The sequence below is a fragment of the Dromaius novaehollandiae genome, chromosome 1, assembly GCF_036370855.1.
Source record: "Dromaius novaehollandiae isolate bDroNov1 chromosome 1, bDroNov1.hap1, whole genome shotgun sequence".
Taxonomy (NCBI): domain Eukaryota; kingdom Metazoa; phylum Chordata; class Aves; order Casuariiformes; family Dromaiidae; genus Dromaius; species Dromaius novaehollandiae.
In genome coordinates, this window is record NC_088098.1 from 35,759,203 (window position 1) to 35,820,872 (window position 61,670).

Genomic DNA, 61,670 nt, shown 5'->3' on the forward strand with positions numbered 1-61,670 from the left:
GCTTGCTATGTTCTCTTTTCATTGCACATCTTTGTAGCCTAATGTAAGTAAGATTACTCTTTTTTTTTTCTTAAAACAGTGTTTAGCTCTATCTTCCATGCCTGCATTTTTTCTAGATAATTACAAGCTGACTGTGTGAACCCTACTTGGGAGGAGGTGGGCATGGAGAGCTGGCAGCAAACATTAAGGTCCCATTCTTTCACCTTAGGAACAGCATTTTGTTTCAGAGAAGTCCATGAATGTTGCCATGACACGTAGGGATTGTTCTTGTGCGGTGACTTACATAGAGCTTCTTTTAATTTCCTGACATTTTCAGTGATGGAGTTAAACTATACTCCCAGATCCTTGAACTTTGTTCCTATTATGTGATTTTGAGCACATTGCATTGACTGATAATGACTTTATAATAAGAGAATGGTTTGACTCATTAGCATTGCAGCTACTGTTGGAGGTCTGCGCCCAGTGCAGATTACTTCTTAACCCAAGCTGGCCAGATAGTTAAATCAGCCATGCATTTTAGCTATTTCAAATGAACCCTGTTTTCATTAAACTAGTTGCTATTAATTTTCATTGTCCTCTGACAGCTGTTGTATCAGAACTTCCTTTCTGTAATTAGTTATTGCAAAATTTTTATATATGAACAGTTTTAAAATACAAAAGGTAACTGACACTGGTGCTGTTTATGCTGCTAAAGCAATTAGGCCAGCAGGAAAATGAGTATAGCATTATACGCAAAATTTACAGAATTGAATTCCTGCCATGTGGCGTGTCATTTCATGTAGTGAAATGCCTCAGAGCTGTTGAGCAACCACGCGGCATGCACCACGCAACACAGCCGAGCAAAGCTGCAGCCCACCACACCCGACGTTCCTCACCAGCAGCTTCCTCGCACTGTCCTGCACTGCTCTGTCACAAAATTAATCTTGCTGCCTTGCACTTAGCCACCTAAATAAACCACAGACTGTGGCAAGCAGTTGACATTAAATGCTAGTTACAAAGAGCAGGGTTCGTCTCACCTGATCTTTACCCTCAGGAGAAATGAGGTGCCCAGTCTAAGCTAACTATCAAAGCTCTCTCTACTGCAGGACATCCCCAGCAAAGTCACTTGCCTATCCTGCAGCATAACAAACAGGCAGTTTCTCCATTGGCAGCACCAGTTAATCAGGTCCCACAGTTTCCTCCAGCCCTTCATTTTTGCTCCCACAAGACTCCCCTCCCTTCAGCAAAGCTCCGTGCGGCCAACTCTGTGAACCAGATCAAGTGATCAACGTGGGCTTAAAAGACATTTCTTGGATCTCCTACTGCAATCTGCTGTGCCATCCCACCAACAATTTCACTAACATCATTCATAGGCCAGTGCAGAAGAGCAAGAAAGCAAGGGCACAAAAAGAGCTGGAATTTACTTAAAGCCATCGCTGACACCAGAAGAAATCTCTGAGGAGTCACCATGTTGCACACCAACTGCAGGACGACTGAGTCAGCCCTTCAGCAGTACCCGTCCATCTCTGCTGATTGCAGACAGAGCCTAAAGGACATCCGCAGACTGAACATCTAACTGTTAAGTGGTTAAAGTCAGATTAAAAAACTTAACCCAAAACATCTATGGGTCTGTGGTGTGAAGGCACCACACCCTAATAACTTGTTTAAACATTTTTCAGCTATCAAACATTGCTGATCATGGGTCTATCTTGCTGTCCCCTCACTATGTACTCTTTTTCTCTCCCCATCTTCTCAAGTTGTATTTTGGCCTTTTCATTTGCTCTTGATTCTGTCATACTTCTTTTCAGCTTTGTTTTTTTTTTTTTTAATTTGGTTTCTTTTTTCTTTATTTTCTCTTTTCTCCTCCTCTGGTTTTAGCTTAAATTTCTGTACTTTGATTTCAGTGTGCTACTGCCTCTTGGGTTGTCACAGTAACACCTCGTACATAACTAGCTACTGTGTTCTTTAGCATACCGTGAGGTGGAGATCTAATTGGACTGTGAGTTTTCCCCGCTACAACTCTAAGGCCAGGCCAAAGACAGCCTTTGTTTCCCTTCCCCTTCCTGCTAGCAGTCACCATTGTCCTCCCGAGCTTTTCTTCACCATTATCATTCCATTTTCCCATTGGTAGGAAGGCTGGGAAACAGGTGATGTAGCCCCAGAGCCATCGACCTCCCTGTTTTCGTAGCTTGTCAAAAATCAGCATTCATCAAAACCGAATCTGGAACTGGCAAGTCTGAAGCCAAGCTTCAGCAGTCGGGTGAGCAAATTATTTCAGGCTGAGGTTACTGACTCTAGGGAGCTGCAGATGCCAGAACTGCCTTTGGCCCCTCAATACCAAAATCTTAGAAAGATGGAAATAGAAAGAATTCTGAAAATTAAAGCAAGGGGTGGCTGGGAAGGAGGGGGCAGGAGGAACAGACATGCTTCTTGGTGTTTGCCAAGAGACAGCTTGCTGTTCAATCTGGTTTATAACCATTAGCTTATAAAGAGGTACTTCTCAGCTCTGCTGTGCAATAATACTGGAGAGTCAATGCTCTTCAAGTGGTGAAGGGCCTATACACTGTCCATTGTAACCAAACAGTGTATTTGCTATTTTTCCTCCAGGTATTGCCATACATTAAAAATACCCCAGACTGTGTAGCTCCATTAAAGAAAGCAGTTACACAGTCTTCATTCAATTGGACTGGCAGGCCAGCATCGCTGTAAAGGAAATTCATCTCCAGGATCTGCAAATGGCAGAGCTTGCTTCTCGGTACAATAAAGCTTACTGCAGCAGCATTAGCTGCAGTACCTTTTGTTACATTCTGCTTACACTGTACAATATTGTGTAACTTGATATTTCTCTGAGTGACATTTAAATTTAAGTCAAGAAGAAAGCTGATTGTCTTTTTCTGTAAAAACATTACATGAGAATTTTAGACCTCTATGTCACTTGATAGAAATCAGCTCTGTATATATGAAGCAACTAAACTATCCTCAGCTCCTAGAAGGGCTCTAATTTTCACATAATTTTGGTGTGATTATTGTTCAGTCATTTATGTGTGACTTTGATAAACATACTCCCTTGGAATTAGTCCATTTAAAAGCACATTTCCATGATCAGCCTCCCCCTCTTAGCCTTTCTTGACCCCCACTTGGTAATTTCTTCTAAGTCATTTTAATCATGTTTTATCATTACAAGGCTCCTTAATAGGACAGTCTAGCCTTTCCTTCTCACTGCACGAAGCACTGCTGCTGCAGCTTGATTTGCATGACCTAAATGATTTCTGCAATCACTGCTCTCCAGTTGTTTGTCCTGGAGGGACAGTGAAGGATTATATTGTTTTAAAAGCATTTCTATTTAGCAAATACCTCATTTGCAATAAGGTATCAGCATTCACCACATTCATAATGCAACTGGCCTACTAATAAATTTCATTTCTGCTTTAATTTCCGTACTTCATAGACAGGCCAGAGACAAAGATTGTGTAACTGAGCTCCAAGAGCAGTAATTCCTTACCTATTAGCCCTTCAACTGCAAAATTGTAAGCTTGTTCAAAATGGTTAATCAGCAGCTTGCACCATCCATCCTGTCCCAGGGACCTCACCTGAGGACCTCCATACCCCTCTGAATAGGAAAGGAGCAGGAAAACTCTGCTGAAGCCAGAAGCTCTGTCCTCCCGCGACTGCTCCTCCGTGCCTCAGTTCCCTTCATTAAAAAATAAAAAATTTTAAAAAAGACAGAGGATTTTCGTACCAAAAATACTTTGAAAGTAAAGATGATATTTTCTTCTCACACATCTGAGGGATGATCGAGTCAATGGGAATCTCATTCCGGAGTGAAATCACAACTAGTTCAAGCCCTTTGTTTGGGATGGGGAACACAACAATTGTGAGGGGAGAAGGGTTGTTTTTCAAGTCTTATGTGGCTGCTTTCCCACATGGGCTACTCTGAGCACCAACAGCTAATGTAGGGTAATACAAGAGAAGCCAGGAACTATTAAGCTCATTTACTATGCTGCCACCACACAGAGGCACTGAGGAAGAGTTAGGCGAGAGGAAGAAAGGCCCAAAGTCTCCCCATTGTACTGCAGCTATGCAATACAAAAGGCATGGTTTTCCTCCTAACAGTAAACTAAATGAACGTTTGAGCTGATTAATGGCCATGGCAGAAGAAGAACAAATAGCGAAAACCTTTATAAGTCACTGTATACCTTCCAGTCCTCGAAAGGAATGGGATTCTTACACGAATGGCTTCGTGTAGCGGTTGCTGTTAAAAAGAGGCATTCATCTTGTGTTATTGATTTTGTTTATTCATACAGGTCCCTACTATAACCGCCAATGTCATGTCAAAAGCCGCCATAATGGACTTCCACATCTTCTTGAAAGAGGGTATGTCTTTATTAAAGCAGGGTATGTCTCCTGCTACATGCTTCTGTAGTGCCTAGCACCTTCATATCGCGCCTATTAGGCCTCATCATAGTGGGAGTGGTAATAATATAATAATTCTTGTAAGAACAGTGTGACTCCATAAAAGATTTCCTTTTCTCTGCATCTATATTTGGTTGATGGAACACCATCCAGCTCCATAGCTCTTTTGATAAAACAGGTCTGCTTCTGGCAAAGGGCAAAAACTTCTTTTGGGAAACAGTTTTTTTCTGTCCGTCTCTCCCTCAAGACCACCAGCAAACCAGAATAGTGCCGCTCGGAGTACAGAGCGCTTTCGCCTGCGCTGCAGCCCCTCCCTTGTAAGGGGATGGAAAGCAGCTGAGGCAGCGCACGCTCGGTGCACTCTGAGCACTCTGCACCACCCACCGCAAATGGCGCGGACGGCACCGCTGCCGTCCACAGGAGAAGCGGTGCATGGGACTTATTAACAGCCTAGGCGGTAAGGCTCCTTATCAGGCTACACACTGATGCACATGCACACACATGCAAAGAAATACTAATGGCCAAAGAGAGAGGAAGCAACTTATAAGGTTCCCACCTCACAGTGCCACAGCAAGTTAAGAGACAGACAATTCCCTAAAACATGACAAGTGGCCAGAATGGGAAGTCTCACTATTAGCAGTCTATTTTTCCGCTAAATTTGGAATACAGGTGTTCACAAAATCTGTTGTTAAAAAGAGCAGAATCTCCAAAAAAGCTGGTTAGACACGCAGAGCAGGTGAGGTTTGCAATGATCTGACACAGCTCGTACAACACCAGACAACATGAGGTGTCATTTACAGACACAAATATCTGGCAAATAACTTTGGGTCTGTTGGTTGAAGCAAAAAAAGCGATCAATATATGTTGGCAATATTTACCCACTTACGGTGCTGCCAAAGGTGAACTTGCAGAAATGTATTGGCTGCTTTGAACTGATCTTCGACTTTGTCTCCTCACAGATGAAAGTGGCCTAAAACTAGAATAATCACATTACAGAGAAAGAGATATGGCAGGAATGCACAGGGTCACCCCTATTATTTGTTCTTGCCATAACAGTCAGTGCTGGAAAAATTAGGTCAGCTACAATTTTCAAAGGGATTAAGTAAGCTAGATCAAATTGATAACAGAGTATGAATCTGATAAAATTCTCTATGTCAGACTGGATCACCCTTCCACTTGGAATAAAAACTGAGTTTTTTAAAATTAGAACAGACTTTTTGCATTTAAAAATAATGAACCCACATATGATATATTATCTATTCCCAACTCTTTCACTCTCCCCCCGCCCCCTTTCCCTTTAGGCATTGGCTTTTAGAGGCTCCTCCTTAGTAATACAGACTGAGGCAACAATAATATTGTATGACAAGCTGCACGTGGGCAGTAAGAAAGAACACCTATGAGATAAAAAAGTGTCCTGTGGCAATAAAATTTGGGCCAGACATAATTTCTGCTTATTTAATGTGATTCATGATTGCTATTACAATCAAAGCACTACAACTATTTCACCAAGAAACAACAGAAGTTTTAAATATCAGGTCCTAACTAAGAGCAGCAGAAATGTCCTCCTAGGTGAGACCAATGAGTCATCCAATGCAGTAGCCTGTCTCTCACGCTGGCAATGGGAGATGCTGTTCAGGGAGAGCATGCGCATCTAGGCACTTTCTGCAGCCCATTCCTCTCAAAGTCTCCCAGCAAGAGGTGTTATATTAGGGATGCTGAAGGGTACATTGCTGCCGACTCCTGTTAGCAGGTTTATTGACTTTTTGTCTGCAAATTTGTCTCATCTCTTTTTGGTCCTGCTGATACCGCCTGCCTCCTCAACCTCCTGTATCGCTGTTATCACCACTTGTACAAGGCAGCTATGCCTGGATCTGCCTCTTCGCAAGGAAGGGCAACCTGACCTAGAGAGCCCGGCCTGGGCTCATGAGCTTCAACAAGTGGCTCCTTCACCAGCTCAGCAAAGAATAACATCTCCCTTCCCATTCCACAGGGTCCAAGAAATAGTTTGAAACTGAATCGCTGGTTTCTGCGGGAAAGCAAAGGCCAAAGAGGAAAGCTAGCCCTTTGCATGCTTCCGTCAGAAACAGGACTCTCTTATGGCTCTATAGAATTTAAAAAATGTAAGCAGCAAGCCTGAGACATGGAATAACTCAAAGGAAAAAACAACCATTTTTCCAGGGCTTTTGCTGGCATTTTTAATTGTGGAAAGAAATGAGAAAACTGTCAAATGGAATCTCTTTGATATAACTATATTAGAGGGTAATTTCCATTACCCAGATGCATGATCTAACTCCCAATGAAAGGTGTGTCCTGAAGGACAGAATTTGGCCTTATGTGAAACTAATGAACCCAACATCTTGCGCGGGCTTCTCAAAAACTCCTTTGTTCTGTAAAGTGCTTTACCGTACTGTTTACATGAAAGAAGCTGTACAAAAGATGAGTCAGATGAAATGCTCTAGGGCCAGATTTTGTCTGACCTTCCCGTGATGCCTGAGTGAAAAATTAAAGGAAGGTCTTGTACAGGGAGTAGAGACAATTGCATTTCTTTTTACTTCATGAAGCACCAAGTCTGCCCTTTGCTGGGAATGAAATAGGCATTCAGGTCAAACTTCCCTTTGCACTGGAGCAGAAAAGGAAAAGTTGAGACAATCTGCATATTGCCCTCATGCAGAAAAGGTAGGGAAGAAGAGCTCCCAAAGCAGTAACCTTATCTTTCAATAATATTTAGCTTACAAAGGGATTGTGACTCTTCCTAAAACTGTGTCTGCAGGGCACAGCTGCTTCCAGATTGTAGTTTTAAAAGGTATACAAAGAGGGTTGATATAACTGTACTAAGCTGAAAAAAAAACCCGAGATAAAAGAAAGCTCTTAAAGAATCATAAAGGTACACTGCCCCACACAGGTGATGAATTCTGAATAATTAAGTGCTTAATTTGTTTTACAGTGCAGATGTATTTATTTTTCCAATTTCCTACCGTTGTACTGATATCACCTTATACTCCATCTACTTCTTAATGACAAATCTGCTTAGGTCCCCGGAGGACTAAATTCAAGACAAACAGAGCAATAGGTGCCATGCCTGGAAGGACCTATAGTCTACACTTAGCAGTCCAGGAAAATTGCTGCTATGTATGAGCTCTGCTCAACAGCAGTGCAAAACAGATTAGGAGAATGATATGAAGACAGACTTTGGAGGTGCTGTATGACCCTTGGGGAATGAAAAATACTTTGGAAGCGATTTTTAATTTATTGGCAGATTTCTTTAAATGTGCATGGTAGAGAAAGAAATGTTTTTGGTGAATCATTTAATAAATTAAGGTTCTGATTTATGTGGACATTCGTTACAAATGACTGTGTCTTGTAGATACGGCAAGACTCTACTTAGTGGAAAACCTGAAGGGGGCTAAGGAGTGAAAGTTGTGTGTTGCCCACTTCTCAAAATTGCTAAGAGCCAGCTCTAAAGCGGCTTTACAACTACTGACTCCATCTCAACAGCAGAGCAGGGGCAACCACAAGGCCAGGCAGACAGCAGTGCCATTGAACAGCCACGCTGCGCAGCTGCCGGCTCCAACGCGGTTCGGCTGCCGCACATCCTCACGCCAGCTCCAAGCACCCAGGCTGGGAAACTCCCCGGATGGAGCGCCTGGCACGGAGGCGGGCGGCCAGCACAGATGGGCATCAGCAGCCTGCACCTGCAGAGTCTCCGGACAAGCATGCAGCATTGCCCTGGTCCTCCTTGGAAAGGTCGATAGCAAGAGAAAGGGGTGAAGGTCCAGCCAGGCTGCTCTTGCGGTGAGGGATGGATGTGCGGCACTAAATCTCGGCACTGCATCCAGCACCAGGTCAGACCCAAATCTGATCAGGCAAGGGAAATGCTGACTTGGCCGCTGGGACTTATTAATGTTTAAAAGTCCAAAAAAGACTACAGTGCCAGACCAATATAGCACTTCTGAATTTTGGCCATGCCTCTCCCTATAAATGTACACCTTATGTGATGTTTGCACCAATAACTGTAACAGAAACACAGGCTGGTAGGCATCTATCCTGACAGTCCCCTGGGTTAGAAGCCACAGCTATTTGTTCACAAAAGCTTGTTCCCATCCCTCTCAGTTCAGAAAACCACGTGAGAAACCACACATGACATGTAGTTTAAACATGAGGCGCCACACAATTTTTCTCTGAGAACTAGTTTGAAAAACCTTTGCAAAATAAATGTAGTGTTCTATAATGAGGTAGATAACATTAAGCCGTTCACTTTACAAGACGGAGGCGTGATGGGAAAGGAAATAAGAATACAAGAAGCAGAAAAGGAAGTAGCGAAAATGTAATACACTGCCAACACGTCCACAAGCAACAGGCCCATAAATGAATATCGAAAGGACCAGGTAGGGATGTACCCTCCAACATCCCTAATACAACAGTCCTGGAGGTCAGGGCAGTAGAAGAGGAATGGACCACAGTGAGTGTCCAGGATCGCTTGCTCTCCTTAAACAATGTCTCCCATCGCCAGTGTCAAAGACACAAGATGGAATCAGACAGATCATCAGTCTGAGCCCGTAGGGCGTTTCTCATGCACTCATGCTCTTAACTCCTTTCAGAAATATTGTATTAGATGATGCAGTAACGTTTCATTTAGACACAGAATTTGCAGAGTTGTCCCAATGGCTACGTTGCCAAAGTGGCCTTCTGGTCCAGAGGAATCCTTTCAGCACATCAATGTATCAAACAGATTGCAGGAAAAAACACATGGGCACAAGACAGATGTAGGCTGGAGAAACCCAAAAGAAACATTGGATTACTGTGATAGGACAGGAGAAAGCAACACAAGTTTTCATTACTGAAAATCCCAAAGCCAGTTTCTTGTACCCCTTTTGGCATACCAGTACAAACCTGAAAATTCCTACGGTGTTAAAAAGAGTTACTAGCTAATATATATGCACTTTTCATAAAGAGCTTTTTCCTGAGAGCTGCTGAGTATCTTTGGTTCTCATGCTAATACTTTATCTGCTAGTATGAAGCTGCAGCATTTTACACTTGGCCCACCGGTTGCAGTGTGAGTAAAGGGTACTCATCATCTCCCATTGCACCCAGTATTTATCTCTGGAATAATTTACACATGTGTCCTGGAGATGTCCATTTAGGTGCTTCTTTCTATTGTGGAACATAACCGTTAGGCTGGATCTCTGGCTGATATGAACTGGCAAGGCACCTTTAACTAATATCTTTTCCTCCACCCCAGAGCTGGAAGGAAGCCTTAGGAATAGATGTTCTTAAGGGATATTAGAGGCAGCTGTGCACTGAAGATCTGCATCTCTTAAAATCTGATCATGCATTCTTCGCACACTCCCAACTCTGCGAGTTTTAGCTTGATCATGAATATGAGATCAGACCCTCAGTTTGTTTATAGGTAGGAGTATGTGTTGCATGCAATGTAGGGACTACTACAGTGATAAACTTTGTGCCGATATAAACATTTTTTAAAGACAGAACAAATGATTTTCAGACTTTAAAACCTCGCAGCCAGTATCTATGATGCAAAAGTACTTGGCCAGCCATTTTTCTCATTTTATTTAGTATAATTATAATGGATTGCTTTGTATCATTTAAACAAATTCCTATACCATTGACTTGCAACCGAAATACCAGTAGCACTTCATGGATCTCAGTTTGAGAACAGCCGAGGTAATTATTATTCCTCTTTCTGTGTGTGTTGTAACTACGGCCGGTTTCTTGTTTGCTGCTGGAAAAGCCTCATGTGGCAGCAGACCTAGTCCCCACCTGGGGAGCCTCCAGCGGGAAGAGGGAAGTCATGTCCCCACTTCCCCTCAGTGATAAAAGCCTCAGGATAAAACTTCTGTACAGCTTAGTGCTTCTGAATGAGTTGTTCAGAGGAATAGAAGCAGGCTGGGGTTGAATAGCTATTCAATAAAGCTATTTATCTCTTCCCACAGTAGATTTGTGAGTGTTCGTGCTGGAGAGAGGAGAGACTTGAGAAGCTGTCAGTGTTCGCAAACCGCAATGTTACAGCAAAAGCATTAACGCCTTTCTGTGGCAATGCGTGTTGTCTTTGTAAAAGTGCAGTAACTTCTGACTACAAATACATGTTCATCACATGCATCTCTGAACTGGTGAGGAAAGGAATCAATTACTACTAATAATAGGGTTGCTGTACCTGGGTTTTCTCTGGATTAAAATGAGGTATGAATTTTAAGTGTAGTGACAATTCCAGAACAGCTGCTTTTTAAGGCACATCTAATCTGCTGCAGTTACTTTGGTTAATCTTCTCTCTGCAAATAAGTACTATTAGTAATAGGCAGCATGTTGGAATATCCTGTTATGGTCTTTCTCATCATATATATTACATTTAAATGTAATTATAATAATTATTATTACATAATCTTGTATAATAAGTATATGCTTTATATAGTATAGGTATATGTCAATATGTATTTATAATATCTGTTATTAAAATAATGCATATTATATAAATAACCAGGACATACTAGTGAATGTGTATGTGTTTTTATACATATGCATATATGCACAAGGGAGAATTGGATACTTTGACACAGAATATAATATTTTGAGTCACATACAAAAAAATTTTGAAAAATAAAAAACAGGCAAATGAGCTATGTTAGTTCAAACCAAATTCCCTGGACACAAAACTGGAGAGAAGACCTAAATAAAAGCGCTCCATAACACATAGGCTAGCAATAGTTTACGATGGAAAGTCAGTGCTATGGATATCCTATCGATATCCAAATTGTTAGTGATAAGAGTATTTTTGAGGATAGATTAATATAAAACTACACCAAAAGAAAAAAGTAATCAACAATCCAATTATATGTTGTTTCCCTCAGAGAATGACTCTGATTTCTACCATACTCAGATAGATCCCAATATCCAGGACCTTCCAGCAGGCCACTTCTTATTCATGGGGAAACATAACAGAACTTGTCTCTTATTAAATGACATAGGAACATTCGATATTGCCAGTATAGTATCGGCACCTTCTATTTCATTTGGATGCAATTAATATGGAAATACGGTGAGGTCCTGAGAAAGCAATCTTTCCCTAGCTTTACATAGCAGAAATAGTTGTCATTTGCCAGAACAGCGGCCTCAGCTTATGTGGGACAGTCCTTCCAGGTGGCATTTCCAGGCACCCTAAACCTTCTACCTTGCCAAGCTCCCTGGAGGGGATGTATTTTCTGGGTCGGCCGTTTCAGGAGCTGGGAACCGCAGGTGCACTGACACTGCACACAGCCTCCACACTTGCGCAGAGGGGGGAAACCGCAGGACATTTATATGAGGATTTGGGATGATTTATGCAGCAGGGCAAAATGGAAAATGCATAAAAAAGAGCAGGCGCACACTAAAGCGATGTGGGTTGAGAGGGGCAGCTCCTCCAGTGTGGCTTGTCACCAGCACACAGAGAGGGAGGAAAACTGCAAAGTCCTCTGCTCCCGTTGAGTTTTGGCTGGTTTTGAACCCCTGAGGGGGCACGGGGGTGCCCAGCAGCTCCGGGCTCCCTCGATCTGGTGGTGCTCAGGGTAGTGAGCAAGAGGGTGACTGCTTGTTTCCAAAGGCCACTTCATCGCGGGGGGAGGCCGGGGGGGGGAGGGAAGGCACCTCCTGGGCCACCGCTGCTCTGTGGCTCCCACCACCCTGCTCCTTCCCCATCCACCCTCCGCTGCTGGCAGCGGTTGCTGGCACCAGCCGATGCCTGCATATGAATAAATGCCCTTTATTGGCTCTGCATGAAGGACTTGAACACAAAAGAGGCAGGTATCCCTCCAGACTATAAACCCTCCCTGAATATATTGACATTTAACTATTGTGACTTAATCAAGATTTGTAAATACATTAGCATGAGTAGGTGACACACTCAGTGTCAATTAAAACAAGAGGATGACACAGCACTGAGTTTATACTAGCCGAAGATACGTCTTGATGATCTGAAAACCGCACCTATCTACTGCTAATGCTTGAGGCCAGTTATTTCTGCAGGCTCAAACAATTAGAGATATCCTTCCCAGCGATGTTTATCTAATGCTGCTTTCTTCACAGCGAAGATTGTTAATGCAGCAGTTGAGCAACTCCACAGTTATCCTGAGATAATCAGGAGCCTCAGGGCTCCCAGGCAGTCAGCTGTGTTCTGTGCCCCAATTTCATCGGTGTATTAAATTAAAAAGAAAAAAAATCTGTATGTTAATATATCATGAAGGTCAAATATTTCATCACAAAAGAAGCGTGGAAATTCAAAAACAGGATTCCCAGAGCAGTCCTAACTGGATGTTTACATGTACGCAGGTATAGTGGATTTTCCCAATATTATTACTGCTGTCACTCAAAATCTATTAGAAATGTGGAGAAATTATAAGAAGACTGATGTCTCAAAAATTGCTTATTCATTTAGATGCCTCTACGTATATCTTTATGAAGAGTGTGGGTAGGCAGAAGACCACTTAGCTGAATTTCGCTTTGGACATGTATTTAAATACATATTATGAAGAATTTCATATATTTGTTTATCTATTATAGGATTTGTATATAGGAGGGCAGAATTACAGTTAATCTGTCAATATTTAAAAAAAGAATGAAAAATATTTCAATATAAACATATTAAACATACTTTATGTGTTAATGATACCATACCACACAGGTCACAGGGTCTATAATATGTTTTCAACTGTCCTTTAGAGAAATGACAGCTTCCACTCAGGTTCTGCTGACAAGCTTTTGGCCACTGATATACTCTGAAATAAATGGGGTTGTGATTTATTAGTTGTACTACCAGGGTGCTTAGGATTCCTAATTATGGTCCAAGCCCCTCTTGTACGAGGAAATATAGAGATAAACCAGCAATGAGCTGTAAGGAATGCATGTATGTGGCGAGGAGTCATGATGGACCATCCTCGCTACGTCGCTATCTGAGGGAGACATCTCATTCAGGCCTAGCGTGACGAGCAGAAATCCCCAGCACGGAAAATGCTGAGAACTGCTGGCCTGGTGAACTGCTGGCAGCCGCTGCTCTCTGTACATCGAATAACGTGGGCAGCTCCGTTTACTTTCTGGAGAGCACATGCCCGTATAGGGCAAACCCTACACATGCAGCACTCGTGAGCAGCCGAAAGCATGGACAGACCGTTCCTGAGAACTAAAGCATGTTTTTCTGCCTGGGATAAGGCAGATACAGTGAGAGCAGGATGTGCACCAACCTGGGGATGCTTGAACTGCCTCCAAAATACGGGGGAAATAAATGCTCTGTAAATGGAAGGAGTCCGTCCTAAGGGCCTTTCCTCCATTACTGAGTGCTCAAAGATGGACGGAAAAAAAATCAGTTAAACATTAAAAAGCTTTTCACAAGAACCGGCTATAAAACAACTGTTATCTCCAAGGCACTGATCTTTCTCTGAATCTACTGTTATGTATCAGAACTGTGAAATAACGTGGTGCTAACCTAAGAGTGTTTTTTTGAGAAAAAATACAAGCCCTCTCTTTTTAAAGGCGCATAGAGAAATAAAGTAAGAGTAAATGCTGATCTCCCAGCAGAAGTTTCAGTAGCGTAGTAGTGGAAAGGAAATGTAAAGACTATCTTGAGTTGATTGTATCACACAACCCCACCCCAGAACTCACTTGAAAACTTTAAATCGCTGTGTTAGAATAAAAAGGGAGACAAGATAAAAGAAAGGAAGAAAGGGGGAGGGGGGGAATTTGCTATCTTATAAAATAATGGAATGATATAAAATAAAATAAAGACTACATTATATGTTTTAGAAAGACTGAATGAAATCCATTGCTGCAATTTGCTGTGTCTGAAACTCCCTTCATTTGTTCATTTTTTAAGGAAAAGGAAGAACGTAGAAAATAACAAGAGTAAGAAAAGCAGGAAGCAAAATTAGCAACTCAAACAGCAATACATTTTAAAAACTAGTCTTCTTTTGTACTACATCATTAAAATCATGGCCCTGAGTCTTTTTTCATTTCTCTGAGCCACACTGTGCATACAAACCAGCTGCACAGCTAGCATAGTATCACCTCAGTATATGAAACACAGCACCAGGGCAACAGGAGTATCACCTTAACACAAGGAAACGTAACACCAGGACAACAGTTTCTGCTCCATCCCTATCTTTGGAAGTGATTCACAGGGCTCCTCTGCACCCCAGCCATCTCTGAGTGTTAAAATAGTGTCTAGAGCACAAATTAGAATACATTTCATGCTTTTCAAAGTTGTAACAGAAGATTCTGTTTAGTGCAGAGGTAGTTAAAAGGCTTGGGACCTTGAAGCAATTCTGAACTTGAAGCAAGGTTGAAGAAGACAGCATTTACATTTCAAATTAGTATTTTTTATTGATATAACTTCAAGGAATTTAACAAAACAGACATCTAAGATATTAACAAATCTTAAATTCAAAGTTCATGAGAACCACACAGCGTATCAGTAACAAAATGAAAAAAAAAAACATTAAATCTGTTATATGAATAATCTATTCAGAACCTCGTGCAGGTCAAGCAACGAGGGATCAGGCCCCAGAGTCTTTCTGCAAGCAACGTCAGAAAGGGACAAATATGTGGTAGGCCTGCTAGCTGCTAAACCATCCTGAAAGAAGGGCCGTAAGTCTGTAGCAAAAGCAGAACAGAATGTAATGACAGCAAAAATAAACAAAGCTACAAAGACCACGGAAAGGGGGAATGAGTGGTGGCAGAGGGACATCAAAATGTCTGATTCCATCGTTTATAATAAAGCCCGTAAGACATGCAAATACGTCAAAATTTCTCCAGATCAGACTGCAAGCCATAGCCTGTGGCAAATGTAGCAATGTCATTTGGAGAAGGTTTGCAAATATATGTATATATAGAACAAAAAACGTAAAGCTTGTCAACATTTCCCCACTTTTACTTTGGTTATTTTGGGGATAAAACATTTCACTAAAACATTGCTGTCCAACTAAAATACCCAGTTAGATTCTTGGCAAACACCTTAATGAAACAGTCATTTGTGGGGTTAGCCCTTTACTGAACTTTTTAAGAAAGAAGTAAAATGTTGAAATTTTCATCAACTAACAAACACGCAACACATTCTTTTTACTAAAAGATTCATGAAAAAATTATCCTGTTTTTCAGCTAGCATTAAAAGGAATATGTGTATTCCTTGGTGTAGATTGCTTTAACAATCCTCACTCAGACCTCTCTCCTGGATTGTAGTTTGAGCAGCAGCTTCCATAGCCAGAGGAAAGATATGGCAGTACAAGGCCACGTCTACAAGAAAAGCTAAGGAGAAAATGACCTAATGAAGTTATGAAATAAATTCTTCTTTCTGTGCTGTACATTTTGTTCTGCTGACCAAACCAAGTCACCAAAACTAATGAATTGCTAATGTAACGCTAATGATTTCAAGAGGCTCCTTTGAATGTTTTTTGCCCCTTGTGTTAATTAAGGCTTGATTCTGAAGTGGACAGAAATAAAGAAAGCAAAGAAAAATCATATTTATATTTCAATGTTTCAATCGCTATGTTAATGGAGATATAATTCTGCTGTTGGGGAAAGCAGGGCAAAAAAATACTGAGTATTTTTAGACCTGTCATCATTAAATATAGTTGCTTCTGTCTTAATATTGATGTAAACCAGAAGTGAATATATTTTAAAATGCAAGTATTGCTAAATGTTGCATATGCCTCCAGAGCTGCATTTAAGTCCTGGTATAAAGCTCATTAAAATCAACAGTAACTTTTCCTCTGTCTTCAGACACAATCTGAATCTAGATATAAATGAGTATTCTAAAAAAGAATAATAATGAAAAAAAATCAAAGAACAAAGCAAGACATGATAGTTAAAATATTGGTACTGACATTCAGTTGTAATCATAAACACTGTTTTCCCAAGGTAAAACTGTACTTTAGTAGTCTGGCAAAACAGGGTCAAAAGAACCCTCTCTCCATCACACTGTCCTGGCAGGCTCAACCTTGCCGATTTGCAGTTCTTAGTGTTTATTCAAGCAAAACTAGTGTTTACTTGAGTAGGACTACCAGTTTGATCCAAGCGCTGCCTTCGCTCGGGCTATTCAGGTTTTCTGCTCAGTGCACTATGCTAAAGGATCTAGGAACAGTGTGAAGAAGGACTTTCTCAGCAAGAACGCAGAATTATAAAGGGGGGAAACAGAGCATTGGTGTAGAACTCTTTACTGTCATACTACCTAAATTGTGATTTTATCAGCCATCACCATTTAATTGACATTGCACCCAGTCCTTTTATAGAAGACTTTGAAGAACTATCCAAGTAACACAGGAAGTGGAGCTGGTGATTCAGAAGGTAGTAACCTTTCTGCATCATGTGCTGTTGAAAGTGCTCTGCTGGGAAAAGAGGGAAACAAAACTTCTGAAGCCTTGAAACTGTTAAAACATGTAAGACGACTTTTTTTTCTTTCAATAGGAGAACTGTTAGCCCATATCCTGAACATATTCTGCTTCAGGTAATTACATTCCCCCCTCTAGTTCCAATTGGATACATTATTCTTCATTTCCTCTTTTAAAACACTGCTGTTGCTGTGACAATCTTGTTCCTTATCTGATCAGCTGGTTGTCCAATGCAATTTGAAAGATCTTTTCGACGAAGGATAAAATAAAGTAGGCTTTCCTTTTACCTAATTAATCCTTATTTTTAAGACTTTAAATTCCAGAGCTCAGGGCTTCTTCTTCAGTCTCCCTGCAATTCGGAGTATTGTGCTTTCACAGCAGCCATATTGTGAAACAGCTATTCCCTGCTTTATCCAAAGTAACTGCAGTGATATAAAAAGTAGTCTTTCAAAGACAGGGGAAAACAGATTTAAAAATGAGACCCCAGTAAATAAATGTACTATTTAGGCATTTTTACTATTTAGATTGCAGCAGTGTCCATGGCATGCTCTTCCCCAGCTCAGAAAAACAAAGGCAGATTTTGGTCTTGAAGGCAGATATCTCTAAAAGACAAATAAAAAGAGAAAGGCAGGGCTATAATATGAACGAACAGTACGATTTGGGCAGACAGAGAGGAAGAGAGTTAGCTCAGCAAGGGACACTGGTGGATAAGCAAGAAGAGAGTCATAGGGCCTCCCTAAGATACAGGAAAAAGCATCAATTCGGTATAGTTTGGAGGAAGAAGCAGAGCAGAGAAGTGATTGAGAGTTTCATTGACAATGAGGAAAACATGTAGAAAGTGAAAAGTATTCAGGAAAAAACTGGAGTTAAGTTTCAGTCAAGTTTGTGATTAAATCCCAGTTTAAACAGGTTAGTGGCCATACATCAAGAAGATACAATGAAGAGAGGTGAACATGCAGAAGCACATAATAGAAGAGAAGATGATGAAGTGGTAGAAATGATAATTATCTGAGTAAAAAATGCAGGTTGAACAGCAAAGATGGAGAGAAACTGCATAGAGTGTATAGAGGAAGTCACAGCCTTGAAATACCTGGAGGAGGTACCCAGGCAGGCAGAAAGGTATTCCCACATGTATGACTAAACCTTTTGTGTATGGAGAAAGACCAAATGAAAATTATATTGAATGATAAACATCTGTGTCTCAAAGATCACAGCCATTTTCTTGAGTGTTGGAGGTCTCCTTATTGCGCTCACAGTCCAAAGCACATTCGTATCTGGTAAACACTCTGGTAAAAACTGGAACAACAGAGTCTTCACACTAGGAATTCAACCTCTTCAGTCCACTTACCAGAAAAGAGAACTTCATTTCTTCTCTGAAAGCAAAGCATCCTCCTAGATTAACCAAATGACATTTCTTTTCCTTTAGGACAAATTTCTAGAAAAGTTCACAGCTAATTGGCATGCAGCCAGCATAACATTCCCTGGCACCACATGCCCATTAAACTTCAGAGTTGCTGGCACAAGGAGGCTCTGCATTCTGTCCCGGAGATGGCTGTATTTCAGCAGTAACGAAACTGAAATACACATACAGAGCTACATTCTTCCCTCTAACACCCATACAGCCCCAGTGAAAACAAAGCTGGCAAAGTTGGAAAAATTACATGGATGTAACCAAAGGCCATCCTGTCAATCTTTTATTAAGGCATTATTTAAAAACTATTCTCTCATTTCCCCCAAGTAATCTACCATCTCCATTTCACCCCCATAATAATCCCACAGATTTATTTATTAGGATTAATCATTTTCATTCTTCTCACACCCAAATCCACCAGTGTTTTCATTCCTGTCATCTCTGATTTTCCTCCAGGTACCTCTTTTCCATCAGAGAGGATTTTTGATGTTCCCTGGCAGCTGCTCCTCACAACAGCCATATTATCAGGCAGTTCACTGTGTTGATGATGAGCGGGTTGAGTGGCCCATTAGCTCTGGCTAAGCACTGGTTTGTGAAGTAAGAGCTTTTCAAAGTACAGACAGGCAACTGGTGAATTGGGAGAAGAAGTTAGAGCCCAGAGGATAAGTGGTACATTGGGTTGGAAAGGTCTGTCAGCAAGATTTACTGGCATGAGGAGGTCTCCTCTGGCTTTTGTTTGGTGGGCAAGAGGCACAGGGTTTAAAACTGCTTAATTTAGAAACTCCACAATGAAGCTGAAGACAAGCAGGCAGTCCAGCTAAGAAGGCGGGCTCATGTGTCTGTGTTAGTCCTATCAATATAACTGCACTTTTGCCCTGTCTCCCCCATTTTTCCTGAATCCCTGGTTCTTTTGGGAGTTGCTGTGTCATGGGAATACCTCTGCATTGGCACAGTTGCTTGAGTGACCACCAGTGGCTCAGGCACATCCGAAACCTTTAACAAGCTGAGCAGAACAAGTTGTATGGAGTACCCGGTGAGCATGTTTTAAAAGCATAGCCAGTTTCTATTTGCCAGTCACACTGACATGAGTAAGGCTGGTTTAAGAATTGTGCTGAGGATTAACTGGGTGATTCACAGGAAAATCCAAACTTAAGGGCCCAATTTACATTCAAAGTATGCGGTTGAGGGAGTTGGGAAAAGGGAACACCCAATCTCTTGCTGCAGAAGGGATCCTTATTGCCTGTTTCTTCCAGCCATAGTGATCAATTTTCAAGAATGTCTATATTAAGTAAACCATATGTGTATATATGTGTATACCTACTTCTAAAATACTGAGTTTCAGACTCCCCTGTGTGAAACTCAAACATCAAGACTTGCTCACAGGAGATTCATTCAAAGATCCCAAGGGCCCCTTCCTGTTTTCTTGTTGTATAGCAAAGACCAGTATTTGCCGCACTGTCTATGAAACACTGTGCAATTATAAAAGTATATGGTAAAATATTATGGTAATGACACATATCACTTCTCAGAACACTGCCTGTTATTTGTGATTAACCTACTTCACTAAAGAAGGCTGTGAGGGCAGACAATACGTCTTTCTGTTTGTTCTTTTAATCTGCATAATGAATTTTTCTGGGAGCTGACAATATCCACTGGCAGAAAAGACTAAAGAAACAGAAACATTTTCCTATTCTATTAGTAAACATACTATAAAGCTAATAGTATAATAGTGCAAGAGATGCTCTTAAAATTCTTGCTTAAGATAGACTATTTTATCTATTTTGACATCAGATTATTTTGGCCCCCCATAGGGTGCTGAAAAAGGACTGCTTTCTGTGTACTTCATTTCTCACAACCTGAGCTCTCTTGCATTATCTGTCATTTACAGGGACTCATCATCAACGTACTGCACAAGGGTTTAAGCTGTAAAACACCAACAGATTTGCCTGGCCTTTGGAAGAGATTTCATGGCATTCAGGATTTGGGAGCAACACTCTAAAGAAAATATTTTTTAAATGTGACACTCTCTCGATGTCGTGAGTTTACACCAGGCATGTCTTGCCAAGGACAGTTCATTTCACTGGTCATCTTTTGACTACCTTTTTTTCTGAGCTCTAGCTGCCTGCCGCACACTCATTGCGTGAGCTCTATGGACTCCAAACATTTATAGCCAAGAACTCTCCACCGCACAACTTGGGAAAATGTAATCGTTTCTTTTTTTCCTTTTCTATCTCTGTGCTACAGACAGAAAGCCAGTGCTTCCTCCACACCCACTCGCTCTGCCAGAAGCCTCACTGCAACTTCCTGTCAGTTTTACACACTACACTGTGGACTTCCTCCGAGCAAGAGTTTTATCTGAACATACCACGTTAACTATTTGCTTACTACGTGTTTCCCAGAACATAAATCATTTATTTCTAACACGGAGCAGCTAAACCCGCTTTATCTGGAAAGTATTAGCGATGCTCAGGAAAAAACGCAACTTGCACTATTTAATACTAAAATAAGAGAGAGAGAAGGGCTGCGAAATATAATTACTTGCAGGTAATGGATATCCTGCTTTGTATCAGCAGGCATAATGATAGGCTGCTCACATCCAGAGGCAGAGTAATGCATGCGAAAAATAGTAGTATTTTGCACTTACGAAACACCCATCAGCAGCAGATCTCGAAAACCTTACAGAAACGTGAGAAACGCTGCCCCCAGCATTTACGTTTCCTGCTCGCGGTGTGCCAAACTAATTCAAAGCAACCATTATCTGCTGGGACGAGAACTTCGACCCACCTCCGAGCTGTAACTAAGCTGCCACCCGGGGTTTGCAGGGAGAACTTCGGGACCGGGGCCGAGCGGCCCCCGCCAGCCGCCGAGGCGGGATGAGCCCGGGGCTGGAGGCGGGGGGCAGGCCGCGGGGCCGCCCCCGAGCCCCGGCTTTAACGCGCTTCTCCGCCAGCCCGGGGTGGCGGGAACGGCGCGTTTCGTGTCACCCGGCCCTGACTAAAACCCTCTCCGGGGTGAGACGCTGGGGGTGGGGGTGGGGTCCCGTCAGGCCGGCGTCGCCCGCCCTGCTCTGCCCCGCGCCCCGGCCGGCGGGAGGGGAAGAGCAGGGGGGTCCCACCCCGCGCCGGGGCGGCCCCGCTCCGCAGCGGCGCCGGGGAGGCCGCAGGCGGAGGCGCCCCAAGATGGGGCTCGGCGGGGCGCTGGGGGGGTGGGGGAGATGGGGGGAGGGGCGGCGGCGCCGCGGCGCGCGCCTGCGCACGGCGCGCCGGGTCACCCCTCCCGTCGCCGCTGCCGCGCCGCCCCCGCCCCCGCGGCGCCAGAGCGAGGCTGGGCGTGCGGCGTCACGGCGACGGCCCCAAGCCTCGCCCCGGCCCCGGCAGCGGCAGCGAGCGAGCGAGCGGCGGACGGAGCGCGAGCGGGCTCGGCCGGCGAGGCGGCGGCGGCGGCGGCGGCGGCGGCGAGCGGAGGCGCTGTCCGGTGGGTCGCGGCGGGGGGCGCGGGCCGGGCCCTGCGGTCGCGGCGGCGGGCGCGTCCGGCGGGCGGGGGCCGCGGCGGCGGCGGACGGCGGCGTGTCTGGTACAGGTGGCGCGGCGGGGCGGGGACGGGCCGGCGGGGCGAGGGGGGCGGTGGCGGCGGCGGGGGGAGCCGCGCGCCGCGAGGGAAGCGGCGCGAGCCCGGAACATGGCGGAGGAGGAACCGAGAGCCGCCGCCGCCTCGTCCGGCCTGCGGCGCGGGGGCACGGAGGGGGCGGGGGCCGCCCGGGCGCGGGGCGCTGGGGGGGGGGAGCGGAGCGTCCGCCCCGGGGGAAGGGGCGAACGGGCGGCGCTGTCCCCCCGCCGCCTCCCGCCGGTGCGCGGGGCAGAAGTTGGAGCGGAAGCGGAAAGTTGTAACCTGGCGGCTCGGGGCCGCGACGTGGGGCCCGGGCGGGCGCCGCGGGGGAGGAGGCGGTGACGCCCGGCTCGGCCCCGTCGGCGGTGGCGGCTCCGGGCGCCGCCGCCGTTGTCAGCGGGAAGTCCGAGCCGCGGCCCCACCTAGTCCGGCCGCCGCGGAGCCGCTTCCGCCCGGTGTGCGGGGCCCGGCCCGGGCTGCCCCGCCGCCGCGTCGCGCTGGGGGCCGCCGGGCTGAGCTCGTCCCGGAGGGGGTGAGCGGGCAGCGCTGCGGCCGGTTCCCTTTCTTGCACCAAAAAAAAAAAAAAAAAAAAAAAAGGAAGCGGGATGACAGGGATTAATAGACGCGAAGGCCGGAAGGGACAGTTACGTTCATCTCGCCTTAACTCCGGTGTGGAAGCAAATGGAAGAAGTTGCCTGACGCTTCCTGCACCAAACCCGCGTAAACCCCGAGTTATTCGTACCCTGCTGAGCGTACATGTTCCGCGGAAGTGCTAGAAGCAAAGCAAAGTTTGTGGAAGGATAAAACGAGGTTTCGAGCAGCTAGCGCCAGCCTCAGATTACAAAAAGAGCATAATAAACCGAGAGGTTTCCGCGAAAATATTAATATGCTTTCCCTCCCTTTTCCATCGGAAAGGGATGAGTTGTGCTGTTTAGGAAAAGCAGTCTTTTCCATGCTGCTGTAGGGTACGGTAGTAAGGTTGCATGGTTTCCAAGAGAGAGTACTTGATAATATTTCAGAGATGCGCAGCTTGAGAATTGGAAAGGCCGTGTGTGTGTTCTTGCATTCAGATGTTTTGGTTAGTGTAATTTATTATTTCCAGCACATAACAGCTACATCTTACACCATCTAGGTATATTTATATTAGGGTATAACAAAGACTTTCCAGCATTCATTATAGTGAAATATACATTGAAATTACTGTTATAAAAGAGAAGATATCAAGTACTCTCCTTTTTACAAATTATAATTAAAACTGCAAAGAGACAATCACATTGTCCTATAAATTAATCATTCAAAAGTAAATCTGTTTCGCTTTGGGAAGAGACTTTCTCCTCTACAGAAAACTTTAAAAATGAATCAGATGATCTGCTTTTGGATTACTTGCCCCTGTGTTAAAATCAGAAGCTTTTAAAAAACCTTTATTTTTAGTACAGTCAAGTGTTTTCATTTTCTTTGTTCATTATGTCTTTTTTTTTTTTTTTTTTTTACTCTCGTGCCTGCCAAAGTCTACCTTGTAGACTTCATTCTAGCTAAAAATGAGCTGAGTGAACAGTAAAGGGTACCTTGGCTGTTTTTTTTCTTTGCTACATCAAAGGGTTTGCAAATAAACTTCTAACTAATTACATGCAATATTTTATTCCTTGCTACCTGCATACTTGCAGGCATATTTTTTCATACTGGTATGAACTACTTCAAGTTCAACTTGTAACTCTAGCATAAGGTTTTGTGATTATCTGTAGTTAAATAATTGAGTTTTCAGTTACTCCATATAATGTGACTGTCACACATCTTTTTGCAGCAAAGCTGATCGTGCTTAGAGCAAAACAAAGTTGAAAGACTACAAGTATAAAAGCAGAACTTGTATCTGAAAAAAGCAATAGTCCTTCGCTGTGTCTGTAGCTGAGGGTCTCGTTTCCGTTGCTACATACATGTTCCATATATGTACCAGATAAGTTTTCCAAGTGGAATTAAAATTGTGCTATCTTGTTCTGAAACTTTGCTCTAGGACAGTTCATCAAAAATAAAACTGAGGTGAGCCATAACAATTTCCTTTGTGCTGTGCCAGTTTTACGGAGTGAAACTGGCTGTCATCTTAATTGAGAGCCTTTCTGGAACAGGAGCAAACAGATGCGAATCTAGGTGAGAGCCTACAAAAGGAGAAAAAAAATACTGCGTGGCTGAGGAAGGAAGTGTGCTGAAGTCTACTTAGCTTGTGATCTAACAGTTAGTAAGCATGACTGGGAACAAAAATAAACAATTGTCCACCTATCATCTGGAATGTGAGAAGTGAGAGTCACAGAAGTACTTGAGTGTCTTGGTGCTTACTGTTGTCATGCCAATGCTGTGATCCACAGAGCTCTGCTCGATCTCCTGTGTTAGGTACAGAGAAGGTGATCTTCAAGGTAAGAATCTTATAAGTGAAAGCAGGCATTCTGTTATCCTTAGATGTCATAAGAGGGTAGGTGTGTCCTTTATGAATTGGCCAGCAATGCTTAGATGTTTTTCAGCTACCTAACTTTTGAGAGTGCTCTATAATACTTCAAGGTAAGCTCTGCAATTTCACTTAAGTTGTTGTGACTTTTAATCAAAATTACTCTCTTGGTAAACAGATCACTAAGTATACCCTGTGCAACACAAGTTTATATTTAGCCTGTGGTTGCAAGCACTGCCACTCTTTTGCCTCAGAACACATACAAAAAAGCAGATTGAAGTACGCTGTGTAATATTAGCGTGTTGAATCCCTGCTGAGTTGGGGCAGGCTTCTGCTCTGCTGTTGCATCTAGGTCAGAGAAAGGGATATTTTAGATAGCCTCCTCGTTCTGAGAGACTGAAGTAATATCTAAAGTAACTGCACCTTCTTTTTTGAAGGCGAACTTGTTTTCCTGCTCAGACATGGCTGAGATGATCTGTTTTTATTCTTAAATAAAGTAGGAAAAAAAGGGAGTTTTATTGTTTCCTGAATGTCATTAATAGGAGACCTGTTTCCAAGCCGAATGTATTTTCAAATTTGTTCAGCAATTAACTGCCATAGAGCTTTAGTATCTTGCTTAAGCATCGAATGTATCCCTTTTTCCTTAGGGCTTGTCAAATGTGGGAAAACTGACTGGGATAGGTATAGTAAAAACAGTATTCTGATGAAGCTATGATGGCTTGCTGGTAGTAGGCAAGCACTAGTTGGAGAAAGACAGATCTTGTCTAGTGGCTACAAACTGTTTCTTCATAGAGCTATTGAAGGAGGCTACCTTCAGAAGTGACAGCAGGTTCTAGCTTGACACTCTTATCCCTATGCTATAGAAAGCCTAAATGACATTTGACAATTGGAAGTGAAAATGCTTTTTTAATTGTGTGCCTGTACATACACACTGTTGTGAACTCCTAACACATGATGTGCTCTTTTCTACTGCGAGGAAAAGGAGGAAGGCTGTAAACACTATGTTGGAAATCTACCTCTTCAGTAACTCTTGAAGGATAAAATGATCTTGATCTAGTTATTCAGGATGCTCTTTTCTCAAGAACAGTGCTTTTAGAGTAATTTGTATTACTGGAGCACTAGAATGAAAGTTACTATGAGACCCTACAGAAATGTAAGTAGCAAAGTTAAAGGAACTTCCTAAGTTGAGCTAGGAAGAAGGAGGAAGCATTCAGCAATATTTTGTACATTGTCCTATACAGCTTTCTAGTTATTATTCTAAGGAGCTCGTGTTATCTGAAGTCCCTGCTATGCAACTAGGAAGAGAGACTGCCAATTACAGGACCCATGGTTAGTTCATTCTTGGCCGAGGGAGAAAGGCCAGACCATAGTGCCAGACCAAGTGGGATAGCCCAGCCCTTCTAATGAGCTAGTGTTTGCATCCCATGGCACAGGAGCAGCATCTCATGTTTCTCCCAAGTCTGAGATTCTCCTCAGGGAATTCCGAGTTACTTAGATCACTTCATACCAATACTGCAGGTGTTATAGCAGAAGAAGGTGATCGAAATCTTAATTATTTGACCAGGCCTTCTGCAGAAATGCTGTTTTATGCCAGTGTTATTAATTAATGGAATAGTTTTGAATATAAATCTAATCTTAGAAAGGCAAGAGAAGCTTTCTGCATCATTGAATTTCTGGGCAGTATTGAGGGAGAACTAGAATAGGAGAACAGTTTATCTTCGTAACTGAACATAGACTTTAAAGAAAATATCTGTAATTATAATTCTCGTCTTTTTTCATAGAAACTCTGAAACAAAGAATGCATTCTCTTCAGAGTTCTTCAGCATTCTGGGGAGAATGTTAATCTTGCGTGCTTTAGTTGTAACAGTTTTTCTTAAGTCTTAATTTCAGTAGGTAGTTTGGATTAAAGGAAAAGATGTAGTTTAACGACGTAATTTCCTTTAGTGTGGTTTACTTTAGTACCTTTATGTGAGATGAGTTAGTCGAGGTTTTTTTCCTCAAGTGAGTCTGTTAGCAGTTGCCCAAATAATATACATTGGCTAGTCCCCTCCTCAGTTAATCTAAAATAACTTCCTGACTTAGATATTCCTTGGAACTATTCCTTTCCATTGCTGTGTATGTTATCTTAGCTTTTGATGTCATCTTATTATTTAGTGGTAGTCCCAGTTTTTGCAGCCTAACCAGTTGTGCCTTGATTTTTCAAGTCTGCAGTGAATTTCCTTAAAGCTTTCTTCATGTATCAGAAAGAAGCAAAAAAGATACCCCCGCATTTATCTCAAAGCAGATACCTGTCAGATACCTGTGTGCCTGTGTGGAGTTTGAGAGGGGAGGGACAGAAGGGGGATTATTTAGTGCATAATCAAACTTTTTTTTATTCAAGATTCTGCTAATATGCAGAACAGTACTTGGGCTGCCTCAGAACTTGGGACAATGCTGACGATTAAGTTCTACCATTCTACAGTCCTTGCTTGCAGTTAATCAAACTTCTGTAAGATCTGGTCTGATGCTTCTCCAAAAAGTGATTCAGTGGTAGACTAGTGGAAAGTTGCAAAACATTACTTACCCCCCCCCCCCCCCCCAAATGCAGAGAAAGGTAAACTGAAATGTGGAATGGAAGCAGTTTATTAAGCTGAAGGTATTTAAGAGCCTTGTTCTCCACAACACAGTTTATAGGACTGAATTTAATTGTTTATAAGGTGACACAGCTGAGACTGAGCTGTGCTTCCCTGAGCGGCCAGGCTTATGTGGTTAGTTACGTCTGAGGGCAGCCCAGTGACAAAAATACTGTGCAAGAACTTCTTGTTTACATTAACCTTAGAAATGTAGAGTAGTTGCGATGGATTGTTAGATGTTTTAAGACACGGGCAGTAGCCCAGCTCTGATATTTCATTATGAAGCTACTTACAAAATAACGTTTGGAAAACTGGATGTCCTTAGACAAAGTAACCCATAAAGCAGAGCCTGCTTGGCATCTCATGATTGTTTATTGCATATGAAATTGTAAAAAGGATCTTTTTAAGGTTGGAAAAGTGTGTAGTTGTGAAGTCTTGGCTCTTATGCTTCTGCAGGTATATAGTTATAAGATATAGCCTAAGTTTATATATACTGGCTTTCTGTGGCCCTTCTGACTTGTTTAGCATGTAGAACTGATCATGGATAGGTATTCTGCAAGTACGACACTTCTGTTCCGATTCAGGGATTGGTCCTTCTGTTTTTTACTACCTGTTGTTTATATCAATACAAGTGTATGAAAAATGCTATGTGTTTTTATGGATTTTACGATGAGCAGCACCAGAAATGAGAGTTCTTCCTTAATGTGAATTCACCTTCAGAGTTCTTATACATAATGCCTGTCCATAGGTGAATGTCCAAGATGGTTTAACGTCAGCAATATCCACTGAATATAAGCATACTACTTGAGATGCCTTGGGCTTGTGTTCTTAGTGTACTGTGAAATGCTGTGTTCAAAACCCAACTTCTCCTGACTTCAATGAGTTGAGAATATGCCATGCTTCTAGAAATTGATGCCGAACTGTCACCTGAGCACTTGGTGAAACATAAGAAACTATATGTGGTAGTCCTGTGGCATCAAAGGAACACTGGGACAGGTGAGAATAGCTAAGCATCATCCTGGAGAATCAGTCTTCTGTTTTCCCTCATAAATGTTTTTGATTTATGCAGTGGGTTAGGTGGGTGCTTGTGAAAGAAGAGAGGAGAGCTGCTCTTTTACTTTATATAGGTCATCCTAGGCATCGAGTAAGTTTGGAGGTCAATAAAGGAAAATCTGTGATCCTATAATAAATATGTGCATTTATAACTTTTTTTTTAACTACATGCTTGATCTTGAAGTGTTCTTTCTTTGGCGTAAATTTTCCGCTTGCTCTTTATATCTAAATACAGCAGAGAAACAAGTATTTCTGCATAATACCTGTCTCTGCTCATTTTTCTTCCATTTTATTGTTACCTTTTCACCTTTCTTTATGTTTGAGCTAGTCCATTGCTCCTCCCTGCTGTGATGCTCTTTCCCTTTCTGATCTCCCTGAACCTTTTATTTGAGGAAATGCCCTAAGTTAAATTGAGGTTCAGCCAGAGATTTTGCATAGAAATTTTCAGTGTGGTAGCTGAAGTTCTGCAAAAACCGAGTAGCTGAAAGCACGGTTTTACAGTTAAGTGCTTAGGCCGCTACATGTGCTGGTGTTGGCATTCTTTTGATCCTTGTGTTTTTTCATCAGACTTCTAAAAATAATTTCTGAAGGAAAAAATGCCCTATCAATGTGAGTACAAATTAGAGTGAGAAAATAAGAATTGAAGCCTTGAAGGAAAAGAACAAGTATGTTGTATGGTTTTGTTCTTGATAGACGAAGAAGTCGTGATGCTACCTCTTCCCTTTCCACTAGAAATGAGTCCTGTCTAGCTAGGAAATTAATGAAGAGGCAACAAAAAGTGCACATTATTTTGCATTTATTTGACTACAGTAACCAATACTTTGAACGAAGTGGAGTATCACTAACTGGAAATACATCCTGCATCTAGTCAGAGGCAAGATCTTAAGACAGAGTTTGCAAATATTTTTCTAAAAACAAATGTGTCACATAGAAGGATTATTTACCTGAAAATACAAGTATTTTCAATTAGTTTTATCGCAGAGTACTTTTTAAAATTTAGTGCTGTAAGTTTTATAAAGGAAAGTTGAAGCTCCTTTCCTGAGTTGAATGCTGTGATAGTAGAAGCTTAAAAAAAAAATTCACAGCCTTACCTGTGGAAAATTGAAGTTGTAGATCTCCAGAACCTAAAAAGAGAAGGCATGGGGTATACTAGGAGCCCCTGAGCAATGCAGAAATACAGCAGTGTGAGTTCGTGAGGGATAAATTTGTTTCACTGGAACAGTTAGAGTGGACTGAAAAGTCATTCTTCCCCTTGGGCTTTTCCCAAAATGTAGATTGTTTTGATGCATATATTTGCTGGAAGTAGAACTCTCATTGAGTAACAAGTTTAGCATGTAGTAATAACTTGTTCAAATACTGTGGTGATTGTTGTGGTCTCAGTAACAGTTGACTCTTGCTGCATTTGCTAAGGAAGACGCAGGCATGCTGGTTTGTATTTAGAAAAGACTTGCCATCCAAACTTCTGGAGCTGAGTTTAAATTATAGTATGCTTTGGACATCTTCTGCTACCCCTATTGAAGGATGGATATGATTGACTTAATGACAAAGTGAGTATTATTTAAGGTATGACAGTAAATGACTAGCTTTGGTGATCCAAAGGAACCAAAAAGTATGGTCTAAACAAGAGCTAGACTGATTTTAAGAAGATTCAAATAGACTGTTTTGGAGACTTGATTAAACACATTTTAATCAATGTGTTGATTTAGGTTGATTAGGTTTAATCAACCTAAATCAACACATTTAACCCTCACTAATTTGGTGACTCACTAAAATATTTAAGATCTAGTCTGTGTAATAGACAGTGGTGTGGGGATGAGTGAGATTCAAGTTCTTTTGGTTAAAATTATTCAGCTTTTTGTGTAGGTGCTGTTGTGTCTGTGAGCTCAGACTTGCAAGCATGAATGGCTTACCTTTTGGATTCCCGCTCATAACTGTCAGGTTTTTTTTCCCTCTCTTGGAGATTCCTGACCCATTAAAAGAGGTTTTAGGGGGCTGTCTGAAGTGCATCAGCTGCTCATAAAGCAGATGCAGAACTACTGCAGTTCAGAACTTGACATGTTAAGGTAAGCCAGTATTTATTTCAGTGATTTTTTTAATACCCTCCTCTAAAGCTTGTAACAACTTAGCAGTTGTCTCAGAAACAACTGAGTTATTTGTGCGTCTGTACATGGGCTGTGGGGGTTAACCCCTACAGCTATCTTCTTCCAGTCAAGCTATGTTCATGAGTCAGACATCCGCTGATGAACTACCATCCCTAGATTCAAGATGTTACTGCCTCGTTGCCGGAGGTTGCCAGAAACAGAACAGGATGCTCTGCCCATGTTTTAGCCACTTCCTGTAAGTGTATTATATCTTACACAAACCCACCTTCATCAGGAGATTCAGCTGATAGTTAACTGTGAAAAGGAGTAGTTACAGTGCCCCTCCATTATTGTGGAGATAGCAAGACTGTGCGGCAGAAGATGTAGTTACGGCTAGGTGTCGGTGTATGGCTGTTTACAACTTAACCTCAGGACAGGACTCTCAGGTTTTGACAAAGGATCTGCTTATGAAATTATGTATAACTAGAGTGGCTTAAATTTGGGTGACCTATTTACTGCTCACAGTCAAGTACCGTGTTTCTCTCAAGGAAAGGAATGTTTGAGAGTTCAAACTGGACATGAGTGACAGTTACTTGGGACTGTTCTGGTATGGCTCATTTACCGTGGAAGAACTAATCTTATTCCTGTTCATGAATGCTAGGTCCCAGTATTCTTAATCTGTATGGAATCAGGTGTCCTTTTCAACAGACAAAACCATTAATGTTAAAAAAAATAATAATAATGTGGAAATTTGTAAGACTGTTCTCAGACTACTAACCTCTCTTGCGTTAGAATTACTGTGTAAGGGTACGTCATCTTAAGTTGCACTTTGGAAAAAGATGTGATTTTTTTTTTCCAGTAGCTCACTATATTCATTAGAAGACAGCTCATCAGTGAGTTACAAAATTTTCAAGTGATGGTCGAAAAACTCTATGCAAGGGACCTATAGCAGCCAGTCTTAAAAGGCCACTGACAAAAGCTTGTAAAATGATGAAGGAAATCCATATATCTGTGTATTGATGATGCGTTAGTAATCTAAACAAAGAAGAATTGAAAGCAAACTTCTTAATAATGAAAACGGTGCAAATAGTTATACCTCAGTATGCAAAAATACAAGTTCTGGCACTTGGCAAAGATGTTCACAATGTGTTGATTATAAAGGAAAAATAGTCAGGAGGAACAGAGGTTCAGTAGGATTGAAACTGCAGTTGGACTGAGCTTCGCCTTATGTCAATAAAATAAAACCTGATGCAAGGTCTTATTGGTTCGGCAGCCAGTGTCACAATCAGAGTAGACCTAGACTTGCCAGATACTAAACTGAAACCATGTAGAGTTCTGAGGCTAGGTCTTGTTTCTGCAGCACAAATTTAGTTGCCTTTTTCCAAAGAGGAGTGTCTTAAATCAACTGACAAGTTTATTCTTGAGCTAACTCTTCTTGAGCTAACTTTCAAGTCGCTTATGAGTGCATTTTTACGGGGGAAGTATGTTGACTCTGAAAATTTTCATGCCTTAGTTGTAGTCCTGCTATTTTGTACCGCTTCTGTAACATTAAAGATATATTTTACTCATAACTATTTTCAGGAAAAAAATGTTTGCATCTGCTTGTAATGAGAAGGATGCCTTGGGAGGTGTATCAGGTAAAGCATGGCCGGTACACCATGAGGTGGCAACCCATGTTCTAGTTAATTGAGGAAAAAATTTAGAGCTAAACATTGACCTTTTTCTGCAACAGCAGCAGAGCCAAATTTACAGCAGTGCTGCGTAATTCTGACAACCCCAACTTCAGTCCAAAGATTGTTGTTTCAGTTCTCAAAACTTGCTGTATAGTTGAATACTTAACTTAGGCCTAGCAAGATACTACATTGTGGTAACTGTGCAGTCTCTGAATTTAGTAATAATTTCAATATGTTTAAAATCTGTATGTTCTTCTCTCTAGTTACTCTCTGGATTTCTTTGCATGCATCAAAACATTTGTAATTCAGTTTTTGCAGGAATTCTGCAATGATCATTTTAGCAGGAAGTCTGACTGGTAGAACATGCACAAACAAAACAGCTTTCACAGGGAATGATGACTATTTTACAGAAATAAGGAGAAAACATAAAACCATGGCAAACAGTCACGAAAATAGTAAGGATAAATCTGATAAATGTTACAAAGTCCTGTTGAGGCTCGAACAGACTCAAAATAGCCTTTTCTTTGTAAGGACTGCAAATTTAAATTAAATATTTCAGTCTGCAGGAAGTTGCAACTTCAGTAGGTATTGAAGGATAGTGAGTTTTATGAGTATGCTTAAAAATCCTCATTGTGTCACTTGTTTTGGAAACAGTGACAAGCTTATTTACATTTTGTATGAAACTACTGCAAGTTGCACATGCTTGTTAGTTTCTTACGTTAAGATGGATTCTTGAGATAACAGTGCCTTCCAGTAGGCCTGTTTTCTTTCTTAGAACATCGTGCATTAACTTTGTGTTCAGAGTTCAGGTCTAGTTGAGTCAAGTTTGTTTTTTAGAAGAAAAGGTTTTACTCAGTTTTACTAAGTATAGGCACTGGAACTAGTCCTATAAGATACATGCTAACTTTTGACATTGGCATGTATTAGTTGCTCTGCAGAAATTGCCCATATGTGCAGTATTAATCAAGGTGGTTCCCCTCAGTGAAAGGAGGAAAACTTGGTTAAGCAATCTCTATGGAATAAATGTCCCTGTGGGCAGTTCAAGGAGTCACTTAAACTTCTGTGACTTGCTTGTGCTGCAGTAACTCGTTGCTGTGTTTCTGCCTTTATTTTCTCAGGTAGTCGGTAAGATATCATGTCACTGCATACACTTAATCATTCAGGCAATTTTTTTTGAAAATCCTCTGAAGATGCTCTGATTCAGTTAAAATATTTGAAAATTGAAGAAGGATTTTTGTCCAAGAAAAATTTGTATATCAGTGTCCAAAAGAACTAGCTATGCAACCGACAAAATACTTATTTTTGTTGTCAAGACAAGAAGCTATCAAAACCAGATAAAAACTAGAAATGCTTCTAGCTTTGCTTACCAAACAGCTGATTCACTTCCAGAGACGCTGTATTAGTAATGAAACAGTTACACTTCCGGGAACCTTGAGTATAAAAGTCTCTTGATAACACCATCAATTTTGTTTCTCTTTATACCTGAGAAGATTGTTACACATCTTAAATGATTCCTTGGCATAGAATTAATTGGTAAAGCTCCCAGTGGAGGTACAACTTCATACGTGTAGAGATGCTATACAAACTTGTTTGGCCATAACTACTAAGGCATTTTCTCTTGCTTTGCTTTTCATAGAATTGAAACAAATTTTTCTAACAGTGTAATGCAAGTAAATAAAGAATGGGGATCGGAATTTGACTGAAATGTACCATTGTCATTAAGTGATTTGTTTGAAATAAGTCTTCAGTGAGTTAATTTGTTGTCTTGCAGGAAGCTATGGTTAGCTAATAATTTGTTTGTATTCTCTTAACTGAAGAGTAAAATATATTTGCTGTTCGCCATGCTTCTGTTTTCTTCAACTATAAATTTATACTTCTTAAGACCAGCATCTTATTGTATTTGGTCATCAGAATTTCCTATAAATGCGTAAGTCAAATCTAGGAGTACTTTTAATTTCGCTTTTATAAGAGACATCACCTACTCTTTTGAGTAAGAATTATCTGAGTTGCCTTAACGCCTGAAATATCCAAAAGCTAGGGGAAAGGAACAGACTCCCGGTTTGGGTTCTGTTGTCAGGTGCTCCTTATGCACTGAAGTTATTCTGAAATAACCCTCCTTGAAGCTAAGGGATAAGAATTTAGGACTTCTCCTTACACATGAACATTCAGGGAATATTAAGAACAGCACACAACTTTAATTTGCTCTAACTAGTTGTTTCCCTAAAGAATGGGCTCTAAACCAAGAGACTCAGCTTAGTGGAAATCTGGTGGTACAGACAATTAGAAAGATTTAGGTTTGGCAGTCTGAGCCTGCCTCAGTACCAGAATCCAGAAGCAAGCTGTCTGAGAAGACTTAATCCTCTGACCCTGGCTGGCTCTGCAGTTGAACTAGAGCTTTTTGTCCAAATGCCTGACCATTGTTTTCTCATTCCAGCTCAGGGCTCATCTCCCCTCTCTGAGAAGTAAAATTCTTTCCTGAGGTGAATTTCTCCACTGCTAATTCTAAGCAGGTAAACCTGGTCAGTTGGTTTCTCATTCTAATTTTTGAAACTTTTTTCCCCCCATGCAAACAACTGTGATGAATTTAGGGGTGCGATTCCCAAATTTGGGGTGGTTCTAACAAAATAACTCTTCCAGAGCAGTAAAGGTGCAGGGACAGAAGCATTATGAAAATTATAGTGAGTACACCATATCTTCTCAAGAGAACCAGAATGTCAGGATCTGAAAAAGAATCACAGCGTTCTATATAAAGTGCTGAATATTCATAATCCCTTCTGGAAATGATCATGCTTCTGGAAGGGACTATTTGTTTAATTCTGTACCTGAACAACTAGTTCATGTAAGCAAGTCTCAGGGATAGCTTTTTCAGGTAGTGACTATGTTAAGTTCCTGTCTTTTGGCCTGGAGGTGAGCTCTGGTTACAGCTTTGTCTGGTGTAAATTCATGTGGAAAGATTGGATGATTAGCTCTCTGGTTCTTCAGACAAATACCAAAGTTGAATCAGATACCAAAATTTGAAGCTGAAGGAGTTGTGAGAAAGCTAGCAAACTCAATTCTACCAAAACAAACAAAAACAAAATCCCTAGCACTTCTATTGCTATCATATCAAGCCCAATTCCCTTCAGAAGCCTCAAGTGGTATTAGGACCTTTCTGAATTCCTCATTCAGCTCTTTAGGTTGTTCCTTTCTAGGAAAGCTTTACAAGAAGTAACTGTGCAGTTTCTTCATTCACTGCGAAAGTAGTGTTTCTTATTTCTCAACTTTCTTAGCATCATCACTTTGCTTCAGCTTGGTCTGGAGATGTGAAGAAAATGTCGAAGAGGCACTTTTTCCCCACTTTATCTAATTAGGGCAGAAGCTGAAAGCAAGTTTCGTGTTGAGAGTCCTTGGAAGATGTGAGCCTTTTCAGATATTTCCTTTCTAGTGAATTGTCTTGCTTAAATTTCTGTTCAAATTGTGTTTATTCAAAGACTTTGTCATCCTTCAAAGTCAGTTTTAGTTAAGACATCAATGTGTGTAAAAAGTTCTTGCTCCTTTTGTTTATTTTACTTTATAAAATGTACTTTTATTTTAAGAAGTGCACCATTCAGATACAGAATTAAGCAGGCAATCATTGTGCTTTAGGAAAAATTCTTCTCTGAAGAAGTCCCTTGTTTACCATCAACTGTTCAGTTTACTCACCACCTTTTAGTTCTCTCTGTCAAAACTGAGAAAACAAAAAACTGAGTATCTGATCTGTTATTTCTGCTGCGGGTTCAAAAGAGGATAAATGAAGGTGAGAGATTGATTCTGAGGTATGAGATGGCAGAGGAGAGTGCACCATTATTAATAATAAGCATTGTTCTTTTTGTTGGATGTGTTAATCAGAGAGAGAAAGTAATCTGGACAAACTGACCAGAGAGGCTGCACAGCCTTGGCAGCCTTATGGGCTGTTATGTTTCGGGAACTATGCAAGGCGGTTCTTGAAGTACCACTTGCAGTTAATGGAGACAATTTGAAAGTGAGCTCTCAATGCTTGAGAGAATGTACATTTGAGACAGCATTGGAATACTGTTCATGTGAAAATGCTATTTCTTGAAGAATGTCTTCTGTCATTTTTGTTTCCAGCTAAATCTTGCATTAGACATTTTCAGAGTTCATAGTTATGCTGAATATCTGTGCATATAAATAGTGGTCTAAGCTGTTCAAAACAAGCAGTAATTAAGGGGGAAAAGGCCTTACTTTTCGCATACCTCCTATCTTCCTATTCCATAGTGCCTGCTTAGAGACCACAGTTGACAGCATTTTTCTGCCTAAAGATGGAGGAGCAGAACAAGGCAAAACAAAGAAAGTTGGCATTGCTCTTGCTTTGGAGGTGTCTCACCTTGAAGGCAGCCAGTGTTCAAGGCAGTATAAATTTCTCTGTTAAGATAGTCTCTGCTAAAAGAACAGGGAAGGTAGGGATTCAAGCGAGTTACTCCCTTTATTATTCAGAGTAAGTTTTAAATTCTTAGTTTCTAATTGTTGAGTGATTCTGTGGATACTTCACATCAACTAGTGTCCAGTTAAGTTGGGGTTTTTTTTGCTTGTCTTTTACTCAGCTAGCTATCATGGTCTCTTCCCTTCTATTGTGCCCCTTTCAGTATATTCATTTTCTAGTCCTTTTCCTGAGTTTGAGTGAACTGAGGCTCCTGTACTCGGAGTTCACACGTATTGTTCTTGGACTTGGCCCTATCTTATAGAAATTGCAGCCGTGGTGTGATGTAGCTGTAGCTTTAGAATGCTAAATTCTAGGTGAGGAAACAGGTAACTGTCTTCTCATTTGAAGGACTGAGATCTTGTGATCTAATGATCTGTTCCCCTCTTCCAGTTAAGTAGTACAGTTGCTTTCTGATAGCTTTAGAATTAAAAGGATGTCATTGAAACGTCATGGATGTCGTGGTTAGTGTGAACTACTGAAAATTTTTCTTAAGGTGCTACTCTGAGCTCTGTCTTACTGACTGTACAAGTGATTTTATAATTACACATTCTTCCAAAGTTCTTTCAGTAATACTTTTTTTTATTCCAATTCAGGGGAGGGGGGAGGGAACACATGTTGTGAAATGCAGGGGAAGGACTGATAAGCAGATATTTCAGTTAGTCCATTATCTGTTTGAGAATGAGTAGGGAAATATTTTAAGGCAGAAAAGACCAACCACCAGAAGTTTGGGCTTTATAACATGGGTTTTATAATGTGTAAATCTTCCAGCAGTCAAACGCTTTGCTTTAATGTCATGTTTGAAGCTTGATGGTTTCTATTGCTTCAAATTCCAGAAAGTAACTGAAAGATTGGGTGCTTCATGGCTAGAGTCTCCTTTCCTATGCTTCGTCTTCTGTCTTCCCCCTCTCTTTCCACTATTTGTCATAGCCGAGTCAAAAGGTAAATCATGTCGGCACTGGATGGTCCTGAATACGATATTGGTTCCATAGGCAAGTGTATTATCAGTCTGAAAAGCAAAGTAAGAGTAAGAATGAGGTTTGGGACACAAGCAGCCTGCCAGTACAACGTGTGATCTGGGAAAATGGGTTTGAGCTAGTGCAGTCAGGCCAGGCTAGTCAGGAATTGCTGGAAAGTCAAGCTCAGGCAGGATTGGAGTCCTAAATCAGTCTGGGGCACACCTGCAACCAGCAGGCATACTGATCAGGAAAAAGCAAATGCTAGGATTTTCTGATCCTGAATAGTGGGGCAGACCAACAGTGTCGTAAACCAGCTTCTGGCTTCCTAGGCTGCTGGCTCCTTAGTTGAGAAGGAAGCAAAGACCTGTGATCAGGAAAACTTTCCTTGCTTAGAAAAGTTTATTTAGCTATGAATTGAGCTTCTTATCTATTAGAAAACAGTAAGAGGAGGGCGAAGTGACATCAGGACAGCTATGTGAAGTAGAGTGGTAGACCTAAGTGGGAGCAGACAATACATGGTAGTGCTTCTGCATGCTGTGTTACAGAGATGGCCAAGTTAAACAAGAGTTTTGGAAAGTGAAGTATGATGTTTTGTGTTGCATTCCAACATGTCATGACTAACACTGCAATAACTGACAGCAGAATAGTGCAGGGATGCTGAACTAGCTCTATATATGCTGTATAGGTGTACAGTGCGTATAAAGGCTTACAGTGTGCTCTCAGATAGGGAGATGGGGAATAACTGTTGCAAGGAGGGAGGAAGTTAGTACTTTCATCACTCATTGAGCTGGGAGAAAGAGTCAGGGAGACATTTAAGTGTACTGCAGCATGACTTTTTCAGAAGTTCAAATATGTTAGAAAAGCCTTGTGCTTAGATGCTTCAAAGATGATGAAGATTGGCTAACCAAGCTGGAACAATATATATATACTTCAGTTATGTATCACTGCTTAAGAAAGTAGTTAAATGTATATATAGCAATTGGATGTTTAGGACTGGCCTTTCAAACCTAGATGCCGAAAGAAGCCTGGACTTGTGCTAAATTCTCCTGTATCCCTGTTTAAAAGAGAGCCAAAATGGAATTATCAGTACTTCACTGAAACTGAGTTGCTGGCTTCTTATTTCAGGATATGGAATTTCCTTTAAGGAATTAGATCATTCAGTAAGAAAAGTTGTCACAAGTGACTCAAACCAGGAGGTAAACAGAGACATTTGGTGGCTGCTCCATCAGTTCTATTATTTATAAATCACTGTCGTTATTGACGTGTCCATATTTAGTTGCTAACTTGAGACTGAAGTTTGGAAAATGTTGCTTAAACCATTCTTTCTAATGCACTGAAACTGCTGCAGTTTGCTCAGGTTACTTGAATCTATGCTGGGATTTCCCCTACACCCACCAAATTTTTTGTCATTCTAGTGACACCTTTCCAAAAATAAAGGCATAACTGAATATTTGTTTTACAAAAATAACAGGTAGAGTAGTTAAAGGCTTAACTTCTCATGAGTTTGAGAGGCATGTTTCAGTACAATTAGAGATACTGCTTTTTCTTACAGTTTGTGGAAAGGCTTGGAGGATTTACAGTTTTGTGGATCTAATTGAACATTTAAAATGGTGCCAAATGCATTAGCCTTGTGGTGTGAAATGGTTCATCGTAGTCTGTGGTTGCAAAAAAATCTGTGTAGGGAGGAAAATTATTGAACTATAAAGAGAGGACTGGAAAGATGTTTTTGTTAGGTGTGAAACTCGCCAAAGAGTTCTGATGTGTTTTTGGTAACAGAAGTGTGGGGAGAGACTTTCTGCGCTGTTGGATGTTGGGTCAATGTTATTTCATTACTGCTTTGTCTTTGCATCCTTATTGCTTATTCAGGGTGCAGCATAAGGTTTCAGTAAGTAAAAAGTTGCTCACAATGTGTTTACAAGAAGAGAATTAAATAGTACCTGACTTCTTGATTTTTCCAGTCTGTGGATAATGTGGTGTTCATCAGTGATGGCATAGATGGACATTAACATGGAGGTGCTCTAACTTTTATGTAAGTGATCTTAAACATGGTGATATGTGCTAAGCACCTAATGGATGGGGAGATTACTGCTGAGAGGGGAGTTCTTGCCTCACTCCTGCAGCTTACCTTGTACCAGTGCCTGTGCTGGATCCCCTTCCCTCCCCCTTCCCAACTTTTTATTCCTGGGCAGGGGGAAATCACCTTTCTGCTGGAAAAGAAAGAACAGGTAACGCGATCTGATAAGTGCCAGAGCCAGTGCAGGCAAGGAACCGAGACCTGCCTCCCTTGGCAGTAGAAGCAGTTCTGTTAGCTCAGTTACTAACAGAGCTGTAACTAAAAGGTGCAGTTTCTTGAGCAGTATAAATCAGACTTGCCCCAAAAAAATGGTCCCAGGCCTAGTCATCTCATTAAAGTGTTTCAAGGCCTTTTTTTGTTTTTGCCAAGTTATTTTTCAAGAGAGATGAGCAAGCTGATCCAGTGGACAGTGTGGCCATCTAAGGTAGTGTAGAGCAGGGAGACAGATCTAGCTTGCAGGAGAGGAGTGGTCTCAGTAGTATTTTGGATGTCCTCAAGTTATTCACAAAACTACAATTGGTGTAACTGCATTTAAGTCTCTAGCAAAACATTAATCAGTTTTCACATTTAAGCAGGGATTTTTTTTTAAACTAACTTCTGCTATTCTTTTTGAGAAATGTGCACTTGCTGGGAAGAGGTGGGTTTAGTATTCTTACACAAGTCTTCCTGTGAATGATTCCTTGTTTAGCATTTAAGTCTTTTCTGAAAGAAAATGCATGTTATCTCCTCATAGATGGTTGCTGCTTATCAATAGTCACTGTTAGCTTTAATATAGGAGGTTTATTCAGAATTCCTTTTATGGGAGAACAGTAATGTGGTAGAAATACTGTTTACTGATGGTTTGCAACATGTTATTGTAGCTTCATTAGGAATAGGTCATTTGAAAATGACTGTTGTATATTTGGTTTAAAAAGGGGGGAGAAAGCCTTTATATCAAACTGTGCTTAGTGAACTGGATTGTGTTATCCTGATTCTGCTTTCTAGGTGTCTACTGACCCAAGTTTTATCTACAAACTTTGTATGTTATTTCAAATAGATGACAATACTAAATATATAAATAAAGAGATGGTGTTGTCTTTAAAAATAAAAAGAAATCTCCTGCTTTTTGTTTTTTGTCAGCATGTTCAGGCTTTAGTGGTGTCAGTCTTCAGAGGAAACTGTGGAGATCTTTCATACATGTCAGATATATTTACATGCAGACACATATGTATAAAAAACAAAAGTTGTGCAGTCTGAAAGGAGCTTGGGAGATTGAGGAGAGAATGTAATAGCTGTAAAATTTAAGACTCGTTCTTAGAATGTTGTATCAATACCATAGGTAATGAATAGTAGTAGCAGTTTACCTGATAAACCTATTCAATAGACTCTAAATATGATGGCTGTGAAACTGCAAGGCCTTTAGGCATCTGTGTGCCTTCTAGGAGGTTGGAGGCGGTGGTTTTGTTTTCTATGGGGGTTGTTTTGGTCTGTTGTTCCAAAGTGTACAATGCAAGTAACTTTGAGTTAGAGATCTTGACACCTCTACGAAATACCTTAGTGCTTTGTGTGACTATTACTGGGAGGTCCTAGAGATTTATTTGCATGGCTAGAAAAGGCCTTGTAGGTTTCTGAGAAATGCATGAGATGATGCCATCTCACTTGATGGCGTGCTATAATACAAGTAATTTGCCTTACTCATAGGAGTAAATTAATTTCTTTGCCAAATTCCTGCTCACTGTTAATCTATCTAGAGGACTCTGAGAAACTGATAAATGCATGTAGGTGTGAGCAGATCCTTGTGCACTGGATTTTTTTTAAATTGCCTGTGATATCTTGGCACGATCATGATACTAAGCTCTAATTATTACATAGTCTTAATCTGTTTTTCAATTTTCTCTAAATTACTGTGCCATAAGATACAAAAAACTTTTCCGAATCCATACTGTCTTGGCTACGAAGTTATGCTAGATAGTGCATGAAGAACAGTTCTTTTTTTGAGTCTTAGTCCTGGTAACAAGAAAATCTTGGATGTGTTATATGTGCTAGAAGAAGTAGCATCACGCAGTAGTTGTTAATAATTCTGAAAGAATACTATATCTTGAGTAAGTGCCCATGGTTTCTGTTTCTATGTTGTGTAATAATTAAAGTGACATCCTGCTTAGATTATGCCTGTGTAGTGCATATAATGGTATCTGTCCTGCATTTATCAGTTCATATCAGTATTTAACTGTTCATGACTTGATGTATAAGTAAGCTAACAGCACCTGTAGTAATGCTAAAATAATCCTATTGAACAAACTGTTGAATAATTTATTGTGCATTTTAGGTATTGGAGGTGATTTCTCTCTTGCATCATGCGTGAATACAAGCTAGTGGTTCTTGGTTCTGGAGGTGTTGGAAAGTCTGCCCTGGTAAGTACTCCGTAAGCCAATTCAAGCATGTTTTCTTAGGCTTCTCATATCTTGCTTTTTCTCTTCTATACTCTCTCTACTATATTCCTTTTATGGAAGTGTATGCAAATGCTTAGAAATACAAGTAATGACTGCTGAGGGTTCCTGGCTGATATAGGTATTTCCTTTACTACACATCTGTCAGCACTTTCTGGATATGTCTGCATTCATTGGTGCTTGTTACATTCACGCACGTGTGTTTGGACTGGGTTGGTCAATGATGCTTGGTCAAGTCTTTGCCTGTCTTATGCAGTGAAGAATATAACCAAAGTGTTACAAAGGTCTCTGGCTTTACTGGATAACCTTGCCTTAAGTTTGTGGGAAATCGAGCTGCTTTGTGAAATTGGCAGTATGAGTGGGTTTGCCACTGCCTGTCCTTATTAACTTCTGTCTCTAGAAAATTTGGGGTGCTCTTTGCTTAACTTTTGATGGCAGTCCCAGAAGCACTAATTGTTTTATGCTGATACTTCTATCCATTTGCATATTTGTAGATAGATTAGCATGTTTTCCATATATTTACCTGTAAGTAGTTGTATAGTTGTAGCAGGTAGACAATTGTAAGCCAAAGAGCTGGTGCATTTTAGTTAAACTGTTACAGAAAAATTTAGTTACCTAGACTACCACTTTGCAAAAGTTTTAGATGGGCTGAGAACATCATATTATCTGAACTTTAGATCTTCCAGTTTAATTGTGCATCTTACGAGGTCTAGAGGTCTGCTGTAGTCAGGTAAGAACTCTTCTCCTGCCAAGCAGTTTCTAAAGGAAAACTTTCTTGACAAATCATCTCAGATTGTGAAAGAACTTTTTCCTTCACCTCTGCATTCTTTATCTTACTGCAGCATTTCTGGAGTTGAACCTGTCCGCTCTGACTCGGCCATTGAGTCTTAAAGTTCCACTTGACTTGTGCTAAAAACGTCCTACATGCTAGGTATACAGGAATATCCTATAGAGACTGGTTAAGACTAGTAAATGCTGGCAGTCATTTTTCACTGATTTCTATGCTGGTAAATCAGTAGCAGAAAGTGCAGTAGTTATGCAAATGTAAAAGCCATGCAGTTGTGCAGTATCCTATTCAACTAAAAACTAATAAGGACACCAACAGTTAGACAAGCTTTTAAAATAAAAGCATCTTTTAATTCTTACGCTCCAAGTGAAGGTGGATAAAAGGTGTAGTGTTGCCTTACTTAACAGTACTTAGTCAAATGGGCATATACCTCTAACTTCCTGTCATTTCTTGTAACTTAGAGTTAAGTCAATCACTTAATTTGTCTTCAGAAATGTAACTGGTAACTGAGTATACACCTAGAACAGTAATTTGAATATAATGTTTACAAAATACCACTATATAAGAAAGATCTTACTGGAACTTTTGTGTTGCAGACTGTACAGTTTGTTCAAGGAATATTTGTTGAAAAATACGATCCTACGATAGAAGACTCCTACAGAAAGGTATATGCAATAGATCTCTCTACTGTTACAAAAATTTAAGGATTTGATTAGAACTCCAGTAGATGCTGTCAAACACTGGAGTCACTGGTTGAGAAAAGGGTATGCCTGGTAAATGCCACATAATATCTTGTAACTTAACAAGTTTGACACGGAAAGACACTCACTAATGCATTGTTGTGCTTGCTGTTAGTGGCATTTGTCTGTTGAAAACTTTATCTAAAAGGATTAATTCAAGACAACCTTTTTAATACTGTCTCACTAGCTAGCAAATAAAAATGGCATTTGCATGCTCAGTATTGGAGACACTGATTTAAAAAATATATATATATATATGTTTTCCTGTGCTAAGTACTCTAGTGGTTATGTATTTGAGCTAATACAGGTAAATTTGGAGTTGAATTTCAGTTTCTAAATCTCTTTGCTACTAGTAAAATCCACTCCAAACAAATTCAGGCTCTTTAGAATGCTGGAGGCAACATACTGTATTCTTAACAGTTTCAGTAATAGCTTGATACGCTTCCATTGGGGCGGTGTGTTGCCTTATTACTTAAGTTGACACAAAGCTGTTGTAAATGGACCAAAACTTACAGTGGCCATCTCATGGTCTTCCCATCTTCAGTGTGAGAGGCTGAAAGGTCTGACTCTTCACTTGCATCATCTTGAATCTCCATACTGCTTGCTTGTTTGTTTCAGCTGAGACCATGATTAATATTCCAGGCTGAGAAAGTTTACACCTGGGCTGCAACCAAAAGAGTTAATCTTGTGGTGAAGCAGATTAGTTTTCAGCTGTATTAGTTTCTTAATTTTTTTAAGCTTAATTACTTTTCAGATGTGTTGCCTCTCCAATGCAGCTCACCGTGTGGTCACAAAAATGCCAGTGTCTGCACAAGAGAGGCAAGATGCACCAACCCTATCTGGGGATGGGGAGAAATTGCAGGAGCTCCTCTGTTGGCAGTAGCCTGCATTTATATTGGAGTAAAGAGGCTGCATTAGCAACTCTTGCAGTCTATGGTTGTCAGAATCTCTTCTGAACAGAAGAGGAATTACTGAGAGCTGATGGAAATCTGTATGCTGGAAAATCCTAGTCTGTTTTAAGCATGTGGGGATTCAGCCAGAGCTAGAACTGTCATATTAAAGAGACAACAGCAACAACAAATTCTATCTGGCAGCTTACTACTTTTAAGTACACTGTATTAGAGGAGCAGAAATTTGGCCCCTATCCAGATGTTTGGGCTTGACCCAGTGAAGGCCTGCAATAAATGACTCTGAAAATTGCAAGCTGTACTAAAGTGAAATGTTTCTTTTAATATATATTTACATTATTCAGATCATGTTAGATTTGTGATGTTTGCTGGATGAATTTTCAAAAGAAAATTCCAAGAAGTTTCCATGGACCCTGAAAAATGTGAAGCCATCTCAAGCAATTCTGCATTTTGTTAATAACTTTTTTTTAAGTGAAGATCTTAAAATATTCATTTCAGGTTTGGTCATGAACTGGCTAAGAATATCTCTTTGTAGCTTTATTTTCAAATCAGTCAGATTGTTGAAGTCGTCTTAAGTCTGGACAATGCTCCATGCAGTTGCTTTTTTCCCCCCTGCTACTAGCTAGTATTCTAATTTGCTTCTTGACTTGGGTGTTTTTAAGCATACAGTTCTATACTGGTTAAATCTAATTTTAAAGTGTTTGATGTTGAAAGGATGTGGCTTTAAATATTAAAAGTTTGTCTGAAACTGGATTCTAAAGCTAATTGAACACCATAATTGAGCATAATGTCTTGAAAACTGAAGCCCTGGTTTACTCCCCGAATATTTCTCCCTAAAGAGAGTAAATGCTGCTTAATTGGCTGAATACTTTTTGTCAGCAATATATGCTAAAATAGTAGCTATTAAAGGAATCCCCATCCCAAGGCAGCATGTGAGAGAGAGTGGAAAAGAAGTGAGGGGAAGGAAATTATCTTTTTTTCCCCCTGAAACTTAAATCTAGTTAAAAAAGTAAAGCCCAAAGTTAGGCTAGTGATAATGCATCTACTGGGGAGGAAGGAAACAAAGCTCTTCCTGAGTGTTGATCTGCAACTAGGAATTTTACATGCAAATGCAAACAGGTGATGTGTGCTGATAGCCTGAAAGAAAGAAACGTGGGCAGCCTGTGTTGTTACTTCTGCTAAAGCTTTCCTCTCTTGAACCAGCCTCAGGGTGCTTCCATTTTCTGTGCTGCCCTCTCACAACCATTTTTCTGGAGGTCAAAACTAGATAGAGGAACTGTGAATTAGATGGAGGGACTGATCCGACTACTTAAACCTTCTATTTATGGAAGATTCTTTTTAAGCTGGATAAATTTCTTAATTAGTGTCACTAAAAGCTTAGTTTTGGGAAACCAGTCTTATTGGCTTGCTCGGTGTACTGTACATTATGAACCTCTCATTCTCTTATTGATCTAAATTACTCTTAAATGGCCATTAGTGTGCCAGTCCGACTGTCTAGCTTTCACGTCTACTTTTCAGTCTGTGAGTAAGCACTGAAACAAATAGAAATTAGTTGTGCTAGTTGCTGATAACCATTATTACAAGTTTAGCCAGCTGCTTTTTAATAAACAAAAATACCTAATCACTTTGGGAAGTGGTACTTGACTGCTGAAGCTTCTTTTGCAAATGTCACTAGGACTCTTCAGAGAGCTTCTTCCTGCTGTTTTCAAAGCATATACCCATCTAAACTTCTTATGCCATTATGTTGCCTTATGCATTATAAATTTGCTTATAAAAATCACACAGTTCCTAATGTCTTTGGAGGGGAGTGTTACAAGAGGAAGTGTTCTAACCGGATCTCTCTCTTTTTGGCAGCAAGTTGAAGTAGATGCACAACAGTGTATGCTTGAAATATTAGATACTGCAGGAACGGTATGTAAAATGAACTTTCCTAAATGTTGATGTATAGTGTTAAAGCCATCAAAAGTTGTGGGAATGTAAATGTGACATGACAGGTGTTTCCTTGTTCTCTAAAGAGAAATTTGGATTGATATATTGGATGAAGATTGTTCTTCAACATATCGTGTTTAAACAAAACTCAGAAGTATTACAGCAGCAAAAGAATTGCAAGTTTCCTATGATCCCTTATACTGTAATAGGGGAAACGCAGGACTGAGCATTACAAAGGTGATTGTGCTGCTGTTTGAGTTTGTTGCCTACAGGCAAATTTAGGCCTAATGGTTACTAAATTGAACGGTTTTGACTTCCATTGCTGCAGAGAGTCCATGCTTTCTTCTCCTCTCCTTTTTCTTGTGTGTGCAAAATGAGTTCTGACATTGGGATAAAAATAGTATTGCTTTAGTCAGCTTACGTGAACTCAAAGCACAGGGTTTATGCTGACTTTTTACATATTGGTGAGTTGTGTGGCTAACTGTCACCCCCCCACACCTCTACCCCCAAGTGATCCAAAATCCACTGAAATTGTGTTTTTCCCTCATTGATTCGAGTGAGCATTGGCCCAAGACCTTTGGAATGTAGCATGTTTTCTCTGATCTATAATAGTAATGTGGTCCAATAACCATTAATTTAAACTCCATTTTTCAGTAATGCCATGTAAAACTATAGAAAGATGCAATTACTGTTTTCTCAGAATATATTATGTTTTACATTTGTCATACAGTGTTTGGTACAGTTGTGGTAGAAAATGTTGATATGAAACTTAAGATGTGGGTGCAAACATGTAAAATCTCAGTGTATGGATGTTTGGCATACAGATGAAACCTAAAAACAAAAAAAAAACCTTTGTCATTACAGTTGTAAAACTGCTTCTGAAATGTCAAATATCATTCTGAAAGCATTGGTGCTATTTGGTATTAAGAATTTGCCTCTAATCAAAAGCTAAGGTATAATGCTGACTTGAGTTAAAATAGCATGCCCCAAGCATACTCCACTAGGAAGAATTACATCACGTGAAAGAGTGGAAGTGGGATAAAATTTCAGTTCAAAAACACAGACTTAGCAAACTTCTGGCTGATGAGCTTCTAGCTCCTGAAATGTAATAATAAAGTAAGAGGAGAGACTTGGTGAGTGACTGATCAGTCACAACATGGCTGAGCTACCAATGCAAGAAAAGCAAATGCTGTTCCACAGTCACGCTAGTGAGAGTTTTCAAACAGGAGGAAGTCATAATGCTGCAGTGCAGTGCATGGATGAGTCGTCTTATGTAATATTACACATAGCTGTCACCAGGATCTCGGAAATGGGACAAGTCTATTGAGGTTCTCCATCCTCTATTCAATTTTCTTGAAGAACAGACTAGAATTTAACATAGGAAGGTGCCTAGACTATAAAATTGGGGGCTGAGAAGGGATGCAGTTGGTCTCCAATGTGTCTTAAAGAACAAGCAGGAGACAAGAAAGTTGGTATGTCAGAGGGATTGGGGAGGAATGGGATTTCTGTAATCCCCTCTACTGTACCTGTTCTCTTGAAACTGGTTTAGTTTTTCTGCTGAGTTTTTCAAGGCTGGTAGCCCTTAGCAGTCTCTAGATATTATTCGGCATCCCAGATAATGTTTCAAACTTCTCTCTTATTTAAGAGCTTTTCAATTTACTGTAACGTGTATGGCCAAACAGGAAAATATTGGTCAGTAAAAAACAAAGGGGGGGGGAGGGGAGAGGAATGGGAGGAGGCTTCACACCTTGTGATCCCCATGTGACCTGAAGTTTATGGCAGTTTCTGTAAGGGAAGTGCAAATTGAAAGCAGCATCTGTAATTTTTTTCTTTTTTAAATTACAGGAACAGTTTACAGCAATGAGAGACCTATACATGAAAAATGGACAAGGTTTTGCATTAGTATATTCCATCACAGCACAGTCCACATTTAATGATTTACAGGATCTAAGAGAACAGATTCTTCGAGTCAAAGACACTGATGATGTAAGCAGCTTCAAAAATGCCTGAAACTTAGTGTTCTCATTCCAGATGTTATAACATATATGGTTTGATTAGATATGTGCCAAGCTTTAATTTAAAAGTCAGATCAACCAGCGCATGCAGAGTACTGAAATATAACTCTTGATATCAGCAGGCAAACTGGGGAAGTTGTAACTTGCCATGTGGTATGTAAAGAGAATTATCTGTTTAAATCTCTTCCTTTAAAGTACTCTATTAGAAACTGTTTTCTGCAGTACTGCTGAATAAGGTTATATACATTTCTATAGCAACTCTATCTTATCCTCTATTACTATTTAATGAAGGCTTAAAAAAAGTTACAATTCAAGTTTTCTCTAATATGTTTTCCCTTTATGGTAAAAAACACAAAATCAAAAACTTTTTTCAGACGATTGTCTTATGGCCTTTAAACTTATGTTATGTAGTTTCATATTTTGTGTATGTACCTACAGCTTAGTTTGGTTGAACTGTTTCAAATTATTTCTACACAGTTTTAATATGCACTCGTTTTCTTGCGTTATTAAGGTTATAAAATGAGGTTGAGAAATTCCAGGTCATAAAACTTACTACAATTGTAGAAGGTAAATATTTAGTGTTTATTAGTTAAGCAGTAATTCTGGAAACAGACTTGACTGTTGCATAAACTTACAAGCAAGACTGTCCTTTTACAAAAGCAAATAAGATATTTCTAGTGTGAAACAGCAGCAAAAGTATTTTTAAACAGAAACACCTTGCAGGTTATAGCCGCTAGCCAGAAAACTTCCTTCTTGGAAAAAAAAAAAACATGTAAGCAATGAGTATTTTATTAAACATTTTAGCTTCCAGCTCTGCCTGTGGCATTTAAGCTGTGTGCACGGATGTTTTGATGGTTCCTTCCTTGCTGCATGTATCTACGGGTCTGTTGTCAGCAGTCCCAGGATCTATTAAATTTTTCAGTTTCAGGGAAGTTGACTGTGACCCTTACAATATAAAGCCATTTGCTTTTTCCTAACTGCAGGCATTTTTAGGTCTTGTGTACGTTCAGAAGCTTTCTTCTAGAAGAGGGCTAGAAGTGATTTATTACCCAGTATCACAGCTATGTCTAGAAAAGATAGTATTGCTAGATTGCGTGCACCTTTTGCATCCGGAACCTATCAAGTTACCGCTTTGCTTAGCATCAGAGTTGAAGTTAAAGCAAGATAAATGGGGGGATATTTGAAGTCTTACGTGGTATATTTATTCTGACTGGCATACTTCTTCAGTAGTGTCTTTTGGAGTTGTATTTCCTGTATCTTTTTAGAAAATTCCCTCCAGTCTTGAAAGCCATTCTATAGTAACAAGAGAAAAATAATGAGTTTCAAGTTGCGACTTCAGTTCTCCTCACCAAAATTTCTACAAAAATTTTTCCTCTGCCAGTACTTAACTATGGCTTGCTTTCTCAGCAGGGGAATACTCAAAGATCAAAATGTCATAATCCTTTATTTAAAGCTTGAATTTGGGGAAACCTAGATATTGCTTTAATAATAGACAGAACTTTGTATAATTGCTTTTTCTTGTCTGGAAAGGTCAATTTAGCATCTGTTTGTATCACCTTACTACTAAGGACTGTGTGAGCAAATTGCTCTTGAAACAAGTGCAGATTTACTAGGAGAGGAGTGGTGAAGGGAGCTTTAGCACCTGTCATCAGACCACCCAGTACAGCGCACTTTTTCCATGATTTTTCTGGATGTGTAAGCATGTTGAAAGAGATTCTTCAGTAGATTGCGTGGTATCTTTAACTTTCACAGGTGAGAGATGTGCATGTAAAAACTAAATCTCATGAGGTAACTTAGAACACGTGAAACTTGCCGATTTGGCAGCATATATATCCAGTGCACTGTTGACATTCACAACCTACTGCCCGCACGTTCTGCAGGATGCCTACATTTTTGTCCAACTTCGAGTTTGAAGTGAGAGCCTTCTATGTGTGTTCTTGTATTGTGATACAGCTGTAGCTGCATTGGTGTTGCTTTGCTGTTTTGCTCTCCCACCCTTTCCCTCAAAAAAAAGAAACTGGTGCTGTCTGTCCTGTTCTTGTTGGTTTTTAAAGGATTTGAGTAGGCTTACTATTCAAATCGTAACTCATCTCTTAGGCTTTAGGAGGAGTAGAACTTAGCTCTATTGCTATATGATTAGACAAGTAAAAATGTTTTTTGTGAGTCAGTTTGCTTAGTCCAGTAGGACTAGCACGTTTCATTAGACTTTTTTTGTAACAGAAACTCACTTCTAGTGAACTAATGTTTTCTGCCAGAAGTATTATAGAGTATTGAAAAACAGTAGGATTAGTCTAATCACTTGTTTAAGAAGAAAACCAGAAACCCAAAGCAACAACACAAAACTTGTTTTAATTTCTTAACTTAGTAAGCTTTGAACCCCTGCAGCATGGTACTACTTTAAAAAAAAAAAAAAAAAAAAGGAAGAATAGTGGCTTCATAGAGTTAAGTTCATAGAGTTAAGATTGCTTATTCATTTAGAGATCTCTATTTTCCAATAATCATAACAAATCCATCTATCTACCAGGCACCTCTCAGTTACTTTAGATTACTACTTAACTGACAAATGGTTAAACTAAAGAGGAAATGTCCCATGTGTTTATGCATAAAGTATGGAGTGGTGTATATATATGTTTATGTTAGACTTTCCAGGGATGTAATTTCTAGCAGCTTCTCATTCTGTCAGCATCATGCACTGGTTCAAAGAGTGGGATTTTGTGGATGTTTTCCCCTGCAAAAAAAAAAAAAGAAACAATATATTATAGATAACTGTTTTTAGTGATTCCCAATCAGAAAAATACTGTTATGGAATCTTGGTTTCACTTCAGAAGTTTGTATAATAAATCGATTGCTTTGCTAAGGCTGTAAGTAAGGAATTTTGCCTGCCTCCTTGTACAGTAGTAGAGAAGTTTGGAGAAATATACTGGTTGGAAGATGGAGCAGTGCTGAAGTAAACTTTGCTTGATAAGGCCATAAGAATTTGGCAAGAGACTAACAATAGCTTGTGTAGTGTTGGGGTTTTTTTTTTTTGGGGGGGGGGAGGGGGGGTGTTTGTGTGTGTTGGTTTTTGGGTTTTTTTTTGGTGAAGCCTCCCAGAAGCCCTTTAGCTATAGATTACTAACTTTTCCTAATTCACATCTGCGTGCTTGTTGCCAAACAATTATATTAAATACTCACGTTCTCACATTTCTTGTGCTGTCCAGGCCCTAAGTGAGGACACCTAAGTCAGGTGAAGAAAAGTAACTGCAGGTCACTGTTACCAGTAGTTGCAGGTTTCTGCTGCAGTAGAATTACTTATCTGTACTGTTATCTTTGTCACTTTCTCCAGTGTAAAATACTTGAATTCTGCTTCAGTTGACTGAGGATATTTGTCCTAATAGCTGCTGCTGTTTTACAAAATTAAGGCATGCTATCTCACTACCCTGTAGCAAATCCTGCTTTGTTTTGTGATTAACATTATTTATTATGTGAATAGGTAATGGTAAGTGAATTCAACATGTAAAATATGTATTGCAGACCTTTGCTGATACCTTAACCCCTTTCCTGTTCTGTTGCTGAATTTTGCAAGCAGCTAAATTACTGATAGGTGAGATCTTTATTCAGCAGACAGGAATTTAATTTTATAGTTATCTTGTGCTGCAAGAAAAGTAGTGAGGGATCTTGTGGGGTTTTTTTGTTTTTGTTTTTTTACAAGCTGCCTTGTAAAATCTTTTTCTTAATTTTGGGCAATGAGTATGAGTAAGTTTGACAGTTATTTCCTGAAGGAAGGAGATGAAACCAGTGCTGCTTAAAAAATAATAATAATAAAAAAATCTATTATCCATTCTGGAGGCGCAGAAGGAGTCATGAACGCAGTATTTACAGTATTGCTGGTTTCTTGCTGCCCATGTGAATTCCTCTGACAGCAGCATGTGTGGTTCACTGTATGCAACGTAAACATTCAGAATGCACTTTGAATTTCCCTCCACTTCATATGGAGTGGTTTTTTCAATGCTGTTGAAGGTTGCGGGGTGGGGAGGGAAATAGTCTTGCTCAAAACTGTTTGATATCCTCCTGCTGTAAGTACTTCAGAAATGCAAGGATATCTCCTCCCTTGCCCAGCCCAGCCCTCCCCACCCTGTGTTTGTCCTTGAAGTAGGTTATCCATTGCAGTAGGATCCATTCCTGTACTTTTGACCTATGAAAGACATATGTCTATGATTACTTTAGAGGCAGAATGAATACAACTGTACTGTATGAGCATGAATGGAAGAAGTTAGTAATTCCTTCTCATAAATTTTTCCTTTGTTTATGGAAAAACAGTGATTTAGTTAGACAACTTGGCCTTATTCTTTCAGTGACATTCACTTAACATTTCATAACATGTAAGTTTTAAACTACCAACTGGAACTCTAAATAGTGCTGTTAAGTTTGGTAGTATAAACTGGCTGAGTGGCAAACTATTGAATGTTAACCAGTGGGTAATGCTGGGCCATGTTCATGCTGTCTCCGCAAACTGAACAGTAATTGTGTAATCTGGAGGGTAAATAACTTGTGTTGTGATAGAATACTAGTGTGACGCAAAACGGTCTCTATTGTAAGCCTTTCAGGTAAAGGTGTTCTTTCAGTAATAGAATACAAAGTCTTTCAGTAATACAAATTCAGAATATTTAAGTCTGTGTGGGTTTTTTGTTTTTGACTGAAAACTCCAACAGAAGATAGAATAATCTATAATCTGTGTTTTGCACTCTTGCCTGTAGGAAAACTTTAGGTGACTATATGGTGATTCAGTAAGCAATAAACATCATAAATGGCTACTTTCCAGTCAGACTAACAAGTGTCACATGCTTGAACTACAGAAACTGATTTTTTTTTTTTCTGCAGTACATGCCCAGATTAGAGCAAACCACATTTAATAGCATGGACAAATTTCATGGGCAGTGGAGTTCATACAATGGCTTGGGCACAAAGTAAAAAGAAGAAGGGAGGCATGCATTATAATCAGAATATGACTGTAGACAATATGACATCTACTTAGTTTTCTTACATTTTCATATATCTATCCTTCTAAAATCAGGATTTGAGATAAACAGGAGAGAACACCCAGGTAGGATATGTAGGCCAACTGGCTCAGGTTGTAACTAATTACAAGTACCTCCTTGGTATGTTTGCCAGCTTCAATAGGCAAGCTGTTTTGTAACACTTTGGTAAATCTTTTTGCAGTGGATCCTGACTTCCAGAATAATCAAGCTCTGATACAACTCAGTGTTGAGTTTACAGTTCTGTAAGACATTCATTTTCAAATCAGAGTGACTGTATTTATTTTCTGGTGTTCCTCAGGGTTGTGGGGGGAAATGTTTGAGAATTCAGATTGGATTTCAGGTGTCTAACTTTGTCTCTTCCCAGAATTGTAATGATTCCTTTGCTGGTATTAGCTCATGTGTGAACTGTTTGTTTTTAGGTGCCTATGATTCTGGTTGGCAACAAGTGTGATTTGGAAGATGAAAGAGTTGTGGGAAAGGAACAAGGTCAGAACCTAGCAAGACAGTGGAATAATTGTGCATTCTTAGAGTCTTCTGCAAAATCAAAGATAAATGTTAATGAGGTAAGGCAAAATACTGGGAGCTGTTGGGGGGTGGGAACAGTGTTCTAGTAAGCAAGCATTACTGTTTGTCAAGAAAAACTAGCACACATATCGATCACAGTGGACAGAACTTATCTTACTGATGTGATACTTCCTCAGATGTTTATTTTACGGGATATAATATAAGCTTTGACTTAAAACTAGTTTTCAAGTTATTTTCATGCAAATTTGGGATAAATGCTTCTGTTTGGTTCAGATTTTTTTTATGTTGCGTTCTCTAGTTGATGTAATCTGCAAACACTGACAATGCACTGGTAGACTACCTTTTACATCCCTAAAACTTGCTAATAGATTCAGGTTATTCAGTAGTAAATCATTAGAGATGCGGGGACAGAATTCCTATGGGTTTTGTCAGAATTAACAGCTGGTTAGAGAAGAGACCTAAACAAGTGTGCTGCAAAGAGGCAGGCAGACCTTCTCTACTATCCGTCTGTCTATTTAGCAGGAGCTAGGTGATTGATCAAACACGTGCATTTTTGGACTTGCCACAGTGCATGTGTTCTTGTCTGGTGGAGATGCCAGCATACAGAAAATCAGGCTGTGTTAGTATTTGCATTTCTGGAACAGCTTCAGTTTTATAATATATCCTGCAGTTGTTGTGTCTTCTGGAAGACATTGTTGGCAGTGTCAGTCAAGCTGAAAGGGCATCTATGCAAGAGTTGCATGTAATCAAATGAGTGTGCTGGTTTTAAGCACATCTGATAAAAAATAAATAAATAAATAAAAATTGTGTGTTGAATTAGTTGGGAATTTCTGGAGACTACTCAGTTTTTCTGAAATAAAAATTTATCAGCTTAACAATATAAAAAGTCATATGTTTAATAAAACAGAACTTGCTTCAAACACTAAAAGCCCTTGTTGGAATGTTTGTTTCTTTGTTTAATAGTGCTTAGGAAACTGCTAGGATGGCTGTAGCATGGGGACTTCCTTTTCTAAAATATTTAAGAGATGGAGAAATAATTGGAAAAATGTCAATAATAAAGCAGATGTTTAATTGTAGTATTTAGATGCGTCTTAAATTAGCATTTCCCCAGAACTGAGTCTCTTAGAATTCTAATTAGAATGAGTGTGAAAATGTCTCATACGTTGGTAACTTTTCTAGGAAATGTTAGGCTTTTGTCATGCTGTAGCCCTGGAGAGGCTGCTGAATTAATTGCCTAGACTTGCCTTTTTTAAGTACTAAGGTATCTGAAAAAGTATGAGATTATTTGAATACTAGACCATACTACTAAATATGCAGTGTACTTGAGTTACTATGAAAATTGGCAGTTAAAACTTACTAGGACATTCTTAATATTAGAGTGCCTCAAGTAAAAAGAAACCTGTGTCTTGTTTCTTGGCCTAAGTGCTAAATTGCAAAGTAATAGCATATAGTTGATGGCTGAGGTGGTGTACGTTGTACATTTTCAGACAAATTTGACCTATAGATTAAATAGTTGGAGATTATAGATGCCTTTATGGTTTGCTTCATAAAAACTGGAAAATCCTTGGCGAACAGTTGTATTAGAAAGTAGGAAATATGCAGGTGTTAAGTATACAGTTTAACTTTCTGGCTTCATGATAACTACATGTTTACAGTGGTTCTTGAGTATGTGAATGCCTTACATGTGAAGGCTCGAGGGTAAAAGTTGCAAGAGAAGCCTCTCAACTCCAATAAGCAATTGATTTTTATATTCACAGATCTTTTATGACCTTGTGCGGCAAATTAACAGAAAAACTCCGGTGCCTGGAAAAGCACGCAAAAAGTCATCATGTCAGCTACTTTAATACATAGCTGTACTGTAGCTCTGAGCCAGGTAAACCCTTTAAATTTTTCAGGATTTTCTGTTATATGGTTATTTAAAAATCCTTAGTTATGGTAGCTGCTAATGCAGAACTGCATTGAAAATTCATGGTTGACATTGACTTAGAAATGTGTATGATCTTGATTTTTGCCATTCCAAAGTCAGAACTACAAAATATGTGCCAAGTATACTGTTCACATTGGTATTGAAATTTCATTCAGCCCTAAGGTGTTTGCAAAGCTCAGATGAACAATACTTGTTCTGATACTTCTAAATTTCAGCTTTGGGAAACACTGTTTTCTTTTTAAAGGCTGGTAAAATATACTGCAATAGCTCAATCATTGGGAATGCAGACTGTAAAATATTGTAGTTTGCATGCTAAAATGTCACTTCCTTCTTTGAACTCCTGCACATATTTGCATTGGATCATAGGAATTTAAGCTTGCTTTCTTTGGACTATATGGATATTTTATAGACTCAATTGCAATTAGTGTTTTTGGAAGATAATTGTGAAGTGATCATTGTAACACTCCAAATATTTGACCTGCAGCTATTGGTTACTAGATCAATTTCTTACATAGTGACAGTTGGCTAATGTTTTACCTGAGTAAATCCATGCTTTAAGTATACTGTCGAAGGTTCCAGCAAGCTCCAGCCTGCTCTTTAGCAAGTTTTTTCAGAAGCCAGTCAGCAGTGATGAATTTTGTCTCTGACTTTCTTGTTCTTAGGCAGGGTTCCCCCCTCCCACGCCACCAGCCTTAGGACAAGCAGAGGTGTGTCTGTCCCTCTGTCTGTCCCTCTGTCTGTCCCTCTGTCTGTCCCTCTGTCTGTCCCTCTGTCTGTCCCTCTGTCTGTCCCTCTGTCTGTCCCTCTGTCTGTCCCTCTGTCTGTCCCTCTGTCTGTCCCTCTCTCTTTTTGATTGACCCGACATAATACAAATATTACCTGTTCACCTTGATTACTTCAAGTTTGTTTTCAGCCATCAGTTATGCAAACGTCGTATGACCAGTAAATCTGTTGTGTATTGTAGCTGTTCAAGCAATAGAATTGTACTTGGTGGTTCAGTTCTTTATCAGTACTGTGATACTTTATTTTGTCATCTGCTTACTTGACATACTGGAGGATCCTGGTAGGAGATTTCACTGAGTTAATATTTGTGGTAATATTCAGGCTTGTGTTAAAATTCAGTTAATGCTATGTTTAGCTCTTTGATATCTTTATAAAGCTATTTTGAATGGATTCAAGTAACTCAAACTGAATAAAACTGAGAGGCTTCCAAAAGTATCAGCTGAGGTTCACAGAAATGATTGCATGCTCTTCTTTCTTTTTTAAACAGGGCATTCAATTTAGGAGCATTGATTTCCACCACCACCCCCATTTTTTCCCCTCTACTATCTATCATGCTATAAGCGGAACTAGTCCCATCCATCAAATATCAGTTTTACAGTTCACTCTGGATTACCTTATGTATCTCAGTTCAGCTTACTTACTGAGATAATTTGTTATTTGTGTGTGTGGAATAGAAGTGATATTAGTGGAGAAGTGATAAGGTGGTTATTTTCCAAGTCTGTTTTGTAACTGGCTAATCCTTACATTAAATAAAGAATTGAGCAGTGAAAATAGTGCTTAACTATTAGCTGACGCTAACACGTTGTTTTGTCATTACAGGTCTGAAGAACTGTTGCCCAATTCAACAGTGCCAGCATTCCAACTTTATTAAACCTACCAACATCTTAAATGGACTTTCCTGTGGTGGTACCCTTTAAGAAACGGATGAAAGCTACTACATCAGTTTGCACATTCTAATCACTTTCCAGTGTCACGAGAGATTTTTACTTATAAATATTCTAAGTGTATGCAACTGGTAAAACCAGAGCCTACATCCAGTATTACTGATAAGAGACATTGTTCATCCACCAATGTTGTACATGTATGAAAACTGTGTACTGTATACTTCAGCAATCCCCACTTTCTATTGGAGAGTACAATAATGTAAATCCTAAAAGCACCACTATTTTAGCATAATAAAAGAAAGTCCAAAGAGCTCCTATATAGACTACTCCAGATAACTTTGCTTCATCGGTATTTGTAGCTTATTGTAACTTTTTTAAAGAAATACAGGATCATCATCATCGTATTGTACAAAAGCGCTTTGATTAACACAACAGCTATATAGTTTTTTAATTTTAGGAAAAACCTGTGGAGACAGTGATCTAGTCTTTAAGAGTCCTTTCAGTATAATGTCTGACTAAAGACATGGCCTTTAATATCTGTTGGGAAGGAAATGTCCAGACTTTTCAACCTTTTATTGTATGTTTCCTTTTCCTTGTTTACATAGGGAATAATGTTTATAGTTGTGTGTACAGTGGGGGTCTACAACAAGAAGTGTATATTTTAAAACGATTTTTTAATGATTTAACAATTTTTTGTAAATCATTTTTGGGCTTCTGCAGCTGTAGATTCTCACTGTGAATTCCCTTGCTTGCTCATGCATAAGTGTATTTGCAATACCAAATATACAGGTTTAGTACTTTTGCCTGTTAGTGATTGTTTTACATGTGTAACGTTTTGGTTGAGATGTTAAATGGTGGAAGAGTACTGTGGATGTGAATGTGGGAAGTAATTTTAATCATGTGTAATTGGTCACAGGGCCTAAGTTGCAGTAATTAACTTTTGCTGATTTATTTAACAATGCCTTGTTGCTTTGTATGCATTAACGTTTGGGTGTAAAGATTGTGTGTATATCCAACAGGGAGCCACAGTATTTAAATTGACCAACCTAATGTTACAACTGCTTTGAGGTGGCCAAATGTAAACTAAAAGCCTTAATTAAAGTGGTGCAATTTTGTATGACTTAGCATCAGTAGTTCAATAAATTTGGATTGCCATGCAAGGGCTTGCATTACAGTTATATACTACTTGAATGTTTTGTGTTTTAGTAGTGCTAGTAAATATTGATTTCAATGTCACTTGCACAGTACAGATTCATACATCTTAGGACCAAAAGGAACCATTATGACTTTGTCTCCTGACATACATGCCGTAGATATTTCTTCTAGTAGCATCCCATGTGCTAGGGTGGATGAACTTCTGACTGGATGAAACTCCATTTACAGTTTTGGACTTGGAATATTTGAAGTGTTAAATTTCTTTTGCAAGGGAGGAAAAAAGTCTTACAGGAAAATAAGTGTCTTCAAAGGTTAGACTTAGTGGCTGTTTCCAGAACTTGAGGATGTGTTGCCTGTGACTATTTTCCTTCTTTCCAGGAAGAAGTCATTGCTAAAACTTACATAGTGTAGCTAAAATATTCTCTTAGGATAAAACACTGTATATGGTTTTCTTCTGGATGGTTAAAGCCTGCTTGTTTGGTTTCAAGGAAATCTGCAGAAGAGCATTCTTGCAGTATTAAGTGTAGAATTTTGCAGGCTGTAGATATGTTAACACTGTTGGACTGTGAAGTGGAATACTTGGACTGTGGATGATCTGATCTTAGTTGCGCTGTTGAAAATTAATGTCACACCCAAATACTGTTTCTCTGGCACAGAATTATCAGAGCATGCTCTAATCCATTCCTGCAAAATCAATCAGATTAGGCTGGCTCATACTAGTAAGCGCTGAGCTAGTTTACTTTGCCCAAAGTGAATTTAAGGAGCTCAGATGATCCTTCCTGCTGGTAGACTTGGCAATTTCTTCAGTGATCACAGTCATTTAATGGAGGTAATGCACTCCTTCACTGTGCAGAGTCAGAATTAAGGTTGATATCCCTTTCTGTTTATCATTAGAAATCAGACTATGCAGTTGATGATCCCCATAAATACCTGTTTTGGTATGCTCTGCATACTGATCGGTTACCAGAGTAGAGCATTCAGTGCTCTAGCCTGACCTGCTTCTTTTGCACTAGATCTCTTCCTCCTTGCCTACCCAATCAGTACCTTTCCTCCTTTGACTTCCAACCTCTGCTTATTCAGGTCTTTTAACACTTCTGTGTCCCAGTTGTCATTTTCTCTGTGTTCTTTTCAGTGTGTTTCTCTTCCAAGTAGCTGTGCAGATGGCAGGAGGTGGGAGGGAGAAGAAAAAGAATTCTTTGATAGCATGAGAGGGGGGTACTGGCTTGGTCTGTTTGTCCAGCCAAAGAGTATTAATTACAGGGAACATCAGCTTTGTCCTGGAAGCTTTACTGAGCTATTCTTTGGTTGTGCTGTGGAATAGTAAATCTATAATTTCTCAGCAATAGAGGTAGTAAGTTTTGAACAAGCCCCAGGAGAGTAAAATCCTCAAACTTTATCATCTCAAGATACTGCTAAAAAAGGGAAATACAGTTTTCTATCCCCCTCGTGCCCCCACCTCTCGGTGTATTTAGAAGTAGGCCAGATTTGCAATATTAACAAATTGTAACCCAGGTAATACCTAAAATGCAGGATTTTTCTCCTATGAAAACTTAGACAGGCTTCAAGGAAGCAGTGTTCCACCAGTTAAAGGGAACATGTCTGACAAAATGATGCTGAGGAAGTGATGGACCTGAAGTGAGGAAAAACTCATGAAAGAATTTTCTTCATTTCTGAGTAGTTATGGCATGAGGAGCTGCTTCCTCTGAGGAAGTGAACATCTAGTTCCTCACAGTAATTGGAACGATGTAAACAGTGACCACTTCCAGAAAAGAATCCTGTCTGCTGAAATTTTTGAACACATTTTAAAATGTCTTGAGTATAAGTGCTTTGTGTACAAAGCTTGAGAAGTTTACACTTGTGCTACTTCAAGAGAAAGAGAGCACTTTCCATATTGAAGCAAGAACAACTGAAGAATGCAGACAGACCGACTTATATTGAAATGAGTAAGGGGAGAAATGTTCTTTATTTGTAAACACACCTCCTCTTACAGAGATTAGTTTACTTTGGTCCTTCAAAAAGACATGGTTCTACTTACAAAGCTTTGGATGAAAACATGCATAATTCATATTTTATCAGAAAACTAATGCAGTAATTTTCCAGACTCAGTACTATACTATATGTATTGCTGCTTACTGCTTGTAAAGTTAGTTTATGCTTACAGTGCACACAAAGTTTGCGACTGTTTTACTTCCTAATCTGAAATTGGTATTTGTCAATAACTCCAATGTCTGAGCTTTCTGTGGAAAAAGTTATGTTTATGCCCTGACATACAAAAGTATTATTTAAGTGAATTGCACTCTCTTCCTATTAGGACTTCTTCCTTTAAGTACAAATTTATTATCCCTTACACCCTTACATTGTTATTAATACCTTTCTTCATTCTCAAATTAGTCTGTAAAATGAATGTCTACTTGCTTATCTTAAAGCAATACTTGAGAATTGCAAGATGTTTTCAGATGCCCAAATGAATGGCACTGTAAACTCAAACTACTACTGTTCTCTGCATAAGAGAACATAACTTGTGGAAAAGTACTGTAGAGTTAGATACTAAGTTTGTTTTATAACATGTACTGTGATATTGTGATGCTAGAAGGGGGAGGTGGGAGGAGAATACTGCTGAAGTTTTGATTAAAGCTGTGCATTTCTCTCCAGTCCTGGTGTAATTAGAATTGCTGTTTCCTCATGGGTGAAGACTAGAGATGAGTTTTCTTCTTTTTAAAAAAGCTAAATGAATTGTGGATGAACCAAATGATGGGTTTTTCCAAAGCTTTCTAATCCTTGCCAGTTTGGTGGATAATTTGAGGAGGGGGAGAAATTCTGCCGCAATAGTGAACTATTTCTAGGTAGGCTTCGGTTTAAACTTAACAAGAGAAAGTTATTTCTAGACCCAAGTTGTCAAAAGTAGTAGTGCAGCTTTCTGTAACTCTTCTTAATTTTTGGATTGTAGTATGAAGATGCAGCTAAGCATCAGTATAAGAAAAGAAGCTTTTTGTCGAGGGTAAAGCTGCTGCCTCAGCAGCATCAAGCTATACTTCAATCTGTAGCTATATTATTTAGCCTGTGTATGGGGAGGAGAATAAAAAACAAAGCAGAAGTTGTTCAAATATGTAATGAAGTACAGCTGTGTGTAGTTCTCTAAAACAACATTAGACAAGCAGAACTCTTAATCAAATCTTAGTATTATTTGAGTCTGGAGCACCCTATGCTTTCATTTTTGAGAGTTTGACGCACAACTTGATTCTTAAAACCTAATTTAACTTCCGTTACAAAAAGAAACTCTGGAATGGTACTCGACTTCCTTTTTTCTTTTTTTCTTTATATTCTTCTCAATCTGAAAGTAACAGCAGTGGTATGTTTTGTATTCTTATTTTGTTCGCAGTGTTGCAATATTTGGGCTTCAAATATAAATATTTTCAGAGTTTAAAAAAGGAAGGGTAAAACAAACATCTTCAGAATTTTG

The 61,670-nt window shown here is 39.9% G+C and overlaps 1 protein-coding gene and 1 long non-coding RNA gene across 3 annotated transcripts; one reads left to right on the forward strand and one right to left on the reverse strand.

Annotated features, from left to right (window-relative positions):
* Positions 1-14,725: 14,725 nt before the first annotated feature.
* On the reverse strand, positions 14,726-21,381 carry LOC112983295 (uncharacterized). Its single transcript, XR_003259206.2, has 2 exons — positions 20,810-21,381; positions 14,726-17,356 (listed from the first exon to the last, which is right to left on the reverse strand). It is a non-coding gene; the product is annotated as an uncharacterized LOC112983295 (long non-coding RNA).
* Positions 21,382-21,439: 58 nt separating this feature from the next.
* Positions 21,440-58,233, forward strand: RAP1B (RAP1B, member of RAS oncogene family). Of its 2 annotated transcripts, none has more exons than XM_064508864.1 (8): positions 21,440-21,639; positions 41,419-41,503; positions 42,923-42,991; positions 45,829-45,885; positions 47,749-47,889; positions 53,356-53,499; positions 55,219-55,334; positions 56,991-58,233. In XM_064508864.1, the coding sequence occupies exons 2-7, from the start codon at positions 41,447-41,449 to the stop codon at positions 55,303-55,305; spliced, it is 555 nt and encodes a 184-aa protein (XP_064364934.1). In that variant the 5' UTR covers positions 21,440-21,639; positions 41,419-41,446; the 3' UTR covers positions 55,306-55,334; positions 56,991-58,233. The 2 variants fall into 2 exon arrangements, with proteins under 2 accessions (XP_064364934.1, XP_025956090.1); XM_026100305.2 differs by lacking the exon at positions 21,440-21,639 and adding an exon at positions 34,085-34,134.
* The last annotated feature ends 3,437 nt before the right edge of the window (positions 58,234-61,670 follow it).

What these genes read in the sequence shown, in the direction of transcription:
- RAP1B (XM_064508864.1), top strand. Translation starts at nt 41,447, where the DNA reads ATGCGTGAATACAAGCTAGTGGTTCTTGGTTCTGGAGGTGTTGGAAAG. An exon ending in TAGAAGACTCCTACAGAAAG is followed by an intron (nt 42,992 to 45,828) that starts GTATATGCAATA and finishes TCTTTTTGGCAG; the next exon opens with CAAGTTGAAGTAGATGCACA. An exon ending in GAGTCAAAGACACTGATGAT is followed by an intron (nt 47,890 to 53,355) that starts GTAAGCAGCTTC and finishes GTTTGTTTTTAG; the next exon opens with GTGCCTATGATTCTGGTTGG.